At 37.7% G+C, this 72,089-nt stretch overlaps 1 long non-coding RNA gene across 1 annotated transcript; it reads right to left on the bottom strand.

The window, feature by feature from the left end:
* Nucleotides 1-39,716: 39,716 nt before the first annotated feature.
* Nucleotides 39,717-59,046, bottom strand: LOC103883818. Its single transcript, XR_646180.4, has 3 exons — nt 58,392-59,046; nt 55,131-55,278; nt 39,717-39,850 (listed from the first exon to the last, which is right to left on the bottom strand). It is a non-coding gene; the product is annotated as an uncharacterized LOC103883818 (long non-coding RNA).
* Nucleotides 59,047-72,089: the final 13,043 nt, after the last annotated feature.

The following is a 72,089-nucleotide window of genomic DNA, read 5'->3' as shown; positions in this document are numbered from 1 at the left end:
AAATAAAGCAATAGCATAGGAGAGAACCCTGTTGTGGGCTTGAAAGATCTGGCATGATGACTATATTTGAGGACTCTGATGTTAAACAGATTTGGGGTTATTTGATGGGCAGTTACTTGAACTCTGTCTCCATTTCCTAATCTCTAAACAGCACAACAATGCTGTTTAACAAACTTTAAATGAGATACTGCATGAAAAGCACACGGTGAGTGCCTGGCACATAGTAAGTGTTCAATAAATAGTGGCTATTATTATTTATAGTTATTAACCCTTTTGAGAATGCAAAATGTCCCTTTTTATATCTAGATTTCAAATCTGTATTAGTAATAATTATGCCAGCAGTATTTTTACCTCATTAGAGAAAAGTGTCATTTATTCAGCTAGAAGAAAAACTTTAGATAAATTTAACAGAGTTTAAATGAGCAAAGAATAATTCACAAATCAGAGAGTTCCCAGAACCAGAATAGGTTCAGAGTGACTCCAGGGCTGCCGCATGGTCAGATAACATTTATGAACGGAAAAAGGAAAGTGATGTGCAGGAAACAAAAGGGAGGGACAGAAACAGCTGGATTGGTTACAGCTTGGAGTTTGCCTTAGCAAACCTGCTTTGAGCAGTTGGCTGCCTGTGCTTAGCTGAGATTTGGCTATTATATTTGGCTGTAAGAGTAGGTTGCAGTTTGCTTATGCATCAAGTTAGGTTACAGTTCACTCTGTATGGAGAAATCTTTAGGATGAGCTTAAAATTTATAGGGAAGCAACTTTAGGCCAAACAATTCACATTAAGTTTTACTAATTTGGAATGACTTGCTAAAGGGTCAATCTTAATGATTAATAACTAGTACTATAGATATATCAAAAGCAATGCAGATGGAGCACTAGCTTGACCCATAGTTAGACACTTAAACATATCTGCTGAATTGAAAAGTATGCAAATAATTGGAGAAACTGCTCTCTCTAAATCCCATGATTAACAGATGATGGTCACTTGTAACTAGTACCATTTGAATGTGAAGGTGTTCATTATTTTATAGTTTTTGAGTTATTTTCTAATTAAAATAATTTTTAAATGATATTGAAAACTTCAGAGCTGAGGGCCGGGCGCGGTGGCTCAAGCCTGTAATCCCAGCACTTTGGGAGGCCGAGACGGGCGGATCACGAGGTCAGGAGATCGAGACCATCCTGGCTAACACAATGAAACCCCGTCTCTACTAAAAAATACAAAAAACTAGCCGGGCGAGGTGGCGGGCGCCTGTAGTCCCAGCTACTCGGGAGGCTGAGGCAGGAGAATGGCGGGAACCCGGGAGGCGGAGCTTGCAGTGAGCTGAGATCCGGCCACTGCACTCCAGCCTGGGTGACAGAGCGAAACTCGGCCTCAAAAAAAAAAAAAACTTCAGAGCTGAATTTGTGCATAGGGCAAGACCCAGTGTTTGCTGGGCTAACTCTCCTAAGCAGGTCACTGGCTAAGTATATTCTAGGCTCTCTCTTACCTTCTCTCTTTTGCATTGTTCCTCTTTTTCATCCTGCCTTCAGGTCCTCCTGCTCACCCCTGAAGCTACAAATCTCCCATTTTATAGCCCTAATGAGATAAGCACACTGAAACCTTTCTCCCTTCCTATCCTCACCCAAGCCAAAATGTACTTATCCAGTGTCCAATTTTCTCAGAGCTCTGCTCTTTTAATAACTGATAGACTATATTAAACTACAGTGTGGAGTAACTCATAATAACTTTTCATATTATACCTCCCAGATAACATTTGCATTTGTTGCCATTAATGTATTTATAATATATCATTTTTGGTCTTCATTTACTCCTTTAAAATTTTTTTTTTATTTTGAAATACTAATAGATTTACCAAAAAGTGGCAAAAATAGTACCAAAAGTATCCATATATTCTTTAGCAAGCTTATCGAAATGTTAATGGCTTACATATTTCCTCATGATTAAATTCAGAATGTTAACAGCTCGATATTTCCTCATGATTAAATTCAGGTTATATAATTTTCTCAAGAATACCACAGAAGTAATGTTGTATTCTTCTCAGTGTATCATCTCAGGAGGTACTTTCTGTCAAATATAACATAATGAGTAGTGACTTTAACCATGATCACTTAGCTCAGTTGGTATATACCAAATTTCTCCACTGTAAAGTTACTATTTTTCCTGTTGTAATTAATAAGTATCTTGTAACTGTCATCCAAAATGGCTGAATAGGAACAGCTCCAGTCTACAGCTCCCAGTGTGATTGACACAGAAGATGAGCGATTTCTGCATTTCCAGCTGAGGAACCTGGTTCATCCCATTGGGACTGGTTGGACAGTTGGTGCAGCCCACAGAGGGTGAGCCAAGGGTGTTGCCTCACCCAGGAAGTGAAAGGGGTCAGGGGATTTCCCTTTCCTAGCCAAGGGAAGCCGTGACAGACTATACATGGAAAAATGGGACACTGCCACCCAAATACTGCGCTTTTCCCATGGTCTTAGGAACCAGCAGACCAAGAGATTCTCTCCTGTGCCTGGTTTAGCAGGTCGCACACCCGCAGAGCCTTACTCACTGCTAGCGCAGCAGTCTGAGATCAACCTGTGAGGCTGCAGCCTGGTAGGGGGAGGGGCATCTGCCATTGCTGAGGCTTGAGTAGGTAAACAAAGTAGCTGGGAAGCTCGAACTGGGTGGACCCCACCACAGCTCAGCAAGGCCTACTGCCTCTACTGACTCCACCTCTGTGGGCAGGGCATTGCTGAACAAAAGGCAGCAGAAACTTCTACAGACTTAAACATTCCTGTCTGACAGCTCTGAAGAGAGCAGTGGTTCTCCCAGCATGACATTTCAGCTCTAAGAATGGACAGACTGTCTCATCAAGTGGGTCCCTAAACCCCCTGTAGCCTAACTGGGAGGCACCTCCCAGTAGGGGCCAACAGACACCTCATACAGGTGGGCGCCCCTCTGGAACAAAGCTTCCAGAGGAAGGATGAGGCAGCAATATTTGCTGTTCTGCAATATTTGCTGTTCTGCAGCCTCTGCTGGTAATACCCAGGCGAACAGGGTCTGTAGTGGACCCCCAGCAAACTCCAACAGACCTGCAGCTGAGGGACTGACTGTTAGAAGGAAAACTAACAAACAGAAAGGAATAGTATCAACATCAACAAAAAGGACATCCACACCAAAACCCCATCTGTAGGTCACCAACATCAAAGACCGAAGGTAGATAAAACCACAAAGATGGGGAGAAACCAGAGCAGAAAAGCTGAAAATTCTAAAAACTAGAGTGCCTCTTCTCCTCCAAAGGATTGCACCTCCTCGCCAGCAAGGGAACAAAGTTGGATGGAGAATCACTTTGACGAGTTGACAGAAGTAGACTTCAGAAGGTCTGTAATAACAAACTTCTCCAACCCAAAGGAACATGTTCTAACCCATCGCAAGGAAGCTAAAAACCTTGAAAAAAGGTTAGACGAATGGCTAACTAGAATAAACAGTGTAGAGAAGATTTTAAATGACCTGATGGAGCTGAAAACCATGGCATGAGAAGTTTGTGATGTATGCACAAGCTTCAATAGCTGATTTGATCAAGTGGAAGAAAGGATATCAGTGACTGAAGATCAAATTAATGAAATAAAGCAAGAAGACAAGTTTAGAGAAAAAAGAGTAAAAAGAAATGAACAAAGCCTCCAAGAAATATGGAACTATGTGAAAAGACTAAATTTACGTTTGATTGGTGTACCTGAAAGTGATGAGGAGAATGGAACCAAGTTAGAAAACACCCTTCAGGAGATTTTCCGGGAGAACTTCCCCAACCTAGCAAGGGAGGCCAACATTCAAATTCAGGAAATACAAAGAACACCACAAAGATACTCCTCGAGTAGAGCAGCCCCAAGACACATAAGCATCAGATTCACCAGGGTTGAAATGAAGTAAAAAATGTTAAGGGCAGTGAGAGTGAAAGGTTGGGTTACCCACAAAGGGAAGCCATCAGACTAACAGTGGATCTCTCTGCAGAAACCCTATAAACCAGAAGAGAGTAGGGGCCAATGTTCAGCATTCTTAAAGAAAAGAATTTTCAACCCAGAATTTCATATCCAGCCAAACTACGCTTCATAAGTGAAGGAGAAATAACATCTTTTACAGACAAGCAAATGCTGAGAGATTTGTCACCACCAGGCCTGTCTTACAAGAGCTCCTGAAGGAAGCACTAAACATGGAAGGGAACAACCAGTACCGGCCACTGCAAAAACATGCCAAATTGTAAAGACCATTGATGCTATGAAGAAACTGTATCAATTAATGGGCAAAATAACCAGCTATCATCATAATGACAGGATCAAATTCACACAATATTAACTTAAAATGTAAATGGTCTAAATGCCCCAATTAAGAGGCACAGACTGACAAATTGTATAAAGAGTCAAGACCCATCAGTGTGCTAAATTCAAGACACCCATCTCACATGCAGATACACACATAGGCTCAAAATAAAGGTATAAAGGAAGATCTGCCAAGCAAATGGAAAGCAAAAAAAAAAAAAATTTGAAAAAAAAAAAAACAGATATTGCAATCCTAGTCTCTGATAAAACAGACTTTAAAACAACAAAGATCAAAATAGACAAAGAAGGTCATTACATAATGATAAAGGGATCAATTCAACAAGAAAAGCTAACTATCCTAAATATATATGCACCCAATACAGGAGCACCAGACTCAAAAAGCAAGTCCTTAGAGACCTACAAAGAGACTTAGACTCCCACACAAAAATAATGGGAGACTTTAACACCCCACTGTCAATATTAGACAGATCAACACGACAGAAGGTAAACAAGGATATCCAGGAATTGAACTCAGCTTTGCACCAATCAGACCTAATAGACATCTACAGAACTCTCCACCCCAAATCAACAGAATATACATTCTTCTCAGCACCACATCACACTTATTCTAAAATTGACCACATAATTGGAAGTAAAGCACTCCTCAGCAAATATGAAAGAACAGAAATCACAACAAACTGTCTCTTAGACCACAGTACAATTAAATTAGGACTCAGGACTAAGAAACTCACTCAGAACCTCACAACTACATGGAAACTAAACAATTCACTCCTGAATGACTACGGGATAAATAACGAAATGAAGGCAGAAATAAAGATGTTCTTTGAAACCAATGAGAACAAAATCACAACATAGCAGAATCTCTGGGACACATTTAAAGCAGTGTGTAGAGGGAAATTTATAGCACTAAATGCACACAAGAGAAAGCAGGAAAGATCTAAAATTGACACCCTAACATCACAGTTAAATGAACTAGAGAAGCAACAGCAAACAATTTCAAAAGCTAGCAGAAGGCAAGAAATAACTAAGATCAGAGAAGAACTGAAGGAGATAGAGGCACAAAAAACCCTTCAAAAAATCAATGAATCCAGGTGCTGGTATTTTGAAAAGATCAACAGAACTGATAGACCGCTAGCAAGACTAATAAAGAAGAAAAGAGGGAAGAATCAAATAGATGCAATAAAAACTGATAAAGGGGATATCACCACCCATCCCACAGAAATACAAACTACCATCAGAGAATACTACAAACACCCCTATGCAAATAAACTAGAAAATCTAGAAGAAATGGATAAATTCCTGGACACATACACCCTCCCAAGACTAAACCAGGAAGAAGTTGAATCTCTGAATAGACCAACAACAGGGTCTGAAATTGAGACAATAATTAATAGCCTACCAACCAAAATAAGCCCAGGACCAGATGGATTCACAGCCGAATTCTACCAGAGGTACAAAGAGAAGTTGGTACCATTCCTTCTGAAACTATTCCAATCAATAGAAAAAGAGGGATGCCTCCCTAACTCATTTTATGAGGCCAACATCATCCTGATACCAAAGCCTGGCAGAGATGCAACAAAAAAAGAGAATTTTAGACCAATATCCCTGATGAACTTTGATGCGAAAATCCTCAATAAAATACTGGCAAACCGAACCCAGCAGTACATCAAAAAGCTTATCCATGACAATCAAGTCGGCTTCATTCCTGGGATGAAAGGCTGGTTCAACATACGCAAATCAATAAACATAATACATCACAGAAACAGAACCAATGACAACAAAAAGCACATGATTATCACAATAGAGGCAGGAAAGGCCTTCGACAAAATTCAACAGCCCTTCATGCTAAAAACTCTCAATAAACTAGGTATTGATGGAACGTATCTCAAAATAATAAGAGCTATTTATGGCAAACCCACAGCCAATATCATACTGAATGGGCAAAACCTGGAAGCATTCGTTTTGAAAACCAGCACAAGACAAGGATGCCCTCTCTCACTACTCCTATTCAACATAGCGTTGGAAGTTGTGGCCAGGGCAATCAGGAAAGAGAAAGAAATAAGTGGTATTCAATTAGGAAAAGAGGAAGTCAAATTGTCCCTGTTTGCAAATGACATAATTGTATATTTAGAAAACCCCATCATCTCAGCCCAAAATCTCCTTAACCTGGTAAGAATCTTCAGCAAAGTCTCAGGATATAAAATCAATGTGCAAAAATCACAAGCATTCGTGTACACCAATAACAGATAAACAGAGAGTCAAATCATGAATGAACTCCCATTCACAATTGCTACGAAGATAATAAAATACCTAGGAATCCAACTTAAAAGGGATGTGAAGGACCTCTTCCAGGAGTACTATAAACCACTGCTCAATGAAATAGAAGAGGACACAAACAAATGGAAAAACATTTCGTGCTGATGGATATTAAGAATCAATATCAAGAAAATGGCCATACTGCCCAAGGTAATTTATAGATTCAATGCTATCCCCATCAAGCTACCAATGGTTTTTTTCAAAGAATTGGAAAAACCTACTTTAAAGTTCATATGGAACTGAAAAAGAGCCCGCATTGCCAAGGCAATCCTAAGCCAAAATAACAAAGCTGGAGGCATCACACCACCTAACTTCAAACTATACTACAAGGCTACAGTAACCACAACAGCATGGTACTGCTACCAAAACAGAGATATAGACCAATGGAACAGAACAGAGGCCTCAGAAATAACACCATACATCTACAACCATCTGGTCTTTGACAAAACTGACAAAAACAAGACATGAGGAAAGGATTCCCTATTTAGTAAATGGTGCCGGGAAAACTGGCTAGCCATATGTAGAAAGCTGAAACTGGGTCCCTTCCTTACTCCTTATACTAAAATTAATTCAAGATGGATCAAAGACTTAAATGTTAGACCTAAAACCATAAAATCCCTAGAAGGAAACCTAGGCAATACCATTCAGGACATAGGCATGGGCAAGGACTTCATGAATAAAACACGAAAAGCAATGGCAACAAAAGCCAAAATAGACAAACGGGATCTAATTAAACTAAAGAGGCTCTGCATGGCAAAAGAAACTACTATCAGAGTGAACAGGCAACCTACAGAAAGGGAGAAATTTTTTGCAATCTACCCATCTGACAAAGGGCTAATATCCAGAATCTACAAAGAACTTAAGCAAATTTACAAGGAAAAAAAAAACCATCAAAAAGTGGGCAAAGGATGTGAACAGACACTTCTCAAAAGAAGACATTTATGCAGCCAACAGACACATGAAAAAATGCTCATCATCACTGATCATCAGAGAAATGCAAATCAAAACCACAATGAGATACCATCTCACGCCAGTTAGGATGGTGATCATTAAAAAGTCAAGAAACAACAGATGCTGGAGAGGATGTGGAGAACTAGGAACACTTTTACACTGTTGGTGGGAGTGTAAATTAGTTCAACCATTGTGAAAGACAGTGTGGTGATTCCTCAAGGATCTAAAACTAGAAATACCATTTGACCTAGCGATCCCGTTACTGGGTATATACCCAAAGGATTATAAACCATTCTACTATAAAGACACATGCACACGTATGTTTATTGCAGCACTATTCACAATAGCAAAGACTTGGAACCAACCCAAATGTCCATCAATGATAGACTGGATTAAGAAAATGTGGTGCATATACACCATGCAATACTAGGCAGCCATAAAAAAGGATGAGTTCATGTCCTTTGCAGGGACACGGAAGCTGGAAACCATTATTCTCAGCAAACTATCACAAGGACAGAAAACCATACTCTGCATGTTCTCACTTATAGGTGGGAATTGAACAATGAGATCACTTGGACACAGGATGGGGAACATCACACACCAGGGCCTGTTGGGGGGTGGGGGTCTGGGGGAGGGATAGTATTAGGAGAAATACCTAATGTAGATGATGAGTTGATGGGTGCAGCAAACCACCATGGCAGATGTATACCTATGTAACAAACCTGCATGTTGTGCACATGCACCCTAGAACTTAAAGTATAATAGAAAAGGGGGCATTATGGAGCATACACCATAGAAAAAAAAAGAGTATCTTGTAGAGAGATATTTGGAGACTATGCAAATATCATGCTTCTCATCTTTGTCCACTAATTTTAGCAAACATCAAATGATTCTTGCCTACAAGTGTTACTGTGGTGTTTGCCAATTATTCCTCGGTATGTCTACTTCATTAATTATTTTCACATTTACAAAATAGAATTTTATTATAAAGAAGAGTTATCCCTTCTTCCTCATTTATTTGTATATTATTTGCTTACATTGGTATGAACAAGAGGCAGTTAACTTTTTTCTGTGGGCTATAATCCATTACTGTTATTTATTTTTCAATAAATAATTGAGCTCCCTCAAGAAGGTTCTTTTGTCCTTTTAACATGCTTCTACTTTTTTTTTTTTTGGATCACTTTTTCTTTTTGGTACCACAAGGTGTCCCAAGCTCATCTTGTAATATACCTGCCCTAGCTTTGGAATCAGAAATTTGTCCAAAGAGCCCTGGTTCTTTTTATTAGATGTTGATGTTTAAAAACCAAGATATGAGTGCTATTACCTCAGGACCCTTCTAGCGGGCAAATACACACCACACATTTACATACCTTTATATGTATATGTACACATACATATTTGTATTTCTATATCTGCATATTATTAAAAACTATTATTATGCTACCTCTGATTTGTATCTAACATCAAAGGAATCTTCCCCATCCTTATTTGTAATTCCTGTCTCTGTGAGAAATCTGGATTTCATTATTTGAAATATATTTATGATTATCTCAATCTTAGGGTGCATAAACTTAGTTTCAGAATTATTCATACCACTGTGAAAACAAAATGTACTAAAAAGAGTAAAATATTTGACTTTTTTCCTTAGCTTTATAGAATAGACATTGTTTTCCAACGCCACCTAGCATAGTTCTTTTCTTCACCAATTCCTTCAGTGTGGCTATGTTATTCATCAGTAATACAGTTAGGTTAACTCTGCTGGAATTCCATTTTGGACTCTCCTCCATGTTCTGGTTGATTTTAAGTATTTTTGGCTATGTGAAACATGGCCCTAAAAATCAGAAATATACGAACAATGTATACTTTCCATTATTTTTAACACTTTATTCCACCTAACCATGTAGAAAACTATTCCCACTAACATTTCTGATTTTTGCTTCTCATATTTCTTTTTGTATACTGCCTTGTTTTCTCTTATTGTTTAATGAAGATAACACACTATAGACAATCTTTTGCAGTTTGCTTTCTGTGGTTAGCAATATATCCTGGAAATTACTCTGCATCAGTCCATAATGATTGCCCTTATTCCGCAGTTCTGTAGTACTCCATCGTGTGGATATGCCATGGTTTATTCAAACACTTTCTATGTGTGGGTAAGTGCATATATCTTTGTTACATATTGCCAAATTCCCCATCCCCAACTGAAAATTTGTTTCAGTTGGTATTCTTAGAAGTTTAAGAGAATGCATATTTTTTCATAGTCTCGCCAGTAGCATATGTCATATTTTTAGATTATTATCCAAACTGATAGGTAAAAACTGATAATTCAGTGTTGCTTTAATTTGTATTTCTTTTATTATGAAGGAGTTTAAGTATCTTTACATGTGTTTAAAAGCCATTTGTCTATTCATATATTTTTACCATTTTTTCTGTTGGGGTTGAATCTTTGTTCTCCAGTTTTTTTGTTTGTTTGTTTTCCTGAAACGAGTCTCACACTGTTGCCTAGGTTGGAGTGCAATGGCATGATCTTGGCTCACTGCGACCTCCGCCTCCCAGGTTTAAGCAATTCTCCTGCCTCAGCCTCCGGAGTAGCTGAGATTACAGGCATGCACCACCACGCCCAGCTAATTTTTATATTTTTAGTAGAGATGTGGTTTCACCATGTTGGCCAGGTTGGTCTCCAACTCCTGACCTCGTGATCCATCTGCCTTGGCCTCCCAAAATGCTGGGATTACAGGCGTAAGCCAGGGCGCCCAGCTTGCCCTCCAGTTTTTAAGAGCACGCCTTATGTATGAGGTATTTTAGCCCTTTATTGGGATTTGTCTTGCAAATATTTTATACCAGCTTGTTAGTTGCCTTTTAACTTTGTGGTATTTGCCATGTAATTTTAAAGAATTTTTGGGGGGAACATGGATGGAGCTGAAGGCCTTATCCTTAGCAAACTAACGCAGGAACAGAGAACAAAATGCCACGTGTGCTTACGTAAAAGTGAGAGCTAACTGATGAGAACATACGATCAAAAAGAAAGGAACAACAGACACTGGGGCCTACTTGAGGGTGGAGGGTGGAGGAGAGAGAAGAGCAGAAAAAATAACTGTTGGGTACTGGGCTTAATACCTAGGTGATAAAATAATCTATACAACAAATTCCTGTGACACGAGTTTACCTATGTAACAAACCTTCACATGTACCCCTGAACCTAAAATAAAAGTTAAAAAATAAGAGAATTGGCCAGATGAGGTGCCTCACTCCTGTAATCCCAGAGCTTTGGGAAGCCGAGGAGGGCAGATCACCTGAGGCCGGGAGTTCGAGACCAGCCTGACCAACATGGCGAAACCCCATCTCTATTGAAAATACAAAATTAGCCAGGCATGGTGGGAGGTGCCTGTAATCCCAACTACTTGGGAGTCTGAGGCAGGAGAATTGCTTGAACCTGGGAGGTGGAGGTTACAGTGAGCTGAGATCATGCCACTGATTCCAGGCCAGGCAACAGAGTGAGACTCCGTCTTAAAATAAAATAAAATAAAATAAAATAAAATAAAATAAAATAAAATAAAATAAAATAATAAAATATCAAATTTATCAATATTTTCTTGTATTGCCTCTGACTTTTGAGTCACATTTAGAAAGACTTTTCCTACACTATGGTTAAAAAACGACTCATCCGGGCTGGGCATGGTGACTTAAGCCTGTAATCCCAGCACTTTGGGAGGCCAAGGCGGGCAGATCTCCTGAAGTCTGGAGTTCATGACCAGCCTGACCAACATGGAGAAACCCTGTCTCTACTAAAAATACAAAATTAGCCGTGCATGGTGGCAGGCACCTTTAATCCCAGCTATTCTGGAGGCTGAAGCAGGAGAATCACTTGAATCCAGGAGGCAGGGGTTGCAGTGAGTCGAGATCACGCCATTGCACTCCAGCCTGGGCAACAAGAGCGAAACTCCGCCTCAAAAACAAACAACAACAACAACAAAACAAAACAAAAAACCATGACTCATCCATCTTTTTGTCTGATATATTTGGAGTTTATTACTATATGCAGAGTGAGGTATGACTCTAATTTCATCTTTTGCCAAATGGCATATTTATTTAAAAGTTTATCATTGCTCTGGCTGGGCACAGTGGCTCAGGTCTGTAATCCTAGCACTTTGGGAGGCTGAGGTGGGCAGATCACTTGAGGCCAGGAGTTCAAGACCAGCCTGGCCAGCATGGCAAAACCCTGTCTCTACTAAAAATACGAACAATTAGCCAGGCATGATGGTGCGCACCTGTAGTCCCAACTACACAGGAAGCTGAGGAAGGAGAATCACTTGAACTTGGGAGGCAGAGGTTGTGGTGAGCCAAGATTGTGCCATTGCTCTCCAGCCTGTGTAAAAGAGTGAAACTCTGTCTCAAAAATAAATAAATAAATGTAAAAATAAAAGTTTATCATTGCTCTAATAATTCAAGATGCACATGTATCATACTACATTTCCATATGTACTTGGATCTATTTATCTTTTCCTTCAGTCTGTCTATTCATTTACCAGTATCACAATGTTTAAATCACAGAGGCCAGTTTCCTCTGATAGTTTTTCTTTTGCAGTGCTTTTCTGAGTATTCTTATAATTTGTTTTCCATACGAACTTTAGTATCAACACGTCCAACTCCATGAATCTTGTTAGTATTGTATTGCAACTGTTGTAAATTTGTGAGTTAACTTAGAAGAGTTGATATCTTTATAAAGTTGAGTTGATTTACCCAAGAACAGGGGAGGTCTTTCCATTTGATCAAATCTACTTTTATGTCTTTCAGGAGAGTGCCATTCTTGTTTTAGTCCAAAGAAGAGACTTATAATGAAAGGTTCAGGAATCATGGGGCACCAACCTTTAAACACAACATGCTGGTGATTGCACCCTCCTTGATATCCATTCAACTAATATTTACTAAGCATTTATCTACCAGATGGTAGGATCTGTGCTAAGACCTGTGGATACTAAAGTAAAACACCTGGTTCCTGCCTAGGAGGTGCTCACAATTTAGTAGGAGGACCGTTTATTAAATTGACAGTAGCGATTACTCTTTTAAAGGATAGCCCAGTCTTTTCACTGGGAGAACTAGATTCAGTGTCTGTGAGACATCAAGGAGGATGTCAGAATTGGTTGTATGAAACCTAGCTGGAAATTTGTTTCTCAATGTCATTTATGCATGAAATAACTTTTACTTACAGCTGAGTCTTACAGAAGATAATTTGAAAGTCTAATTGTAAAGTGTTGAAGCCTTTCTTGTTCTTGCATGTGTATCCAGTGTGATATCAAGTGGAATGTTGTAATTAGTTGACTTCAGCAGCAGCTGGTACTCAGCAAGATTTTCTTCTTAAATCACTTTACTTTCCTGGGTCATTAATAATCTGACTAAAAAGGAAGGAAATTCTTAAGACCTTTATTATGCTTCCTAATTTTTTTCTATCAGTTCTTGCAATGTAATATATGACTAGCACTTTTTCTGTGTGTGATAACAATGTTAGATATTGTATTTATATGCTTTTAACAAAATATAATTGTTGCGCAAGTTGAGTGAATCATCACTTTAAAAGTTGTTTTACTATGGCTCCTTCAAACTTAATTCACATCTTATTTTGAGCCCATGGAGAGTCAAGCAGGATCTTAAAAAATGTGTGATCTGAGGTAAAATTAATTAACCCTTTCGGGATTGTCAATGTTCCTAGAAAAAGAGATAATTTATTTTTCGGACTGTTCTTTGGCCAAATATCTAATATAGGATTTCCAATCTTGCATTATCTTGCTAGAATAGAATTCTAGTTTTCAAAATGGAACTAAGATAATGATAAGATGCTAATATGGATGCATGCTTATGACTATAGAATTAGAAGTGTGATTGTGAATACTAGCTAGGAAAAGGAGATGGGGTCACAGAAGGGAAGGAATCTTATTCTTTTTGATCCTTTCTTATCTCAGCTTGAAAGTAAAAGGAGATTTGTTCACTATAGCTTTTCAAAAAGCAAAGACTGTTTCTTCAGGGAGTCCAAGAGTCCAAGAGAGAAAAATGATGGAATGTGGTCTTAGAAGCTTTTCAGAATGAGAAGCAGGTAGCTATTATTAAAATATGAGCTGAAAGTAACCTTACATGGACCTTACTCACAAGTAACTCCCAGAATTTTACTAGTATTTTTTTTTTTTCCTTTTTTGGTTAATTTTAACCTTCCTCTTTTCTGCACGGCACTGTAGTCATTCAGTTAAATCAATTCATTCCCAATCCTACACAGTTCCCCACTCCTACTCTGGTCTCTGACCCTTTTCTCCACCCTGCTTGTACTTTTCCTCTTTTATTTTCATTCTAAAGTGGATGCTACAAGAGAGCTATGTAGGCTCTAAGTCTTTGTGGCTTGTCACTATCCTTAACAATCTGCAAAACTGGTTTTCTTCTTTTTTTTTTTTTTGGTTCTTGTATCTAGATCACCTAAAGTTACTGATCACATCAATTAATATCATCAGTTGTCCTCCATCAAACAAGAGTATTTATTCCAAAATAATAATGACAACATTTATAACCAGAAAATTTCAAAAACATAGAAAAGTGAGGTGATTGTGTCAAAGAATTATTACATACTGACTAACAAGCTGGGAAATGTGAACTATGGAATGAAATACGAGTTTCAGTAGCAGTCAATAGTAACTGCTCCCCACTCGACTTCTGAGAGTGTAGATACAACTTTCCCCACAACCCTCACCCCCAAACCACCAAACCTAATAAGGGAAAAAAAAGCTTCTCACCACCATTTTTTGAAGTCTTGGCTGACCTAGTGTTAGTGTTTTAACCTCATCCAATGCAATCACATTCATCATTGCATTTCATAGATGAATTCCTGCTCCTTAACAACCTCTCCATACCTGGTCACTTGTATTTCATTATATATTAAGATTTGACAATAACTTATTAAAAGGAAGCATATCCACATTCACTTGCTACATAACTGCTCTCTTTCCTTCTGTAGTTTGTGTGTATTTTTTAAATGCCATGTAGAAGAAGAGGGACTGTTTATAAATTTAGTTTAAAATTTTTATAAAGAGAAGGATTGTTTTAGACTTTTTTCTCCCAGAGATTCAAGATTTGGATTTTATCATGTTTGAACTAAAAATAGAACTATACAATAGTTATAATTGCATGGAACTTACTGGTTCATTGTCTTCTATAGAATTAGAGGTTACTACACCTTTAATCTTAGAACAAGCTTACTTTCATTTAATTACTGTAATACAGGACCAGTCATGCTCAAACTGACAGCACTGACCATATACCTATCTGAGTTCTAGCCCAGGGGAAAGTAGAAGAGAGAAACACCATTGTGAAATGAACACTTCTTGGCTATGAAAGAAATTACTTCAAAAATTTTCCAAACACACTCTCTTCTCTCTCCTTCTGGAACTCCAGTTATGTTTGACTTTTGGATATTATCTCATTGTTATGGATATTCTGTTAGTTTTTTAAAAATATTCTTATTTCAATTTAGGTCATTTTGATTGACTTGTCTTCAAGTTCACTCATCCATTTTTTTTCCCTGCAATATCTAATCCACTGTTAAGCCCATCCAATAAATTTTGACTTCTAATATTGCATTTTAAAGTTTTAGAATTTTCATTTTGTTGTTTCATAGGGTTTCCATTTTTTAATAGAAAATCAAGAGAAAAGTCTCTTCATCCATAATATGCATTTTTCTGTAAATTCTTTGACAAACATAATTATCGTTGTAAAGTTTTTGTCTACTGATTTCAATAACTAGGTTATCTCTGGGTCTGTTTTTACTTCCTCTCAGTTTTTTCCTGATTATCATGTTTTCCTGCTTCCTCACATTTTTTATATATCCCTCCTCTATTGCTATTCTCTCACTGTGAGGAAGCCTGGACGAACAGACTTACTGGATTGGGTTCTTCCAGACTCCAGACTCCTCCTACTGTGTCCTTCACCCCAGTCATTCAGGGAAGGCCTGGTTATTTCTTCTCATTCTCAGAAGGTCTCCCCATCCAGGTGTGGAAGCTGCTGCCATTTTCTGCTCATTTGTCTCTGGAACATAATTTATCAAGGCTTCTTTACTGCCCTTGCTCTTCACTAGCTCCTTAGAAAACAATGGTTTTTATTTTATCTAGGTCTTTTATTGTAGATACTATGAGAACAAAGGTCTTTTGCATTATTCTACATCCTAACTCAAAGCAGAAGTCTAACCCACTTCTTTAAGTCAATGTGTAGATTCCTGGCAAAGGACACAGGACATTGAGGAATATTCATAAAGTCCCCAGAGAATTTGTGGCATCAATGGTTTCTGTTAAAAAGTTGGGGGTTTGTTGGGGGCAGGGAGATGGATAATGAAATTTCCTGGGAAGATGTTATTTATGATTATATTTTTCAAATGAGATAACAAAGGGAAATATAGGGAGAGAACATGAATAAGCACAGGATCATTAGAGTCAGCATCACAAGATTAGAGAGTATGAAGTTACCATGCTATTATAATCACAATAGGTTCAAGTTAGTAGAAAACCTTAGGTAGTCTCAAGTCCAAATTCATCTGATAGATGGTGATAGTTATTTGAGGTTCACTTGATAGACTGAATGTTTCTTTTGCTTTCTCCAATGTCCTAGGAAGCCTGTGACTAAACATCAGTGTTTCTTCATCAGACCTATAATGAAGGCCTCTCCTTCCTTTTTAATTTCTCATAACCAAAAACCCCAGGAAGCATTTATCTTTTTCTGAGTTCTAAATTGGAAATCTTTTTTCAAAAAAAATCAAACTTAGACCTTGTAACCTAGGAGAAAAAAATCACACCCTCTCTGCACAATGAAAAACAAGTTTTGTTAAGTGGTGTTATCAACTTTTGACAAAAAGATAACACCTCAATTAGTTTACATGAGGCAGGGCAAGTCTGAAGGATCAAAGGCATTTTGGGATGCATGTGAATCCTGCCAGGTCTGTAGGATAGCACAGGAAAAAAATGTGTTAATTAAGAATAGAACTCAAACACTTTAATGCTGACTCACAGGCTCAGCGACTAGAAATTCATGCTTTGGGCACTTAAAAACTAAAATCAGAACTCATGGTAATTGAACAATGTTTCCACAGTCTAAGAATTAATGTCACCAATGATTCTTATTAGGATATGGTCCACTGTTAGGCTTCTAATTTGTGCCAGGACATGTAAACTTCCCTTCATATGCAGTGTTTCTTGAAAAGTTCTAGGAGAAGGTGCTTAAGAGTCACCTTCATGATCTAACAGGAGATCAATAGTTTATATCCTAAGGGAATTTCATAGTTCTAAACAGCTTAAATATTTCAACCAGAAAAAGCCAAGGAGAGAGAGAAAAACAGTGCACTAATAATACATACCCTAGGGAGTAAGCTTAGGATACAAGAGCAAACAGAAAATGTAGGAGGTGTGCACATTTTTAGGAAAAGAACATCTGAAGGTTGAGTTGATACAAAAGTATGATCTGTGGTTATATCAACTGTGATAAGAAGAATCGTGCTATTTTTTCAGAAGATAATTTGTTTATTAAATGTGACCAATGCCGCCTTTGGAATCTATAGAAATACCATACACTAAACTTACATGAACATCCTTTCTCTCACAGGAAAAGGTGATTTAATTATTGAAAGAGCTTTTAAAAATAGAAATTAAACTCTTCTGGCTTTAGAGCAGCTCCCAGTTGAGATGCTTTGGTGTAAGGTAACAGAAAAATATCATGATTGCTACATCCAACCATCTCGAAGTTTCTTAAAGACACTTTGTGGTTTCCTAACACAATGCATTAAATGTAAAAACTTTGTTTGCAGACTTCTTTTATCTTAACTTGTTTTGGCTCCTTTTGTTTAATTTATTTTATCTTGTATCATTCATTTATTATTATTTTTATTATTTTAACTTTAAAATGTTTTTGTCTTACATTTTCTCCTAGTGAATGCTCCAGAGGGCATTGGCTATAAGATAGAAGATTTTATTCTATCTAAAAAATAGAAGATTTTATTCCTTGTACCTGGGGCCAGCAGGATTTAACGAAAGGCAATTGAAGATTTACAATATTATTGTTTTAAAATATTTAAACTGCCTACAAATTGCACATCATCTGTAACAATGACTTGAGAATATTGCTAGGGAAAGTAATAATTTATGACTCCAGACACAAACTTGCTTAATATTCCATGGCAATTTACAAAAAATAAAATGTTCCTAACATTTTATTTATGAGTGATCATCCGTTCATCCTTAATCATAATGGTATCAGAGAAACCAGAAAAAAATAGAAGAATATATCAAAATATTCTTTTAATGTACAGTGTTGTTTATATTCAAGCCAGGAACTAAGATAACTTTTCTCTACTGACCTAGTTTTCCATCTACTTCTGCCACATTTTGACAGTCATATTTTTTAAAACTGTATGTATATGTGTATGTGTGTGTGTCTTCACTCTTCCAGGTCATATTAAATTGAAAGGCTCTATGTCTACCTATCCTATATGTCTACCTATCCTATATGTCTGCCTCCATGTAAAGGTCATCCCATGATACTACAGGTTCCATTTAAGGCTCTGGTTAAATTCCATTTTCTCCATGAGCTCTACAGCTTTTTCTGACCTTCTATTGATCTTATTTTCCAAAATGCTCACCTGAGAATCATGTGATGCTAAGTGTATTGACTTATATTTCTGTGTTACATAATTTTTAAACTCTTGAAATATATTTTAATATTTGAGTGTCCACATATTTTCTTCTCTAAGAAAGTTTTATGCTCATTGAACACTATATTCTTTATAGTTTCCTCAGCCCCTTGTACAGTGTCTGCCATAAAGTTGGCCCTCATTAGCAGAAAAAATACCAGACCATGTAAATTCTCTGAATTTCTAGCTAGAACACTCTTTTTCATCAGAATTTCTGAGCTCCCAAATCTGGAAGATTATTATTCTCTCTCTAATAAAACATATAGTGATCTTTAAAAAAATAAAACAATCCATGGTAAACAATTTATGCTAGGTAACAATCCACGGTAGGTGAAAACAAAATAAAACAATCCATGAGAACATTTCTTGGAGGAACTATTGCTCTAGCACTAGCATATAGCCTTGAAAACCTAGTAATAGCTCCTCTAAGAAATGCCCTCATGTCCTGAAATGAGTCAGCAGTTCCTTGAAAGACAAATGGCTCACTGTTACCACCTTGGCACCCTCAGAAAGTAGCAGAAAGTGGTGCATTCATAGTCTCTCCATTAAACCCTAAGAGTGGCAACTACAGGAAAGTCTGGCTCCTTCTAGAAGATTAAATGAAAAATTTGTAAAGTCTCCTGCATAGCATCAGAAGTATAATCTCATATCTGCTTTAGTTTAGTTTATTGTAGTAGTTGGAGTTCTCCAGAGAAATGGAACCAATAGGATGTGTGTGTGTATATGTGTGTATGTGCACATACACACAAACACATGTATATAGTGATTATAGAGGCTGGCAAGACCAAGTCTTCAGGGTGTGCCAGCAGGTTGGAGACCCAGGAAAGAGCTGATGTTGCAGTTCAAATCTAAAGGTCATCTACTGCAGAATTCTCTCTTGGTCAGGAGAGGTCCAACTTTGTGGTATTCAGGCTTTCAACTGAAGGCCCACCCACATTTTGGAGGACAATCTGCTTTACTCAAAGTCCACTAAGTTAAATGTAGAGCTCATCTAAAAACACCCTTACAGAAACATCTAGAATAATATTCAACCAAATATATGAGCACCCTGTGTCAGCCAAGTCGACACATACAATTCACCATCACATTTAGTTTTTATTTTGTTTTAACTGCAGGTACTCCCACACTCTCTTGGCTCAGTGTGAACTTCATCTACCTGAGAGTGGGGACCCTCTGCAACTTATTCATCAGTGTATCCACAGCACCTAGCCCGACGGATGAATAAATCACTGCACACTACTAGCAGCCATTCTCAGCCATCCTTCTTTTCTCCCACTCCCAGTGGCATTTCAGGCAGCATCTGACTCAACAGTAGTCCCGAGTGCCTTCACGTATACCCCCCACCATACATACATATTGCCTCACTTGCTCATAGGCCACAGGGGCATATATTAAAAGTGGATCATCCTAAATACACTGTCCATAAGCAAACTGATATCTCATCAGACACTGGCCAAGTAACTTTATCCTACATTGTCACAGAAAGCAGGGATTGTCTTTGATACTTGGTAAAGTGCCATCTACTTCCCTAAGCACACTTACGCTTCTTTTTGATAACTTGCTTTTTCTTGCTCCTTCCCTTGTTACTTGGCCTTTACACAAACACACACACACACACACACACGCGCACACACCCCTACCTTTCTTCCTCTCTATTGTCCTTTTTTTTCCAAACTTTTCCTTACCTTCATATACTTTCCCAAGAGTGGAATGGAAATAATGTTAATTCTAGGATTCACAGAGCTGTTTGTGAAGCTCTCTTGTCTTCAAGGAGAATTGTCAGCTGTTCTTTTGTCTCCTACCTTCCCTAGGGTGTAACTCACTGCACTGTTCAATGTCACAGGCTTCAGTATCACATTCAGGCTTGTGGTAGTTGTGTTGCTTGTATAAGTGTGAAAATAAATACTGGGATTGGTGCCCAGAATCTAATGAAACAAGGCCATAGACCTAGAAGCCACTTAAATGTTCCTTATTTCTGTTACTTTCTTCCTTTTCGTCTGTCCTTTCTCAGGGCTGTATTTACAGATGAAGTCTGAATTTAGAGATTAAGTGATTTTGTTATTGAATAGGAAGTGGATGCAAATGCTTGCAAATAAAAGATTCAAAATCAGTGGACACTTTTTGAGTACAATAATTTTGAAAAAATTTCTCTATACTATACTTTGTTGCGTGTTTTCTTCCCCCACAAAAATTGTGTAATATGTAGGCCACTCAGACAGAAACATCACTGTTCATGCATATTTTTATATGTGGGCTGTTTTATATGTGGGCTTTCTTGCTCTGTACACCAGAATCTTGACTAGATGAATGAGGTAGACCAATTCTGATATTTATCCAAAGTACCGGTTCTTTACTTTTTAGAATCTCAGATATCTTTAAGGGTCTAAAGAAAGCGATGAATCCCCTATATGCACATGAAATTTTGCAGAGAATTTTAGCTTTGACCCAAAGATACTCTTCAAGTCTATCCACGGGACTACAGATAAGAATCTCTAAGTGTTGTTCCCCTCCCTGTGTCCATGTGTTCTCATTGTTCAGCTCCCACTTACAAGTGAGAACGTGTCATGTTTAGTTTTCTGTTCCTGCATTAATTTGCTGAGGATAATGGCTTCTAACTCTATCCATGTCCCTGCAAAGGACATGATATCACTCCTTTTTATGGCTGCATAGTATTCCATGGTGAATATGTACCACATTTTCTTTATCCAGTTTATCATTGACAGACATTTGGGTTGATTTCATGTCTTCGATTTTCTCTTCCTGCATTAGTTTGCTCAGGATAATGGCTTCAAACTCTATCCATGTCCCTGCTAAGAACATGATCTCCTTCCTTTTTATGGCTGCATGGTATTCCATGGTGTATATGTACCACATTTTCTTTATCCAGTCTATCATTGATAGGCATTTGGGTTGATTCCACGTCTTTACTATTGTGAATAGTGCTGCAATGAACATACGTGTGTATGTGTCTTCATAGTAGAATGATTTATATTCCTTTGGGTATATACTCAGTAATGGGATTGCTGGGTCAAATAGTATATCCAGTTCTAAATCTTTGAGGAATCACCACACTGTCTTCCACAATGGTTGAAGTAATTTACATTCCTACCAACAGTGTAAAAGCATTCTTATTTCTCTGTACATGTACCTTGAACTTAAAAAAATAATAATTTTTTAAAAAAGAATCTCTGATCTATGCACCACTTCATTCCAGCCTAGGCAACAGAGTAGGACCCTGTCTCTAAAAAATTTTCTAAAAAATAATCCCTCATCTATGACAAAAAATTCTGCTTACTCTGAACTTTATAAAGGATTAATTGAATCCTTTATAAAGGATGAATCCACTCATATTATGTAAGTTCTGTATATGTCACTAAATTCTTAACCTAACAGTGAAACTCAAATAAATGTCATTGGTGTTTGCCACAAACTTCATATTTCCTTCTCTCTGAGACTTGGTGAATTTAGGGAATAATCTTTGCCCTGGTGTGGCCCAAACTCCATGGTCCTTCAAGCTGTAACAAGACCTGTTGATCTTCAGCATATTCTTATGGAGCCACACTGGGAGATACGGTTTCACATTCAGAAGCTAACTTTTACTTTTCTTTGTGCACTTGTGCAAATTTCTTTTAAAGTACAAACTCTCTATTGTATTGCTAAGTTCTTTCTCTCTTAAAAAATATCTGCTATCCCTAAGTTCCCCAAAGACTTTTTTCTCTGTTTGCAGGAATCTGTGGTATAACCTCTCTCTGAATTGAGTGTTTTCCATCTCTCTGTGATCTGTACTCTTTGCTATCCTTGGGGGTTGGAAGGATAGAAGGTTTTGAAACATCCTTTGGCTAAAAGAGCATTTTTGTAGCTGGAACTTGCACTGAAAGCAGATCCCTTGCCCCAGTTGAGGTAGAAATATGGAAACCATGACACCTCCTATTCCCCTCCCCCTACCAGAGGCTGAGGCAGTTAAAGGTGTATCTTCCCATAACCTCATCATGCTCTGTTGGCTATGGCAAATTGAACAGAATATATAAGCAGAAAATCAAATTACTTTATTTCATAGTTATCCAGTCTTACAACATTTTTTTTTTTTTTTTAAAAAGAGACAAAGTCTCAACCTGTTACCCAGGCTGGAGTGCAGTGGTACAATCTGAGCTCACTGCAGCCTTAAACTCCTGGGCCAAGCCATCCTCTTGCCTCCACTTCCTGAGTTTGAGATTACAGGTATGAGCCACTGCACTCAGCCAATCTCATACCTTTTATTTTTTATTTATTTATTTATTTATTTATTTATTTATTTATTTTTATTATTATTATACTTTAAGTTCTAGGGTACATGTGCATAACGTGCAGGTTTGTTACATATGTATACTTGTGCCTTGTTGGTGTTCTGCACCCATCAACTCGTCATTTACATCAGGTATAACTCCCAATGCAATCCCTCCCCACTCCCCCCTCCCCATGATAGGCCCCGGTGTGTGATGAGATTTTAAAGCAAATGTTTTATGTGTGAAACATTTTGAATCCCAGATTTAAGCAAATAAAATTCAAGAAGGCAAAAATTATTTCCAAGTCCTGTAAGTTGAGAGGCAGTTAATATACTCATTCAATTCATTAATTATGTACTATATAATATTGGGTAAATATGAGGCAAGCCTTCTACCTTCTCAAAGTTTTGAGTCATAAAAATGAAAAATTAAGTTAAGAGGAAAATCATTAGCTTTGAATTGGATCTGCATACAGGCCTCAGGGAACCACATATCAATCTCAATCTTTTAATGATTATAACAATCATCTCAGGAGCTGGTAGAAGCTGACTTCGGTATATCATATATCATGCGCAATCCACCTATTGGACTTTCTATTCTGTTTAATTGGTCTACTTATCTAGTCTTAATTGACACTGATGAATTATAAGTGTTTGGTAAAACAAATCTCATTTTATTGTTTTTGGGGGAGCAGTGTTGGGTGTTTGTGGGTTTTTGCTTTTCCATGAAGAAGAGCTGTTTAGAATCTGGTGTTGAAGTTCCACAAAAACCCCGTTAGATTTTTGTTACAATTGAATGAAAAACATTGTTGAAAGAAACTAATCAACTGGTGGTGACTCATGCCTATAATCCTAGCACTTTGGGAGGCTGAGGTGGGTGGATGGCTTGAGCCCAGCAGTTTGAGACCAGCCTGGGCAGCATGGTGAAGCCCCGTTTCTATTAAAAAAAAGAATTTTATATATATAAATTATCTGGGTGTAGTGGCACATGCCTATGGTCCAAGCTACTTGGGAGGCTGAGGTGGGAAGATCCCTTGAGCCCAGAAGGCATGGTTGCAGTGAGCTGAGATTGCACCATTGCGCTGCTCCAGCCTGGGTGACAGAGTGATACCCTGTCGTACACACACACCCACAGAGAGAGAGAGAGAGAGAGAGAGAGAGAGAAAGAGAAAAAGAGAGAGAGAGAGAGAGAGAGAGAGAAAAAGAGAGAGAGAGAGAGAGAGAGAGAAACTTACCTGATCTAAATAAAGAGGAAGACGTTTCATGTTCATGGATTGGAATATTTAATATTGTTAAAAGGAAATACTTCCAAGTTTATCTACAGGTTCAACAGAATTCGTGTCAGAAACCCACCTGACTTCTTTGCATAAATAGACAAGCTCATCTTAAAATGTATGTGGAAACTCAAGACACCCAAAATAAGCAAAACAATCTTGAAAAGGAATAAAGTTGAAAGATTCACACTTCCTTATTTCAAAACTTATTACATTGCTAGAGTAATGAAGATGGTGTGGTACTGGAATAAAGATAGACATATAGACCAGTGGAATAGAATTGAGAGTTCAGAAATAAACCCATATATCTATAGCCAATTGATTTTCAACAACAGTGCCAAGGCCATTCAGTGGGAAAAAAATAGTCTTCAACAAGTAGTGCTGGGATGTGTGTGTAGCCATATAAAAAAGAATGAAGTTGGGCCTACATCACATCATATACACAAATTAACTCAAAATGACAAATAATGTATCACCTCACTTAAATGCGGGATCTACAAATACCAAACTTTTAAAAGCAGAGAGTAAAATGGAGTTGGCAAAGGGGCTGGTGGGAGAGAAATGGACAAGTGGAGATGTTGGTGAAAGAGGACAAAGATTCAGTTAGACAAGATGAACAAGTTCTAGTCATCTATTGTACAGCATGGTGACTATAGTAACAAAAATGTATTATATACTTGAAAATTGCTAAGAGAATAGATCTTAAATGTTGTCACCACAAAAAATAAGTATGTGAAGCAGTATTTTAATCACCTTGATTTAATCATTTCACAATTTATACATATATCAAAACATCACATTTAATGGAGTTTTTTGGTAAATTATATCTTAAATCTTAAAGAAGAGAAAATGAAATAAGAAAAGAAAAATAAAATAATAAGCCACTAAAAAATTAACTCAAAAGGAATCAAAAACCTAAATATAAGAGCCGAACTATAAATCTCTTAACAGAAAACATATGGATAAATCTTTTTGACCTTAGATTTGGCAATGGAGTCTTAGCTATGACCAAAGCACAAACAACAAAATTAAAAAATAGATAAACAGGATTTCATTAAAATTAAAAATGTTTATGCTTCAAAGGATACAATCAAGACAGTGAAAAAGACAACCCACACGATGAAAGAAGCTATTTACAAGTCTATGTCTGGTTAGGACTTGTATCTGTACAAGTATGTAAAGGAATCACAACTTAAAAACCAATTTGATTTTGATGGCTCTGGGACCTTCAGTAACTGTCACACAAGGGAGAGGAGAAAGGACCTGGGCTTACCGAGATGGCCTGTCGCTACCCTGCCATCTTCAGTGGCAGTGCATGGAGCTACCTGTCACGCAAGCAAAATTATGGGAGTGTTCTCCTCATGGTAGATGAGAATTCCATGGTTTGAGATCACTTCAAGTGGAGGTGGCTATTTCCTGTGTTCTGTTTTTGAGATTTAGATCAAATTTCAAGCCTTTTCATTACAGCTGAGTTCTTTACCTTAAGAAAAGCTTAAATGCTAGGCAGTAGTTCTCAGCTTCAGCTGCACATTAAAATTACCTGGAAATGTTCTGAAACATACCCATGCCTGCTTCCCGATGCAGGTCAAATAAATCAAGATCTCTGGGGGTGGGTCACAGGCATGGGTAAATCAAATGTGCAGCCAGGGCAGAGAGCCACTGAGCTAGAATCCTCTTTAATTCAGTCCAGCTCTTCTCCAGTAAATAGAGTCAATGTGTTTAGAGTTACTGTCAGCCATCTACTATAACAGATGTCAGGAAACGCTTATCTGTTTCTAATGAGACTTGCTTATCTGTCAGCTCTGATATTGAAAAGAGAAGCATAGTGATAGGATTATTTCTTTTCAGAATAAAATCTTATTTTTCCGTTAATGTGATTTAATATTGAAATATAAATTTTGGTGGTACAAGACACTCTTTTATATTCTATTTGTAATTAAAAGTATGTGAAAATACCATTTTCCCCCAAAGAAAGCAGGTCAGAATATTTTTAACAGCTGATTCTATAGGTCCCTTTGAGACAATCATTAGTAAAAGTGTAAATAATATTACTTTCAAATTTTAACTTAGAAAGAATGCTAAATTTGGATCTCAATTGCATACTTCTCTCCCAATTCTATTAAGTAATTAATTTAGAGAGGCTACAGAGAAGGGATCCCAGAAAGGGACTCCTCGTGAATGAGTACAAACATGCTATATATCTTATCTTTAAAACAAAACAAAACAAAACAAAAACAGCAAAAGCTCTCCTGGATCCCATATCTGTATATATATATATATAGCACATCTGTATCTCTTTAGAAAGAGTTGTTTATGGCCGGGCAGGGTGGCTCACACCTGTAATCCCAGCCCTTTGGGAGGCCAAGGCAGGTGGATCACCTGAGATCAGGAGTTCGAGACCAGCCTGGCCAATATTGTGAAAACCCATCTCTAATAAAAATACAAAAATTATCTGGACATGGTGGTGCGCACCTGTAGTCCCAGCTACTGGGGAGTCTGAGGCTGGAGAATCACTTGAACCCGGGAGGCGGAGGTTGCAGTGAGCCAAGATCGTGCCACTGCACTCCAGCCTGGGTGACAGAGTGAGACTCTGTCTCAAAAAAAAAAAAAAGATGTTCATATTACTAATACTGTTTTTTGTTTTTATTTTCATTTCTCCTTCTGTTCTTGCTTTAACCCTTTAAAGAGCTAGGTTTTTGTGCTTATACTCCACTGAATCATCTCTTGTAAGGGTCATCAGTGACCTCCTTGCTGCCAAATAAAATGGCCACATCTCAGCCTACGTCAGCAGAATCTGGCCAAGTTGTTATTCCCTTGATCCAAAACAGTTCTTCTGGTTGACATCTTGGATGATACTTTGTCTTGGTTCCCATCCCACCTCCCTGACTGCTCCTCTCCATTTTCTTTGCTGGTTCTTCCTCATCTCACTGATTGTTTAGGTTGGATTGCCCCAGAGTTCTGTCTTCCTTCCCCTTCTCTCTCTCTGCCCTTGCTCTAGAGCTCTAGATATTTCGTATCTCCTAAAATTTGACATATATGTTAATAACTCCCAATTTATATTTCCGTTTTTTATATCTTTCCTGAAGTATAGACTCATTTCTCAGAATCTTCTCTTCAATACTAATAGACATCCCTAGTTTAATACATTCAAAAATAACTCTTGGTTTTCTCTTCTTCAAACTATTTTCTTTTCACAGTCTTTCCCGTTGTAGTAATTGACAACTCCACTTACAAGTTGCTCAGGTAAAAACCTTGCCATCTTCCTTAATCTATTTCTTCTATACTCCACATTCAGTTTACCAGTTAATCTAGACAGGTCTACCTTTGAAGTTTATCCAGAATACCACCACTTCCATGCTACTGAAACAAGAAAGGTTCCCTTGTACGCTCACAGGGCATGCAACCGCTTCTTCAGTGCCCCGCTGCTCAAACCTCCAGGGGGAGCATACAGATGAGCAAGCTGTGGGGCTCCGATACCATGGCAGTGTCTGGGGTGAATATTTACAGCTCCTGAAGCCCCTGTGTTACAGGGTGCTCTTTTAGTTTTGCTCTTTTAGTTTTGCCATCTATAGGTGGCTTGTGTTAACCAGCTCAATTAACTTCTACCTTGTTGAAAGGACAGAGGGCTTTCTGTATCCCCAGTTCTTGCCTTGGTGTACTGGGAGAATCGGATCACACCTGGGTTTGGAGAATGAGTGCAAGGTTTTATTGAGTGGATGTAGCTCAGGGGAAGTCAGAAGGGGAGGGAGTGGGAAGGTTTTCCCCTGGAGTTGGGCCATTCGGTGGCCTGGACTCTCCTCCGACTGCCCAGCCAAACTCCAGGTTGTTCTGCTTCTGCTGGTCGCTGGCCTGTGGGACTGCCGGTGCCTGTTGGTGCGTTCCTCTCAAAGTCTAACCGCCTGTGTTCCTCCGCTGATGTGCTCCTCTCAACATCCAGCCGCCTGTATGTGTGCCTGCCAGGGTCTTGGGGGTTTTTACAGGCACAAGATGAGGGCGTGGCAGGCCGGGGTGATCTTGGGAAATGCAACATTTGTCCAGGAAATGCTTGTCCTCACCTAGGTCTGTGGGGGTGGAGCCCTAGCCAGGGACCACGCTTGTCTCTACCCAGCACTTCCCTTCCCCGCTTCCCTATCATTTAAAGGGATCAAGCTCTTCGCTTTCCAGCACTTCTGTAACACTACCACCCTATTGCCACTACCACCTCTCACCTGTATTACTGTACTGGCCTACTTACTGATCCTTATGTTCCCATTCTTATCAACCCCTCTCTTACACTCTCCCCACCCTCTCCCCACAACACAACTCAGGCTCTATCACTCCTCTGTTCAAACATTTTTTTTTTTTTTTTTTGAGACAGACTTTCGCTCTTGTTGCCCAGGCTGGAGTGCAATGGCACGATTTTGGCTCACCGCAACTTCCACCGCCTGGGTTCAAGTGATTCTCCTGCCTCAACCTCCCAAGTAGCTGGGATTACAGGCATGTGCCACCACCCCTGGCTAATTTTGTATTTTTAGTAGATACAGGGTTTCTCCGTGTTGGTCAAGCTGGTCTCCAACTCCCAACCTCAGGTGATATGCCCATCTCGGTCTCCCAAAGTGCTGGGATTACAGGTATGAGCCACTGCACCCGGCCCTCTGTTCAGAACTCTTAGTAGCCTCCCACATGGTTCAAGGTAAAAGTCAAATCCTTACAGTGACCTCTAGGGTCCTATATGATAGGGGCTCTGCTACCTCTTTGGCCTCATCTCCCAGAACTCCCACGCATACCCACTGGCTGCAGCATACTAGCCTTCATTCTGTTCTCAAACACTCCCAGCAGGTGTCGTCTTTTTCTGGAATAGTCTACTGCCCTTCTCTGCCCTTTTCCAGAATGTTCTACTCACAAAAGACACATAACTCACATCCTTGCTTCTCTATGCGAATGTCTTCAGAGAAGACCACCCTAATGATCTCATCTGAAATAGCAATCACCCTCCACTTTTCTCCCCAACTTTATTCCTGCTTTGTTTTACTTTGTAGCACTTATTATCAACTGACTTATCATACATTTATTTATTGTCTATTTTCCCTCCTATGATGTAAGTCCACAAGGATTTTTTTGTTCACTGCTATATCCTTAGCATCAAGAACAGTGATGGGTAAGTAGTAAATGCTCAATAAACGTGTGTTGTTTAAATTATAACTCTGATTTCTTAGCTTTTAGCAAATTTCTTTCTTAATACATGTTCTAAATTTTTATCATTTGATTACCTACTTTTTATTTTTAACTAAAATGCATTAAGAGTTTACCCCAAATCTTGATGAATAATCACTCATTAGGTAAAATTCAGCACCATATTTTGTTGGATATAAGAAACTATCAACTATAAAATACATGATTAATTTTTATGCCAGTAAGAAAAAAATGCTGCCTTTTAAGGTGTGACATGCTATTTATTGGAAGAAGCATTTTTGTTTGTTATTAAAATACTAAGTCATATATGTATCATAGAATTAACAAAATATGGTATTAGGAATCTTCCATAGGGCAGATATTGCCCCTCTTCCCTGAGTAAGGCGTACAGAGGCTGGTGATGGGAAAGACAGGTTTATGTGTGATAGTGTAACTCATAATAACAGGAGTCATGAAAAGCGGGTAACCATAGAGATTATTTGAGTGCTTGGTATACTGGAGGGTAGGGTGAAAGATGATTTTATCTAAATGAGTCTGTCTCATTTTATGTTTTGTTTGCTGGGGTTTTTTTTTGTTTTTTGTTTTTTGTTTTTGTCTTTTGTAAGCTCATTTTGTGACTGTTGAAAGATGTTTACTTCTTAAGGGATAAACTTAGGCAATAATAAAACAAAGACCAAGACAAATAATTTGGAAATTAATCCAACCAATTTCTTTTTGAACCAATAAAGTCAGGTATTATCTTTTGCAAAAGAAACAATTTAGTTTGCTTTCATTTCAAAAGCATTTGAAGCTTTCCCCAAAGGATACTTCTGGTGAATAAAATGGAAATTCAAAATGAAAAACTGCCAGGTCAGTTATCAGAGTTTGATTTATTCCTGAGAGGCAGTTGACTTAAACTGTGCGTGTCTGCAAGTCATTGCATCATCGGCAGTTCTCCTGAAATTACTTGGTAGGTAGATACTGAATCACCTTACATGGCAGCTGGTCATAAAGGATCCAAGGCTTAAGAAACCATGCAATATTAGATTAGCTATAGTGTTTTACAGGGCCATTATCACTGGGAACAGACAAAGACATTGAAGGACAAAGAACAATTCTATCCTAAGGCACACATGGGATTCCTACCCAACAATAAGTGGTTTTGGTGTCTACAGAGAAAATAAAATATATTTTCTCATAAGATCATTTACCATAGGATTTGTTTAAGGTTAGTCCTCGCCTCATATTCAGTGTTACTTAGATTCATTTTCCATTCTTGAAAGTCCATAATATATGTATAACATAGGAGAAAGCAAAAAAGGGAACTTGAAAAGTATGTGCAAACCTCTCCTCTCTCCTGGCTCCTGAATCCTTTGTTGGGGCTCTTTGACCACTAGGCCTTTGTTGGACTGATCACTATATGAACTGTGGGAAGAAAATGATTTTTAAAGCCAAAACAAGTAGAATATAAGGTTGTATTTAAGATAGGCTGAAGCTACTTGGGAAGGAAGTTCCAGGGTCAGTGAGGAATCTAAAGGTACACAGAGAAAGAAAAGGGGACATGAGTTGGAACTTGACAGCTGGTGGTTGAGAGCAGCTTTGAGCAATTTCCATGAGAAATAGAACTTTTGAGAGAGGAAAAGCTCTAAAGATCCTGTGTAGAAACCTTGCTGTGCTGTATGTGCTGTGCATGCAACTTTATGCTACTTCTGCCTCTTGAAACTTCAGTAAAAGCCTTTAATTCTTTCAATGTTTTCTGGAGTCATGTGTGTGCCTTTTTCTTTTTGGATGTAATGGCCTACGGGTAAATGTAAAGCAGCCGAAAATGTCCAGCTTTATTTGTGTTAGATTTACTTTTATTCTCAAGCTCTAACAGGGCAGCAGGCCCACCTTGGTAGAAATGCAAAGTATGAAGAGTGTGCTTAAATTTGTCTGGTGACATCTCCCTCATTCTATCTCAACATCTCCACCAAGGTACCACTAACCCTTGAGCTCCCTACTTGGACTGGACCACATTCTCACATCTTCTCTTCCATTGAACAGAAGTACCATGCCCCAAATCCTGTTCCATGAGAGACATAGTAAGTGAGTGGCCAGTTAAAGGATGAGTAACTTGTAGGAGAGTGCAGTCCTTAGGAACATGGAGTATGGAATCCAACAGACTCAGGTTTGAATTGACTCTGGCCTTTCCTAGTTATGTGAAATTGGACAAGCTTCTTAGCCAATGCTATGGTTTGGATACAGTTTGTCTCCACCAAAACTCATGCTGAAATTTGATGTAGCAGTGTTGGGAGGTGGCACTAGTGGGAGATGTTTGGGTCATAAGGAAAGATTCCCTCTAATTGATTAACTCCCTCCCTCAGGATCAGTGAGTTTTTGCTCTTGTGGGAATGGATTAGTTGTTAGATGGCAGGTTGTTATAAAAACAAGTTCAACTTCCTAGAGTCTCTCTTGCTACTTCTCTCACCAACTGTTCTCTTTGCATGTGCCTGATCACTTTTCTGCTTCTCTGCCATGTTTTGATGCAGCAGGTGGCCCTCACCAGAAGCTGGCCAGTTGCGGCACCATGATTTTGAACTTTCCAGTTTGCAGAATCATAAGCTGAATACATATTTTTTCTTCATAAATTATGCAGCCTCAGGTATTCTGTTGTAGCAACACAAAATGGACTAAGACACTCCCCAGTCCACTGTTTTCTTCAGGTGAAAGAGAGTGGATGCCTATCTTTTGGTGGTGGTATAAGGATTCAATAAAACAGTGTTTGCATAGCAGACTCTACTGCTTTGGTCTCCTTAGCACCCTTTCTTTCCTTCTTCTAGTAACAGTCTGCCACTGGTACAATACCTTATCTTACAGCTACAGTGATTTCATCTACACTGGGGCCATTGGGGTCTATCCCAGGGATATTTGCTAGACTGGAGCTAAGGTGAGGACAGATCTTTGTGCTCTTGTCATGATGAAGATGGTCGGATGGCCATGTCGTCTGTTCTGTGAAGCGGCCAAGCTCCAAGAATAAAGCTGAGGAATCCTGTTTGGAGTCAGATGGCATATTAGGTTATTTGAGTAAATTCTCCTACTGAAAAACAAATTAAAAACACTGTAAATTGTTTTTAAGTTATCTTAAAATCAGTGAATAGCTGACAAAATAGTAAGGTTAAAATTTAACTGAAAATGAGAATTAACGGCGGTAAACTGAAATCCAAAGCTGCTTATATTCATAAAAGATTCAAAAAACTGAGGATGTGAGCTTTTGTTTTAAATAAATCAAAATTTCAGGGAACAGAAACCCAATTCCTATGGTCCATCAAATTAGGGAGTTGAATAGGAGATGTATCTCCATAAACACAAGGCCCCAAAGGACTCCCACCTCAGTATAGGAGTAAACTTGAAGTAAAACTGGCCCACCATCTTACCATCACCACCACCAGAGACCACAAAGGAAATGACCTTTGGCATAGTCCAGAACGGGAAAAAAGAAGTTCCTGAGAATTCACAACTGCAAGCTTGTTTTCCTGCTTTCCTGTAAATTTGCAGCTGAATTTTTATCACCTGAATAGTCCAAAAATTCTCAGTCTCAAATTTACTTTAAAGTAGTCCTGGACTGGTAAAGACATGTGGGAAAACAAAAGAAAATCTTCTCTAAAAATATATTTTATCATAGGCATTATGAATGTTCCACAAATGATTTTTTCAGGAAAAAAAATGTAAAGCTCACAGCAAAAAGTAAAATTTTAAAAAGCACACAAGGAAACAGAGCCATATGAGTAAAACTACAAAATACTAGATAGAAGAAACAAACTAGAAAGACCTTAGGTGTTAGAATTACCAGAAGAGAATTATTTTTTAAATGTGTACCATAGTTAAAAACAAGTTTGTAAACATTATAAAGCAAATTATAAAAGACCAGCTCCATACCATGCATGATCGTGAACCACAATGCAAATAAATTTGCAATAGAAATCAAAAAGATAGCAATAATGTTCCTATGTATTTGAATATTAAGAAACACATGATTACAAACTGAATAGAAAAAACTATGAAAATTAGAAAACATTTTTAACTGGGTGATATTAAAAATACTACTTTTGTTTTGCTTTTTAAAATTATACTTTAAGTTCTGGGATACATGTGCAGAATGTGCAGGTTTGTTACATAGGTATATGCATGCCACGGTGGTTTGCTGCACCCACAACTGGTCATCTACGTCAGGTATTTCTCCTAATACTATCCCTCCCCTACCCCCAACCCCTGACAGACCCTGGTGTGTGATGTTCCCCTTCCTGTGTCCATGTGTTCTCATTGTTCAACTCCCACTTATGAGTGAGAGCATGTAGTGTTTGGTTTTCTGCTTCTGTGTTAGTTTGTTGTGAATGATGGTTTCCAGATTTATCCATGTCCTGTAAAGGACATGAACTCATCCTTTTTTATGGCTGCATAGTATTACATGGTATATATGTACCATATTTTCTTTATCCAGTCTATCATTGATGGGCATTTGGGTTGGTTCCAAGTCTTTGCTATTGTGAATAGTGCTGCAGTAAACATATGTGTGCATGTGTCTTTATAGTAGAATGATTTATAATCCTTTTGGTATATACCCAGTAATGGGATTCCTGTGTCAAATGGTATTTCCTGTTCTAGATCCTTGAGGAATCGCCACACTGTTTTCCACAATAGATGAACTAATTTACACTCCCACCAACAGTGTAAAAACATTCCTATTTGTCCACATCCTCTCCAGCATCTGTTGTTTCCTGACTTTTTAATGATTCTAACTGGCGTATGATGGTATCTCATTGTGGTTTTGATTTGCATTTCTCTAATGACCAGTGATGATGAATATGTTGAATAGGAGTGGTGAGAGAGGGCATTCCTGTATTGTGCCAGTTTTCAAAGGGAATTCTTCCAATTTTTGCCCAATCAGTATGATATTGGCTGTGGGTTTGTCATAAATAGCTCTTATCATTTTGAGATAACGTTTCATCAATACCTAATTTATTGAGAGTTGTTAGCATGAAGGGCTGTTGAATTTTGTCAAAGGCCTTTTCTGCATCTGTTGAGATAATCATGTGGTTTTTGTCTTTGGTTCTGTTTGTATGCTGGATTATGTTTATTGATTTGCATATGTTGAACCAGTCTTGCATCCCAGGGATGAAGCCCACTTGATCATGGTGGATAAGCTTTTTGATGTGCTGCTGGGTTTGCTTTGCCAGTATTTTATTAAGGATTTTTGCATTGATGTTCATCAGGGATATTGGTCTAAAATTCTCTTTTTTTTTGTTGCATCTCTGCCAGGCTTTGGTATCAGGATGATGCTGGCCTCATAAAATGAGTTAGGGAGGATTCCCTCTTTTTCTGTTGATTGGAATAGTTTCAGAAGGAATGGTACCAGCTCCTCCTTGTACCTCTGGTAGAATTCGGCTGTGAATCCATCTGGTCCTGGACTTTTTTTGGTTGGTAGGCTATTAATTATTGCCTCAATTTCAGGGCCTGCTATTGGTCTATTCAGGGATTCAACTTCTTCCTGGTTTAGTCTTGGGAGAGTGTAAGTGTCCAGGAAATTATTCATTTCTTCTAGGTTTTCTAGTTTATTTGCGTAGAGGTGTTTATAGTATTCTCTGATGGTAGTTTGTATTTCTGTGGGGTTGGTGGTGATATCCCCTTTGTAATTTTTTATTGTGTCTATTTGACTCTTCTCTCTTTTCTTCTTTGTTAGTCTTCCTAGCAGTCTATCAATTTTGTTGATCTTTTCAAAAAACCAGCTCCTGGATTCATTGATTTTTTTTGAAGGGTTTTTTCTGTGTCTCTCTCTCCTTCAGTTCTGCTCTGATCTTAGTTATTTCTTGCCTTCTGCTAGCTTTGGAATGTGTTTGCTGTTGCTTCTCTAGTTCTTTTAATTGTGATGTTAGAGTGTCAATTTTAGATCTTTCCTGCTTTCTCTTGTGTGCATTTAGTGCCATAAATATCTCTCTCCACACTGCTTTAAATGTGTCCCAGAGATTCTGGTATGTTGTATCTTTGTTCTCATTGGTTTCAAAGAACATCTTTATTTCTGCCTTCATTTCATTATGTACCCAGTAGTCATTCAGGAGCAGGTTGTTCAGTTTCCATGTAGTTGAGCAGTTTTAATTGAGTTTCTTAGTCCTGAGTTCTAGTTTGATTGCACTGTGGTCTGAGAGACAGTTTGTTATAATTTCTGTTCTTTTACATTTGCTGAGGAGTGCTTTACTTCCAGCTATGTGGTCAATTTTGGAACAAGTATGATGTGGTGGTGAGAAGAATGTATATTCTGTTGATTTGGGATGGAGAGTTCTGCAGATGTCTATTAGGTCCACTTGGTGCAGAGTTGCGTTCAATTCCTGGATATCCTTGTTAATTTTCTGTCTCGTTGATCTGTCTAATGTTGACAATGGGGTGTTGAAGTCTCCCATTATTATTGTGTGGGAGTCTAAGTCTCTTTGTAAGTCTCTAAGGACTTGCTTTGTGAATCTGGGTGCTCCTGTATTGGATGCATATATATTTAGGATAGTTACCTCTTCCTGATGAATTGATCCCTTTACCATTATGTAGTGGCCTTCTTTGTGTCTTTTGATCTTTGATGGTTTAAAGTCTGTTTTATTAGAGACTAGGATTGCAACCGCTGCTTTTTTGTTTGTTTGTTTTCCATTTGCTTGGTAGATCTTGCTCCATCCCTTTATTTTGAGCCTATGTGTGTCTCCGCATGTGAGATGGGTCTCCTTAGTGCTTCCTTGCTCTTGTAAGGCAGGCCTGGTGGTGACAAAATGTCTCAGCATTTACTTGTCTGTAAAGGATTTTATTTCTCCTTCATTTATGAAGCTTACTTAGTTTGGCTGGATATGAAATTCTGGGTTGAAAATTCTTTTCTTTAAGAATGTTGAATGTTGACACCTATGCTCTTCTGGCTTGTAGGGTTTCTGCAGAGAGATCTGCTGTTAGTCTGATGGCTTCCCTTTGTAGGTGACCCGACCTTTCTCTCTGGCTGCCCTTAACATTTTTTCCTTCATTTCAACCTTGGTGAATCTGAAGATTATGTGTCTTGGGGTTGCTCTACTTGAGGATTGTCTTTGTGGTGTTCTCTGTATTTCCTGAACTTGAATGTTGGCCTGTCTTGCTAGGTTAGGGAAGTTCTCTTGGATAATCTCCTGAAGAGTGTTTTCCAACTTGGTTCCATTCTCCCTGTCACTTTCAGGTACACCAGTCAAACGTAGGTTTGATCTTTTCACATAGTCCCATATTTCTTGGAGGTTTTGTTTGTTGCTTTTCATTCTTTTTTCTCTAATCTTGTCTTCACACTTTATTTCATTAAGTTGATTTTCAATCTCTGATATCTTTTCTTCTGCCTGATTGATTCATCTATTGATACTTGTGTATGCTTCATGAAGTTCTTGTGCTGTGTTTTTCAGATCCATCAGGTCATTTATGTTCTTCTCTAAACTGATTATTCTAGTTAGCAATTCATCTAATGTTTTTCAAGGTTCTTAGCTTCCTTGCATTGGGTTAGAACATGTTCCTTTAGCTCAGAGGAGTATGTTATTACCCACTTTCTGAAGCCACCTTCTATCAAATTGTGAAACTTATTCTCCATACTGTTTTGTTCCCTGGCTGGCGAGGAGTTGTGATCCTTTGAAGGAGAGGAGGCATCCTGATTTTTTGCAATTTTCAGCCTTTTTGTGCTGGTTTTTCCTAATCTTCATGGATTTATCTACCCTTGGTCTTTGACGCTAGTGACCTTCGGATGGGGATTTTTGTGGACATTTTTTGTTGTTGTTGATGTTGATACTATTCATTTCTGTTTGTTAATTTTCCTTCTAACAGTCAGGCTCCTCAACTGCAGGTCTGCTGGAGTTTGCTGAAGGTCCACTCCAGACCCTGTTTGCCTGGCTGTTTGCCTCACCAGTGGAGGCTGCAGAACAGCAAAGATTGCTGCCTGTTCCTTCCTCTGGAAGCTTCATCCCAGAGGGGCACTTGCCAGATGCCAGCCGGAGCTCTCCTGTATGAGGTGTTTGTTGACTCCTGCTGGGAGGTGTCCTCCAGTCAGGAGGCATGGGGGTCAGGGACCCACTTGAGGAGGCAGTCTGTCCCTTAGCAGAGCTCGAACACTGTGCTAGGGGATCCACTGCTCTCTTCAGAGCCAGCAGGCAGGAACGTTTAAGTCTGTTGAAGCTGCGCCCACAGCTGCCCTTCCCCCCAGGTGCTCTGTCCCAGGGAAATGGGAATTTGATCTATTAGCCCCTGACTGGGGTTGCTGCCTTTCTTTCAGAGATGCCCTGCCCAGAGAGAAGAAATCTAGAGAGGCAGTCTAGCTAGAGCAGCTTTGCTGAGTTGTGGTGAGCTTTGCCCAGTTCAAACTTCCAGTGGCTTTGTTTACACCGTGAGGGGAAAACTGCCTACTTAAGCCTCAGTAATGGTGGACACCCCTCCCCCGACCAAACTCCAACATCCCAGGTCAACTTCAGACTGCTGTGCTGGTGGTGAGAATTTCAAGCCAGTGGATCTTAGCTTGCTGGACTTTGTGGGAGTGGGATTTGCTTAGCCAGACCACTTGGCTCCCTGGCTTCAGCCCATTTCCCAGGGAAGTGAATGGTTCTGTCTCGTTGGTGTTCCAGGAGCCACTGGGGTATGAAAAAAAAACTCCTGCGGCTAGCTCAGTGTCTGCCCAAACGGCTGCCCAGTTTTGTGCTTGAAACCCAGGGCCCTGGTGGTGTAGGCACCCAAGGGAATCTCCTGGTCTGCAGGTTGTGAAGATAGTGAGAAAAGTATAGTACCTGGGTCAGAATGCACCATTCCTCATGCACAGTGCCTCAAGGCTTCCCTTGGCTAGGTGAGGGAGTTTCCTGACCCCTTGTGCTTTCTGAGTAAGGCAACGCCCCACACTGGTTTGGCTCGCCCTCCGTGGGCTGCACGCAGTGTCTAACAAGTCTCAGTGAGATGAGTCAGGTATCTCAGTTGGAAATGCAGAAATCACCCTCCTTCTCCATTGATGTCACTGGGAGCTGCAGACCAGAGCTGTTTCTATTTGACCATCTCATCAGTCACCTGAAAATACTATGTTTTAAAACTTACAGGACATGTTTTAAAACTTACAGGACATAAAACTTACAGGTGAAACTCAGAGGGAAATTTAATGACCTAAAATTCATATCATTCAAAAAAATGAGAGGCTGAAAATTAATGAGCTAAGAAGTTAGAAAAGTGTAGGAAAATAAAACCAAAGAAAGACAAAAAAAAAAAAAAAAAAGGGGAAAATAATTCAGCAAAGCCAAAAGATGATTCTGTAAAAAAACAAAAACAGAAGATTAAAAAAACCCAATAATTTATAAAACTCTGGTAAATCTTGTGAAGACAATAACTTTCTGGCTGCAAGGTTCAGAAAATAGGATACTGATTTGGGACATAGAATCTGTGGTTTTTAAAAAGTTTCATAGGAGATTGTGATGTACAGTCATGCTTGGAAACCACTGACTTAAAAGACAGTTGTACTTTTAGCAAGAAATAATTATTTCCTATAACAAATTTCACACACTTTATAAGGGCAATATGGCCATGAGATACTTTTTCACCATTTGTATTACCATTTACCATAAAATGACTCCCACAACCTATGTAAAAGTGGACTTTAAATTCTACCCCATTAGGGATTTTTCTTTTGAGTTAACAATACTCTTCACTTTTCCTTGCTCAAGTGCAAATGTTCCTTAGTAGGGTAAAATATAAAGTCACTAACAGATTTATAAAATTTTCCTTGTGGGATACCTTTATGTTATGCTTAAAAGCATTAAGAGGGATAAAGAAAGAGAAAGAGGAGGATGGGAAAGAGGGGAAAGGGCTAGTCTCAACCCTTTTACATTGTTTTAAATTCACACCTTCGCCAGACTTTCCATTCACTACGGGCTTGTTCCAAAAGTTGAATACATGACAATGAGCAGGAAACCACACAGTTCAGATAGTGCATGGCACTCCCATATCCGCCTCAAGGTGTATGCTTTCAAATGTGAATCTTAACGAAATGATAAATTATTACATTTTAAGGACTTTTGGTGTCACTTGTAATGCTTGAGTCTATAAATGTAAAATCCTTGAAAGTCAAAGATCAACTAATTTGTAAACTGCAATTCAACTGAGCAGTAGAAAAATTAAGAATATCAATCCTATAGTCTCATGACAGCAGTCCACAATCTTCTTTATTAAAAGATCTGTGCAATATTTAGGTGTGAACAAGGTATAAGAAGGAAGGATGTCAATTTGTGGTTGTCTTGGAATTACAACGCAGAAGTGTTATTGTAATATTTTAAGACATATTTATATTTAATGAGGGTAGAGAAAGACATGGGGTGGAAAACAGTAATTATTCCCAGGTCACTAATTGATCAGAGGTTTACTTAAGCTACTTCACTTAAAAAAAAAATCTATACCATAAAATACGCATGCATTGAGTGAGAAAAAAATGTCTTCCTACACACCCATGCCTCAAAATAGCTAATATTTTAGTTTAACAATTCTGTGGCACTTCAAACAAAGAAAAGCTACATGTCCCTGCCGTCATATCCCTCCAAAGTTCCAATTTATCTATTAACTTTATGAAGGTTTATGGTTCAATTGAAGAGATATTTGCAACAAAAAAGATAAAACCTAGATGATGGTTTTCTATTGTCTGGGATCTCTGTTGTCTGCTATCCTCTTTCTGGGGTTATTCTTATTCTAGGGACATCATAGACTGCAAAGTGGAATAGCCATATGACTGGGCCCTTCTCCCAGATTTTATCAGCAGCTCTTCAGAGAAGACATGTAACTTGCTTAGGTGTTCTGGTGCTTGGACTGTAAGACCTTCCTCTGTAGCTCCTAGAATTCTGTTCTCTAAAGAAATGAAATTTAAAAGTTAGCAAAGTTTGTCATTTCCCTTCCTTCAAATCTTCATCTCTCCTTCCCAGAGGTCCCCCTTCACCTGCTGCCTTCTCTTTGCTGCATACCTTCTTTTTATAACACCCCAATCTCTACTGCTGTTCTCAAATAGTTTTGGGGGCTCTGGACCTCCTCTACTAGTTCCGTTTACAGAAGTGTCCCAATCCTAGCTAGCCAATCTAAGAAGCTAGTTTGTTTAAGGTGTTAATAACCAAAATTATTTAGGTGCTACTTCCCTGAGGCTAGGTACTCAACTTCTACTAAAAAGAATTTGGCCTGAACCTATCTAAGCTTTATTTGGGAATTATAGTATTAAATAACAAATTTTATGTTTTTAAACACTCATGGATACTGAATTTTCTGAGAACTGAGCTGAGAAATTTTATACTTTCCATAATCAAGAGTGGCTTCTCAAAATCTGATAAAATTTAAAGAAGTCATCTCTGGTTTTAAGTATTAGAAATGTGTAATGATTTACTTTTCTTGTTTGAAATGAGTATTTAGGAAGTCCTATTTCTATAACTGAACATAATCTTAGTCCGTAAAACTCTTAGTTTGATATGTAAAATTACCACAACTTTAGTCTTTATCAAGAATAAGAAATATGTATAGATATGACCAAAAACTACTAACCTAAGCAAGATTTGAAGGTTAGCATAAGTGTCGCTGAAAGAAATGTAATTTTTTTTCAAATACTTTGCAAGACTGCACAAGTTAGGAATAGCAATGGAATTGCTCTCACACAAATCATGCTGTTGCTTCCAGAATCTGGGGTTGGCAAAATGGCCTTTGATAGTCAAAGTGCATATACATGCACATGACTAGTCTCTCAATTCTAAATAAGTGTCAAGTATCTTTAGTTCATACTTTTAGGTATTTGTTAAATTAACAGGAAGATGAACAAGAGTCCTTTCTTTTTATGAATGAGGAAATGGAAAAACAAAAAGGCAAAATGAATTTCCCATGGTCACAAGGAAAGTCAGTGGCACATTTCCAACATATTTGATCTGACCCTTCTTGCTAGACTGTGCTCCATTTAACTAGCTAAAGCACAGCAAACTCTAGTATTTGCTCCCCTAACTTTTTCCTTTTTCAAAAAAGGTGTAAAAACACTCACTAAAGTGTGCAGGTTGGGCAGCAAAGCCAGATGTGGGAGGATGGCAGACTATGTGTGAACAGCCCTGACTCTTACAAGGTCAACAGAAGGCTGTGGGGTGTTCATTTGACATTATATGCAAGACTACACTCTCTTGAGGCACAGTAGGAGGAAAAGCCTTCCTGCCTTCCCATGACAATTCAGTATAAATGAAAATATGTATTTCTGTAAGCAAGTGAAGGACCTGAAAAGAAAAGAGTTGGAACTGACATATGCATTCTCTACTTCTTGCTGTCAGTTTAGCCGTGCACTTGCCTTTCAGTTCTGCAGATCCACATGTGCACAGGGGGACATATACTAGGTTATTCATTGTAACATTGTTTATTAACAGGGAGCAGAGGAAATAAGCTTGCTATCCATCAGTAAGCTAATGGACTGTATTTAGTCAGGGTTCTCCAGAGAAAGAAAATGAAAGGCATAGACACACACACACACACACACACACACACACACACACACCCCTCAAAAGTTCATTGAAAAATGGAATTAAAAGATAAAAATAAAAAATATAAACTATTTCTCAACATAAACTCTTTCAAGTTCAAGACACTCTTATAAGCAACAATACCAGTCATTTAGTCCATCCTTTAAGAACTGAGAGTTGTGGGAATTCAAAGTCTTTTTTATACACTACTACCTTAAGAAAAATTGGTGCCCTTTAGAGATTTTTTTAAGACATGGAACCAAAAAGAAGTCAGAGGGAACCAAATCAGGACTGTAAGGTGGATGCCTAGTGACTTCTCGTTGAAACAGTCACAAAATTACTCTTGTTTAAAGAGGGGAATGAGCAGGAGCATTGTCATGGTGAAGAAGGACTCTGGCACTTTTCTGCTAAAACCTTGGCTGTTTCAAAGCCCTCACATAATCAGACATTATTGTTCTTTGGCCCTCCAGAAAGTCAACAAGCAAAATGCCTTGAGCACACCAAAAACTGTTGCCATGACTTTTGTGCTTGACTGGTGTGCTTTTGCTTTGACTGGACCACTTCAACCTTTCAGTAGCCATCACTTTGACTGTGATTTATCTTCAGTATTGTACTTGTAAAGCTGTATTTCATCTCTTGTTACAATTCCTCAAAGAAAGGCTTCAGGATCTTGATCCCACTTATTTAAAATTGTCATTAAAAACTCTGCTCCTTTCTGCAGCTGATCTGGGCACAACAAATTTGGCATGTATTGAGTGAAAAGTTTGCTTAACTTTAATTTTTCAATCAGAAATGTGTAAGCTGAACCAATTGAGACATCTATGGTGTTGGCTATTTCTACTGTTAATCACTGGTCTTCTTCAATTAGGGCATGAGCAAGATAAATTTTTCTCTTGCAAATTGATATGGATGCTCTTCCTTTGCAGGTTTTATCTTCAATGTAGACTGGTTTCTTCTTTTTCTTTCCAACTTTTATTTTAGGTTCAGGGGATACATGTGCAGATTTGTTGCATGGGTAAACTGTATGTTACAGGGATTTGTTGTACAGATTATTTTGTCACCCAGGCAATAAGCATAGTACATACTAGGTAATTTTTTGATCCTCACTCTCCTTTCACCCTTCACCCTCAAGTAGTCCATTGTGTCTATTGTTACCTTCTTTGTATCCACCCACTTATAAAAAAGAGCATGTGGTATTTGGTTTTCTGTTACTGTGTTAATTCACTTAGAATAATGGCCTCCAGCTGCATCCATATTGCTGCAAAGGACATGACTTCATTTTTTTATGGCTACGTGGTATTCCATGATGTATATGTACCACACTTTCTTTACCCAGTTGATGGGCATCTAGGTTGATTTCATGTCTTTGCTATTGTGAATAGTGCTGTGATGAACATACAAGGCATATGTCTCTATGGTAGAACAATTTATATTCCTTTGAGTGTATACTTAGTAATGAGATTGCTGGGTCAAATCATAGTTCTGTTTTAAGTTCTTTAAGAAATGTCCAAACTGCTTTCTACAATGGCTGAACTAATTTACATTCCCACTGGAAGTGTACAAATGTTCTCTTTTCTCTGCTAACTTGCCAGCATCTGTTGTTTTTTGATTTTTTGGTAATAGCCATTCTGACAGGTGTGAGATGGTATCTCATTGTGGTTTTGATTTGCATTTCTCTAATGATTAGTGATGTTGAGCATTTTTTTCAAATACATGTTGGTCACTGTATGTCTTTCTGAGAAGTGTCTGTTTATGTGTTTTGCCCATTTTTTAGTGATTTTTTTTTTTGCTTGTTAATTTGTTTAAGTTCCTCTGATTATAGATATCAGACTTTTGTTGGATGCATAGTTTTCAAGTATTTTCTCCCATTCTGTAGGTTGTCTGTTTGCTTCATTGATAGTTCCTTTTGCTGTGCAGAAGTTCTTTAGTTTAATGAGGTCCCGCTTGTCAATTTTTGTTTTTGTTGCAATTGCTTTTGGAGTCTTCATCATAAAATCTTTGCCAAAGCCTATGTCCAGAATGGTATTGCCTAGGTTTTTTCCTAGGGTTTTTCTAGTTTTACGTTTTATATTTAAGACTTTAATCTGTCTTGAGTTGATTTTTGTATATGGCAAAAGGAATGGGTCCAGTTCTAATCTTCTGCATATGGCTAGCCAGTTATCCCAGCACCATTTACTGAATAAGGAGTCCTTTCCCCATTGCTTATTATCATCAACTTTGTTGAAGATCAGGTGGTTGTAGGTGTGTGGCTTCATTTCTGTGTTGTCCCTTCTTAGAATGAGTAGTTCATTTGTAAACTGCTGATTTCCCTGGGGCATTGTCTCCATAAACTTTTAGTAAAGTATTATTGCTTTCACCCTTCTTCTACCCAAGCTTCATCATGTATTTGATGGTTTTTTTCTTGCTTCAGTTTTAGCAGAATTCATGTTGCTTTGATAGGGACCCTTTTCAAACTGATGTCATATCTTTCTTAGTGTCTCAAACTAGATCCTATTCAGAAATGTTATAAAAATTTGAAATCCATGCATAGTTTTTTCATAGTGTGCATTTTTCATCAACTCTTTAAAGACACCAAGTGTGTGTGAGAGAGAGAGAGAGAGTGTGTGTGTGTGTGTGTGTTTGTAGAGAGAGAGAGAGAGAGTGAGAGAAAGAGAGGAGGGGAAGACTGGAACTATTATTATGAGGAATTAGCTCAGGCAATTATGGAGCCTGAGGAAATCTGGTAGTGTAATTCGGTCTGAGTCTGAAGACCTGAGAACCAGGGGAGCCAATGGTGTAACTTCCAGTCCCAGGGAAGAAGATAAGATGAGATGTCCCAACTCAAGCAATGAGTCAGAAAACAGGGGCCAATTTCTCCTTTCTCTGCCTCTGTTCTATTCAGGTCCTGAATGAATTGGATCATGCTCACTCACATTGGGCAATCTCCTTCAATGAGCTTACCAATTCAAATGCTAATGTCATCTGGAAATACCCTTACAGACACACCCAGATATAATGTTTAATCTGGGCACCCTGTGGCCCAGTGAAGTTGACACATGAAATTTGTTATTACATGGAAAGATTATGGTTTATTTGTTAATGGGAAATCTTAAGGTAGTTAAAGTAAATGAACTAGATCAGTAAGAATTGCTAAACCTCAAAAACAAAATGTAGAAAGAAATAAGGAAATGGAAGTTGTTGATGCCTTTTTGTTTTTCTTTTTTTCCCATGGAATCTTGCTCTGTCACCAGGCTGGAGCACAGTGGCGTGATCTCGGATCACTGCAATCTCCAACTCCCTGGTTGAAGCGATTCTCCTGCCTCAGTCTCCCGAGTAGCTGGAATTACAGGCATGTGCCACCACACCCAGCTAATTTTTGTATTTTTAGTAGAGATGGGGTTTCACTATGTTGGCCAGGATGGTCTCGATCTCCTGACCTCGTGATCCGCCTGGCTCAGCCTCCCAAAGTGCTGGGATTACAGGCATGAGCCACCACGCCCAGTCCTGTTGATGCCTTTTGATACTCTCCATGGTGCCCCTTTTCTTGTGGTCATGTAATCTCAGTCAAAACAAGATGAAGTTGATTTTTTTTAAGGAAAATCTTGAAAAGATTTTGGATTAAAGATGTTTATTAGAGTATTGGTTTCTTTTTCCCGTTCTGTTAGTAAGCTGCCAATGCTCATAAATTCTGTATGCAGAATTCCCAAGAAGATGTGGGACTGAACTACATACTGGATTTTTTTTTTATTTAAAAAGAAAATTAAATGTAAACTCTTTATTAAAAGACACATTTTCTAATATTATTTCTAAACTTTTAAGTTATTAATATAGCAATACACACAAATATTCCAAACATCAAGAATTATCAAAGGGTATGTAGAAGAAGTTTGTCCTACCAGTGTCTCAGTTTTCACTCCTCCCAACAAACACTGTTATTATTTTCATCTTGAAATAGATGTTTAAATCAACTAAAGAGATGTGTAATAGCTATGTTACCATGATAACTTCTTTATTAGGAAATTTATGTAAACGTATTTAAGGAGAAGCTGGGACATATAAAACAATATGCCATTTGAAGACAGGTAAGACCCATTTACTACCACTGATGAACCTATCATCTAGTAAGAAAAATCAGCAAATGCACCCATAATAAAAGCCTCAATACAGTCAGTTTTAGGTCCATCCCTTTGTCAGAATCCATGAGAGGTCACAAATTCTGATTTTTGTTCTGAGAGCCTGATTATTATAGCCATAATCATAAGGGCTGTACAAAATTACACCTGATTTGTTAAGGAGAGGAAACATTTGCAATGGCCTTAAATGATGGATATAATGCTGACATTGAAGGGAAAGGCATTACAAATGGATAGGACCACATTAACAAGCACGTAAAGCGAGGACAGGATGGGCACACTTAAAGAATTACAGGTAACCTGTTTTCATTGAATGGTAGTATATAGCCAAAATTTTCTTTATATTTTGGGAAATAATGAGAGACAAGCCAGGAAAATTTAATTTGAGAACATACTGTGGGAAAACCCTAAATCCTGGGATAATCCAGCATGTATAGGGAAGCGATTAAAAGCTTTTGCACAGGTGTATGTGACAGGATCAGGGCTGGATTCCAGAAAACAAATTTAGTGACAATATAAACTTGAATTTGAGAATGTAAAACCTGGACACAAAAAAAGATGAGTTGGGATGGGATAAGCATACCTTCAGTTTTCCTAGGTTGGTCATAATGTATACCTATTCTCCTTACATAATTATTAATAGCACATTATTTTCATCTCAGAAGTGTCCTGGTTTGGATGATTAATTAATATGCTCCCTCTAGGAGACTTTTACAACATTACAGGCATGTGAAGATGAGAACTGGAACTGGGCATTTTCAAGACATAGGAGTAACCTATATTATGCCTGGAAATAAGATGTGAGAGCAACAGAAAGAGTCTTGTCAAAGAATCATTTTAGGATTTTGAGCCCATTAAGTGAAGGGGAGATTGGTGGTACCAAGAAACAAAATAAGAAAGTTAGGAAAAGCAGTAAACTTAGAGTAGTGTAAAAAACATTATTATTGGTGGCCTATCTCTTACTTCCATCTCTTTCTTATGGGAAGAGACCCACATTTGTTCAGTTATTCACCTTTTGTTGCATAACTCCATTCTCAGGGAAAAGGAATTAATATTAGTCTAAACTCATAATGATAACTCTTTAATCATTGCCAGTGATTGGCTTGGAAAGGGTCATGTGACCTCATTCTGGCTAGTGAGATATGAGGGGACACCTACACCTACTGGGAAGGAAGACGTCTGAGAAAGATTTATTAGTTCTTATAAATAAGCATAAGGCAGACAGAGAGCCTTGTTCCTGCCTTCGGACAGTGGTAGGAGAAAAAATGGGAAGCCTGAAGTTGCCCCGTAATGATCTTGGGACCATGATGGTATGCATAACAGAGTAGCGGGAGAAAGGCAGAGTGATGAGATAAAGGAATGCCAAGGATACTGGGGATGGAATTAATCACTTCTGGAGCCTCCCTACTTCAATTTGTTTTGTGAAGTGAAAAATCCCCTTACTGTTTAGAATATTTTGAATTGTGTCTTCTGTTGCTTGTATGCCCCAAATCCTTCGAAGTGATACGGAGGTAAGTACAGGGATAGGGTAGGGAGGGAGGAAATCACGAGTTTGACTTCTGATTATATCTCAAGCTGGAGTAAGCATTTCATCTGAACTTCCACAGCCTTTCATCCATACTCATCTGCTGTCTTTTCCATTTCTAACCAATACTATAGCTATCACAGTAGATGTCTTGCTTTTCTCATGAGATTGTATTAATCAATCTTTCTAGATTAAATTCAGTTTCAGATTCATGTTGTATCTTTGTACCACAAAGGCCAATGCTCATATAATGGAAATCCTGAATAAATATTTCTTCAATTAGTGAATATATTGAACAAAACTAAGTACCAGAAATCCTGAATAAGTATTTCTTCAATTAATGAATACATTGAACAGAACTAAGTAAGGCACTTAGTCCCAAATGTCAAAAATAAATGTATTATTTAGCCAATATTAGTGAGGTATACAGACAATTAGAGATGTTTGAGAAAAGGTTATAAGTGTATCTGCCATTTTGTATACTGAGCTTTCTGGGTAATTCTGACATTGAAATTAATGTTTTTTCCAGGGTAATTGATCAAAATGTGTAAAAGTGTTTTAGATAACTAGACATGCTTTTCTGGAAAAGTACAAGAAGCATGAGACTTAATTTCAATAGAATAGGCACACTGGGCTTTAAAATCTGTTTTATTATGATGAGGAGGATAAATAACATATGTGTACGTGAAATCGCTTTGAGCTCTTTGGAAGCTGCTATATGAATCAAATATAATGGAAACACTGATGATACATATTTGCAGTTGCCAGATTTTTATCAGTGTTAAATTGATGCCCATGTCCAAAAAAAAAAAAAAAAAAAAAAAAAAAAAGCCGATGTTTCTTATCTCAGAAAGTGAAGAAAAAATAATGATACATAGAACTGCAAATGATGGTCATTGCTTTGCATGATTGTTATTCCTTTGGAACTTTAAGACTTCACATCATTTTGACCCTGGAGATAATTTCATGCTTTCTAACACTTGAAGCTACTTACACTAACACTTGAAGCTGGAGAACTTTGGGTTTGTCAGATTATAAATATAAAGAATGGCAAGGTTCCAAAAAAACCAATCTATTAGTAATATCCTGAAATAGAGGCTGATTTTTATAGGACATAAAATTGTTTTGTGAAGGATATAGAGGGATAGAGGTGGACTTGAGATGGCCAGGACCAAATGAGAAAAGAACTATAGATAAAGTGACTAATTAATTATCTAAATATAAGATGTGTTTTACTTTTAAAGGAATCAATAAAAATAATTAAAAGTATATCATTTTTATAGCATTTATTTATTGGAGAAGAAATTGGTTTATTATATAGGTAGATCTGTAAAACATATACTTAAAATATTTTCAAATAAATATGTTTATAAAATATACTTAATAAATACATATTAAATATAACCAATACCATATTAATATTTAACCAAAATACATTTATTAACTATATTGCATACACATAATACATTTATAACATATAATCAAAAATAAATTATTTTATTTATTTGTTATGGTATTTATAATTGTTATTATAAATTCATACATTCATAAATCAAATAAAATATTACTATTACACTAGTATACATTAAATAAACCTTTTAAAGAACTTCTTTATATCAATTACCTGAACATTAAAAATTTAAAAAGCAGGTAACAATACTTGTGTGCTTATATAATTTCTCTAATTCTCTTTATTAATAGTATTTTGTTTAAATATTTAGTCTTTTTTCCATAAAAATGCCTGAAATTGTCTTCAAGTTTCAAATTATGGTTAATTGCATTTTCAGTTGGTTCCTTTACTACAGACCATAATCTTTTTAATGGGGAAAATGTTATCTTCTGGTGCTGTTGTAATGTAAATTCAGATAAAATTCTGTCAAATGGAGGGCAATGTCAATTCTAATTTTATGTTAAATGTCTAAATATTTCCACAAGCATTGTATGTTTGTCTCCATTTAGAGTATCTTTCTTCAACAAATATGTTTATAAGACAAAACTCACAATAAGTTTTTTCATTATTCAAGTGTTTTGCCACATTTATATACTGCAATATCATAGGTCTTCTTAATTTTATTTCATCCTATTGCAAAATAGACTTTTATATAATAAAAGTTATGCTGCATCAAGATTCTTTGCAAAAGTCAAGGCGTTTGAAAGTACAGTGGTATAATTTCAAAATCATATATAGTACATTGAACTCTCTTGGTTTAATTTGTCCTCTTTTGTTCATAGAATATATTTCAGTGTATTCTATTTACACATTTTATTTATTTATTTATTTTGAGACAGAGATTCACTCTGTCATGCAGTCTGGAGTGCAGTGACACCATCTCACCTCACTGCAACCTCTGCCTCATGGGCTCAAGCAATTCTCCTGCTTCAGCCTCCCGAGTAGCTGGGGCTACAGGCACATGCTGCCACACCCAGCTAACTTGTATTTTAGTAGAGACAGGATTTCACCATGTTGCTCAGGCTGGTCTCGAACTCATGAGCTCAGGCAATCCACCCGCCTTGGCCTCCCAAAGTGCTAGGATTACAGGCATGAACCACTGTGCCAGGACACAAATTTCATTTTTATTAACTATAATTTGCTAACAGGCTCAAAAGCTGAAGTTTTATTCACATAGTCTGTTGATGATGTGATGTCTAACTGATTTTGAACACAATAGAACTATAATTAATAGAGAAGACTTATTTTCTAAAAGGTGACCAATACCATGGTAGGACATTAGATTGACTTAGAAATTAATTATTTAAAGAGACAAATATTTAAAAATTCAATTTATGATGGGTAGCTAAGGGAGAAATTGCATGCTATGATGCTAAATTATTCTTGACATCAGCATTGACAAAGAAATTCAAGTATATTTATGATGTATAGATTTCTTAATTTAGTAAAATTACTATTTTTTCATGATATTATATTCACTAAAATTTGTATTTGTATTTTCACTGCAAAAGCAATAAATTTTATCTCCAATGATAAACTTTTAAAATGATTCATCATTCACTATAATGAGATATATTTTATTTTTAATAGAATGAAATGGCAAAATACTTTAATTCCATGAATTAGATGAAAAAACATTTATTAGTGGAATTAACTGATTTTCTATTGAAGTATCTGATAATACTGATATATGGTATTATAAAATTATTTGCACTTCTTTTCCTAGTACCAGAACCAACATATTAACAATTAATGCTTTATTTCTCATATGTGCACAAAAACCTTCGATATTTGAGTGAGTTATTTGATCTAAATGAAAAGTCATGCTTTATGAAGTCTTATGTAAACTCATCATGTGTAGCTTCATATGTTAAATCATCATCTTTGGGCACTATTAATTTTTTTGGTAGATACTTCAGCTATTTATATCATCTAGTGTCTAGATAATTGATAACATCACTGTGGCCCCAATGGTTGGTAGTTAATATTAACAAGTATCTTATGAAAGTAACACATTCATCATAGTCATGAACTTTCAAAAAGGTCATTGTTCTTAAATGATTCCTTGCAAAAGAAGAAAGCATATAGAACTGCTCAGCCTCTATTTTCCACACATGTTCCATGCCCACCAATAAATAATACATTTATTATTGCCCATGTTTTCCATTAGCCCTGCAGGATATAGGCCTGGGAGCTTCGGGCATCTCACAGGCCTCAGTGTAGACCAAGGCACAACCAGCTAGTACATCAAGCAACTGATACAGCTAACAGTATCAAGTACTTCTCCCTCCACCACTAGAGAGCAGAAGGAGTTGGGCATCCCCAGCTACTTGCATCCAAGCATATACATTTCATCAGCGAGAGCCAGGCATGCTATCCTTTAAATGAAAGTATAGGCTGGGTGTGGTGGATCATGCCTGTAATACCAGCACTTTCGGCTGCCAAGGTGGGTGGATCATGAGGTCAGGAGATCGAGACCATCCTGGTGAACACAGTGAAACCCAGTCTCTACTAAAAAATACAAAAAATTGGCCAGGCATGGTGGCAGGCGCCTGTAGTCCCAGCTACTTGACAGGCTGAGGCAGGAGATGGCTTTAACCCAGGAGGCAGAGCTTGCAGTGAGCCGAGATCGCGCCACTGCACTCCAGCTTGGGTGACAGAGCGAGACTCCATCTCAACATCAAAAAAAAAAAAAAAAAAGAAAGTATAGTAGATCATTATAATAATGGTCTCCCATGAAGCCTGCCTTTCTGTGTAAATGCCCTTCTGCAGTAATGTTGTCACTCCTCCATCAAGAGATAGAATTTATTGTTCCATTATCTTTAATATCCTGTGACCTTATGTCTTGTTTAGTTAAGCTGCTAAATTTGGGTGGTTTAGTATGCAGCAATAAATAGCTGATACAGAAGGTGTTAATTATGTTTCATCTGGAAGGATCAGCCAAAGATAGATGAGTTATTACTGTTCATCCCTCAGCGTTTTCCATGCATTAAGTGTGAACCCTGACACCACACATGTATTTTACATGCTACTAGATGAGACTATATCAGAAGCTGAAGTACAAAATAGAGGCCTATCAAACTCATCCTGGCTTATTTTAATGCAGCTGTTAATAATGTATCATTAATTTTTTTTAGAAAAAGCCATCTGTACTAATGCTAAATCCAATGAGTTGCCAACATACCAAGCACAAATCATGACTGTGCCAGGAAAATGAAACATCTGGTCACATTAGCCATAGTCCAAAATAAAGCTGATCATCAGAAATCAGGGTTCTACCAATTCTGTGCAAAATTCACATGGGAAGACCTTGAAAGTGCTCAAAATTCCATTGGTTGAAATCTGGACATACAGAAAATAGATTTCTTTTCACTCTTGCTTGACTAACAGTTAAAATATGACTCTTTGAGATTTCACCTACAATGGTGAGTAAGATTAGATATCAATTCTCTTAATAGTAGATATATTTAAATTCTTTTCTTTGTGGGATTAATAGTTTTTCAAACCTATGGTGATATTCTCTCCCAATGAACCCCTTAGAGCACTGGAACATCTGTGAGCCAAAAGTCCTCCTACACCCTTACTAAGAATTATTGAAGGCATTTCCATCCACTCCTTACCACATTTCTGAAATCTTACTTTTCTTATACATTCTTTCTTTGTTGTACAGTATTGGACCAGGATGGAAAGTTAAAAATCCAAATTGATTTTTGAAGGATGAAAGGGAAAGAGTAATATTCTAAGGATGTGTATAATTTCATTTTCTCCCAGTATGTGATTTTGTATTTGTGCAGTGGCTTGATGTTATTTTTTAAAAAGTGGCTGACATTCTTGGCAGAAATTGCTTCTGTCTAGAATCAGGTGTTAAGAAACCAATTTTCTACATTATGCTGGCTAAGTACATGAACACATAGTGGCACACACACAAACACACATTCTTCATATGAGTATTTAGAGGGTAGCTAGTGGAATCTTTTCACTTGGGGGTGGCCATCAATCTTTGGAAACCTGTTGTAACTGCCTATATGGTATGTGTTTGAAGTGTTTCTGGCAAATGTAAGTCACCAGGAAAGCCAAGTGCAGCACCTTGTATGTAATAGGATTATGCAGAGGCATGCCCACTCTGTCTGTGACTGCTGGCGCAGGGAAAGCAGGCATCCCCAGCTTAACTAATAACCTTCATTCGCCTACTCAAAATGCTCTGTGAAAGGCTTCCTGCTTTTCTTCAAACCACCGCTTTTTAAACTTTTACTTTCCTGATTATTTCTATGAATTGAGTAATACAAAAGATTCTTTTTAATAATTAATTTGGTTTGTGTTATTTGTCACATAGGTCTGTTTTGGAAGTTTCTATTTGACATAAGTCTTGATATTTGCAATTTGTACCTTTTCTTTTACTGTTATACATTTAAATATTCTTTAAATACATACACACAGTGTCACAGTCTCACACATATGGACTCATGACACATACAAAAGGAAAATCCTAACCTTTAAAAGTTACTGGTAACACTATTGGAATTCAAAATCCCAAATGTTTCAAAATCTTTACTATGACCAACTTAAATTCTTATATAAATTGTAAAATTTAATTTAAATGGGACGAAGGAAAGAGGAGGATAAAAGATGACAAAAGGGAGAGCCTGGGGATAAAAAACCCATGACTAGATCCAGTAGTTAAACTAGAAAGATATCACAGTTTTGAAAAAATTCCGAGAGAGAGAGAGAGAGAGAGAGAGAGAGAGAGAGAATGAGTTTTTTAAGCCCAGAAGAGGAATTGGTGTGATCAGAGTGATAATAACCCAGAACAGGACAATCACTCCTAGTCCCTGACAGAGCTGAGAGCAGCTGAAACCTTTCTTAGGGGAACGTTAGAAAATTCCTCTTTTCCAGAAGGAAACACATTATTTTATCAACAGATTAGGACTATCACAAGCCACAGCCTATTAAACAGACTGTCTCTTGACTCTCATCCAGTTCTAGTGCCAATTTTCTTTGTATATATGAACAAAGACACAATCCCTTGTGTTTGTTTGTCTTCAGAACATGGAATCTGTGTTGCTTAGTTCACAGCAATAGTCATCCTGAGTATGCACCACAAGACAACACCCTGACAGCCTATGTGTTAGCAGCCTATTTTTGAGTGCTGGACTATTTGAGATATTAAATCAGGTTCCACTATGTTTACACTCCCTTAGTTGCAATGGTAATAATGATTTCTTGGGGTTTCACATCCATTTGTTTAGGCCACTATCTCATCTATCACCCCTAAACTAGCCTCTGAAATATTATTACTCCATTTTACACAGACATCAGGCTCAAATTGGAAATGCATATATTTATATTGTGTATTCAGCGTCAGTGATTGCCTGTCTACCCATGTCCACCCCTAAGAAAACTGCCCTGTCCACTATCGTGGCTACATTGGTGACCATGTACTGTAGTAGTAGACCCATTCTCTACTCCCATTTAAATCCCCCACCTTGATCACACACAACTGCTTGGTTCTGACATAGTTGACTGACCAAGGGACCTCTCCAATGAATATGCCTGCCAGCAACCAGTAAAACTTCTGGAATGAAATGCTTATCTTAGCCAATCAGATCCTTGCTCTTGGGAATCAGGAAACACACAGAGAAAGTCAATCAGAGGAATAGCAGAAGCTAAAAAGTCACGATCAGGGACAGCTTTGTGGCATGTATTCTGTGCAGTCACCCAGGACTCCAAGCTTAGAAAGGTCCCAGCCTTGGTTTAATCCTCCACTGTAGCCATCTTGAAATCCTTAATAATTTTTTAACAGGGACCTTGCATATTCATTTTGAACTAGGCCCCACAAGTTATACAGCAGGTCCCGGTCATGATGTAGACATTAGAGCAATAATTTTTAACTTGAGGAATGGGCTCTTAGAGAAATACTAGAATCTCTGGGAAGTGGGGGATGGTTAGAGGCAGGTGAAAAATTTGAGAAGATATGTTCAATTTTATAATTTAGTTTTATTTATAAAAACATAATAAAACTATTATTTTTATAATGGCAATTCCAGAAAACAAAACACAACCACATTGTTTTTGCTGCTGGGTTACAAAGAAAATACAGAGATTCCTAACTGAAGTTTCTACTCCCCTAGTCCTAAGGAATGTGTTAAAATTTCTGGGGAAAGTGTGAATAAGATGTTTATATTTATGAAAAGTTAGCATTGGTTTAAAGGGTTGAGAAACACTGGAGTAGGAAGAAATTGGGTGGCCATGATGAAGTCAGTGGGAGCTGGTTATAGGGAGTGGACTGGAGGAACAGAGGGCTGGTAGTGCCAACCTGAATTCAGATCTTTCCTAACACCCCATTTAATCAGCCCATATGCCCTGTCTTCAGATATCTGAGATCCACATGCTGCCTATTGCTCATTGATAGAGAACAAAAAAGTGTACTTAGTGTTCACAAAGAATACGGACTCTCATTTCTTTCTGTATACACACAATTAGCAGGGACCTGATTATTTTTGAAAATCAAATAAAGTTAGCATCTAATTGGCGTAATTATAATGTTAATATCTAAGCTATTTCTTTTTACCTGAAGGTCGAGAAGTGCTTTCAAATCCACATACTCTCTGCTTCCTCCCCCCAGCTCTGGGATAGTTAGAAGAGATTTTGCATTGATTTGAGAAGAAAGCTTTCTTTTGCAAAAGCCCAGGAACACCTTCCAGCTCCTCTAGTGGCACCTATAACATTAATGGAATAAAATTCTTAGGACATCAGGAAAACAGTTCTTCACCTGTAAGTACAAAAACACAGTCTCAAATTAAAGAAAAATAATTATTAGGGCTTTCAGCTATTTCAGATGATCTATTAATGAGATAATTGAGAACTGCTTGAAAATGTGAATTTCTTTTTTCATTTCAAAATGTGTCAGGTGTTTTATGTTGATTTAGATGCCAAGATGCTGGTATAGGACACTTTGTAATTCATTTGGGAACTAGCATTGAATGGAAGTTTGAATACCCTATAAGCAATGTCCAGATATTTTGTATATTTCAAGTGTGAACATTTATCTTTGTCTCTTTTACCAGACTAGAAAATGTCTGTATAGCAAATATTTATTTTTTTCAATTGAAGTAACTTAAAATGTTTTCTGAGGAACTTTTCAGAATTGCATGACACCTCTTGGAATAGCTAAAGACCCCTGGGGTGCTGTAATCCAAATAATGAAAATGTTAAAAAAAATAGTATGGTAAAGTAATCTGAAGCAACTAAGGATGAAACGTTACACTTTTGTGGAATGTACACACACATACCCACACACACACCATCTTTTTATCAACAAACACCCACTCCCATGTTCACCTTAAGCCAAAAAATTCATCTTTCCAGAGTTTTAAAACACTGTAACAATATTCTCATTACATAATACTGATCATTTACTTTATAGCATTAAGTATGTTTTTCCAATGTAATTTCCTGGGAGATAACAATAATAACAGTGTCCAAAATTGTATAATGATGAAGAAATGAGGCAAAGAAAAAGTAGTTTGGTTTTTCCTCTAACCAGTTATAAAATAAAGCATTTTAACTGTTTAAAAAAAGGAAAACCCAGAATTTTTTTTTAAAAGGGGGAAAAACAGCATTTTAAGAAAGAAGTGAGGGAAAAGTAGATATAGTGGCTTAAGTGATTAAACTATATTCCTCCGTGATATGATTTTTTTTAATTTCCTGTGTTAAAGTCTTGACCCAAGAGAGTAGAGATCTGTCTCTCATGAAAAAAAGTTAAGATGATTATTGGAACACAGAATCTTAGCATTAGAATGAAAGTTGGAGATAATCTAGACCAGTGGTTCTCAAAGTGTGGCCTCTGGACCAGCAGCATCAGTATCACCTGAGAACTTGTTAATAATGCAAATTCTTGGGATCCTCTGTAGACCTACTAAATCAGAATCTCTGGAAATGGGACCTAGCAATCTATGTTTTAACAAGTCCTTCATACTAAAGTTTGATAACCACTGATCAATACCATCCTTCCAGCTGCTAATGAATTCCCTACCATGGCAATTCTAACAGAAATTTATCCATGCATGTCATAACATATGCAAAGTAGCACAATCAGAGTCTGGTGATTTATTTGCTCTTTAGTTCAGCCAAATCTGGGTTCTTATCTTATAACTAGGAAAAATTAGGCAGGTGAACACATTGAAAGGTGAAGAGGGCAGAGTTTATTGGTGAAAGGAAAGCTCTCCATAAAAAAGAGGGGTCCTGCACGCAGGTTTCTACCTCACAAATTGAATACCAGGCCACTACACACAAGCTGAAGAGGCCATGTCCCTTCCCTGCATAAGGTGCGGATTCCTGGTGGCTCCACCCCATTCTTCCAGTGTTCATGTGGGTCCTTAGTCTGAGCCACTCCACATTGATTTATTTCCCTTACTGCACATGTGTTAAGGGACAGAAGTTTTCACCGTAGGTATGGTTAGGCAAGCCCCCTGTGCACAATGACCTGGAGGGTCGGAGGTTCTCTGGGTACTCTTCCTTATCTGCCTAGGCATTTGGCTGTCTCTATCATTCCCCCATTTGAAGAAGTACATCTAACAGCCGTTAGAATAAGGATAAGGACAATGATTGATCTTAACTGCTTTCTGCTGCCTCTATCATTCCCCCATCTAAAGAAGTACATCTAACAGCCGTTAGAATAAGGATAAGGATGACGATTGATCTTAATTGCTTTCTGCTGACGGGGGGTGCTGTTTTTGAATAACAGCAGTCAGCTCTCCCTCAGAGGCCTATCTAAGGGTCCCTGGTGAAAGGGGGGCCATCATTTGAGGCTCTGGTTGCATGATTGTTTGGAGTTCAATGGCCTAAAGGCAAGAAGAGACACCAGGTTATTAGAAGACATGTATCAAAACAAAACAAAAGGTAAAGGTAAGGACAGCTCAAAAATTCCAAGGCTACCAGCATTCCCAGGTAACTGGTGGCTATAGTTTTGCCTGCTAAGATTTGGGTGCATGGGGCTTGGCTTTGGTGAGCTCCCTTGGTCTTATTTTCCCAAAACAAGAAACCTCCAGGTTATGGGCACCCCATTCACCTCCATCACCTGGCAGGAATTGCAGGATAATTGCCCAGAACTAGAATATTGATCCAGATTTTTACACTACCCATCTCTTTTTGTTTCTTCTGGGCTGCAGTTGGAGATTGCTGGTTGGTTCACGGGAATAAGCAGGGTTAGTTTAAAATGTAGGTGAAAAACTTAACAACAACTAATGAGTCTACAATTTAATGACAAATGCATAGTAAGTCTTGAAACATAATTTCTCAGTCCTCATTTTTGTTAAAAACAAATTATAATAGTACTGAGTTGTTTGCAAAATAAACTTTAGTCTTATACTTGGCCTTATTACTTGCATAAAGTGCAGCAAGAATAATTACTTTTACAGTCTTTTAAAATTGGCTTTGATAGAACTTTGTTCCACAAGGAATCTCAGATAGGACTTTTAAAAACCAAGACCAGCCAGGGGTTTGTACCCTCAAATTCCTTTGAGTTGAGTGAATTATTCTCCTCTTGGGATCCCAAGAATATGCGGTTTTTGGGCCTATTAGAAAGTGACATTCTTCACTCACTACAGATTAATAACCTTGTATGGGGACTGTGTAGACAAGGTATGAGGCCGGTTTCCCCAAGGGGCTTTTATCAGCTTTGCAAGTCGAGTTTGATTCCTTAAAGGGAAGTATACCCTTCCAGTCAAAGCCTTGGTAAAACAACCAGCTTCTCCAATTGCATCCTATTGCAAAAGAAAATAGATTCTTATTGCACTGATGAAAATAACTATATTGTCATAAGAATACTCACAGTTTCCAAATTCTATAGGAACCATGCAAAGAGAAACAAACATGCTCCAAATTTTGTTCACAGGAGTCTACCTTACTCAATTATTAAAGACTGTAAATAGCTCAAAATAAAAGTTTCCTTGACTCTGAAAAACAAAACAAAGATCAGCAATGTTTTAAGCAAAAGTTTAAAAAAAGATTACTTCAGTTTTCTATTAGTTTAGTCAATTCAGTTAACTCTTGTATTGATATTTCTAAACATTTCAGTTCTTCATGAGTCCTATATGTTTTTCCTTTATTCCAATGTCACAATTTACAAAGTTATCAGAAACCTGCATTTGAGAGCACCTGTCAAAGTTCTATAGCTTATTATAAACCACTTTTAAAGAGGATCAAAACAGGACAACAATTGTCTATGGATAACAAAATTTCCAGGGTAGTTACAGTCAAAAACATAATTGACAAAGAAATTTGGTTATCTCTGTATGACCAAATATAACAACCTTAATTGTGACTGATAACAAATACTCAGACAGTAGAATTTTTTAAATCCTATACTATTTTGGAACAGATATTATTATTATTCACTAAAATATAACCTGAAGATTAAACATCATTTTGGCAATCCCATATACCTAAAGACATCGGTAATCCTTTTTACCCTCTTTGGATGCTTCAAGGGCCCTCTGTAGCATCCAAAAACTAGGGGTCAGGAAGGACAACCTTGAAGCCAAAATTTGATTTTGGGAAGCCTATTAAATATGTTAGTGGATTAAAACACTTGATGCTATGAAACAGAATTCCAGATTACCATCAGTTAGTTATTTTGCCAAAATAATGTCACAAAAATTTTTAAACCAGGTAAAAACCTTTGCTCATTAAGAAGGAAGACTTAGCTTTTCCAAACAATTTGTCTCCTGTCTTCTCTTTCATTTCCTTAGGAGTCTATCTGCAAGGCAAATGTAAATCTGTCATTATTCTTTACTATTACATTAAAATCTTGTATGAGTGAGAGAAAGTCAACTTTTACCCTTACATTAGTTTACTATTAGTGTCAACCCAATTTTCTAAATGAAACCTTATGGACAATTCTATCCAGTCTTAACCAGTTTGACCATTAGGTGAGATTCATATAAATCTTTTATAACCCTTTACAAATTTTGCTAAAGGGCAGATTAGTAACTTAAGAAAATCTTGTTGTGCTTTTATTTCATTGATCAATTTACAGAGAAACCATATAATACCCTTTTGAATTTAGTAAATGTTCACACACAGAATTTCTTTTGCAAAATTAATTTTTAGAAACTTTCCATAACTTTTTTAAACCTTTAGCTTCCTCTTACCTAATTTAAAACAATCCTTTAACCCTAGGCAAAAATTTACATTTCCATGCTGTCCTATAATCTTTTACTAAAAACACATTTTACTGTTCTTACACACTTTGCATGTAAATCTATTTTCAGCAGTCTCAATTACATATTATAATGGTACCTCTTACCAATTTTTAATTTTAATGTAAGATTTGGCAAGTTGTTTTAGTTATGCACTAGGCATTAATAAAGTCTGACTTCTTCCAGCATAGTTAAGGGTATGGTTAATTCCATACGTACCCAGGCCTTACCAACTGTGAGGATGGCAAGTGGGACAGTCCTCAACAGCTAAATAAGCAATTTATAACCTTAAAACATTTAGCAAACCTAGTATCTGACCTGTATAATTTAGACCACCTATTTACATTTTAACAACATTTGCATTTTACCAATAATCATTAAGACTGTTTTTATTTCTCAAAGATTAAAGTCATATGAAGTAAAAGGTGCTACAGCTTTTATTTTTCCCTCACAAAATATTTGATCTAATCACTTATTTTTCTTTAGGACAATTAATTAGAGCTTTTTTTTTTATTATAGACATCACACACAACACCTATATAACTACACAGATAGAAGAAGATCCAGTAGCTATAAAATTTTTTGTTTGCCAATCTCCTAATTGAATTATTGGTCTCTGGATGGGGCCCTTTAAGAGCAGGACTAGCAAAGCATGCAGTTTCTATGGCCTAATAAACAGGCATAGCTGGCAGACAAAAATAGATTTTGAGAGGGATCTATCTGCCTCTAATTCCTGGGGTTCCATAAAGAAAACAGAGGTTTCTCCTAAAATGGAATCTGTGGCACCTTTTCTGTTTTTCCCAGGGAGTCCTATGGCATTATAAGTTATTGTAGGGCCTACTATGCGTGCATTGACTGGCAAGACAAAGAGGAGAAAAGCAATTCAGTCGACTGACAAAAAACCTTTTTCCAGCAAAACAAGATCCAAGAAGAGAAAAACAAGGCCTTTTAAATATACCTATAACTTGGATATTCACTTTTAATTAAGTTGCATGCTCTTTAAGAATTTTAAATTTTGAAATTTAAATTCTTTTTAAATTCCTTATTAACTTTGGCAATACCAAGCAGTCAATATTTCTGGCTTTTGAACTTTACCAAAAGTGACCTCACAAGTGAAACCAACAAGCCTCAATTAAGACACACAAAGCATACCAGATTGGCTAGAGCTTAAGACCAACCTCATAAATTGTTTTTCATTAATCAAAACTTTACAGAGAATATAAAGAGTGATCCTTATCATTACTTGTACAAGTTTGCACAGAGAGAGAGAAGATAAAAGTCCAACTAGTTAAAAAAAAAAGATTTTTTTTTACCCTTTTGCCGGCATGTCAGGCTTCTGGATTCCCTTCCCCTGACCTCAATTCTAAGCCAACCAGTTTAAGTTTTGGGAAATCAGTTTTTCTCAGTTTGGAGGATGCATCTGAGGGGAGTGTCCTGGAATACAGAAACACAATTATCCATCTGTGAAGAGAGGATCATGGAGGAAAAAGGGACAAAGAAGGTTTTTGTTTTCAAAGGAGCCCCAGGGGTTCAGGATGCATTCTAATGGGGGACAGACTGAACATGAATGGCTACTCATCTAGAGAGAGGAGAGCTAGGCATCTCTGGTTCCTTTATCTTCCTAGCAAATACCAAGGGTACATGAGGGAGAGAAGGAGAAAGCATCTTCTTTCCTTTTTTCATCCTTATATTCCCGAGTCCCAGCAACCTCAACAGGGTGCTGCCCATGGGTGCCAATATGGCTTTCACCCATGCTAATGTTGGGGGAGGCTAGGAGGTGGGAATATCTGCTCTTACCCATGTGCTGCCTTTCCCTCTGGTGTCAGTAGCCTTTGAGTTCTCTAGACCTCACTTATGCCATGGATACTAGCATGACCTTTATCCATTAAATGGGAGGCTTGGCTTAATTGGCAAGAATTAGTCATGCTCATTTGTGCTGTGCCTTTTAACTTCTATTGTCATCTGCCTCTGGATCCCTCAGATTCAGTTTTCTTTCCTAGGGCTTTGACCGAAGCTTGGAATTCAGTTGGAACAAAATAACTGCCTCAGGGAGTGTATAGACTCATCAAGCCCCAGGTGTCCCTCGCCAGACTGGCTGTTGCCTCCTTATCATAAGCCAAATGCTAAGGTGAAACTGAGGCACTGGGTCCTTCTCAAACAAGGGAGGGGAAACAAATGTCCTGTGAATTGAGGTTCTAGTCTGATGCCTTTCAAGAAAGGAAAACTCCTTGCTTATAAGTTAACTCCTGACAGGGTGGAGAAAAGAAAAAAAGACTTAAGTGTGGGGCTGTGTTAAGTGCTGACAGAGTGCAGAAAAGGAAAAAAAAGCAAAAGTCCTGGGTGGGGAAGATGCCTGGGGGAAGAACCTCTTATTCTTATGCAAATTGATTTCTCCAACAGGGAGAAAAAATTTTAATTGCTGTCAGACTGAGTTGGACCCTTCAGTTTATAGAATAAACTCATATTTTATAGAACATATTTTATAGAATAAAATATGCTATATTTTTAGTACTTCTTGATAAATGCATGAAAAAATGTATTTGAAATGTTAATAGAATGAGTTTTTAGTACTTCTTGATAAATGCATGAAAAAACGTATTTGAAATGTTAATAGAATGAATTTACATTTTTTTAGTGGACTCATCTTAACTATAGTTTTTCAGTATATTATTTTCTCATAGACCTGTTCTATAGGTTTCTGGGGGGGTTGATGTTTAGGGGGTTGTAATTTCTGAGATTACCATTGCTTAGCCTTTTGACTAAGGTTTTTGACTAAGACTGAGGGCACTTTCCCATCTCCAGTCTTCTGGAGACGTTTTCCAGTACTCCATGATTTCTCCACTGTGACTGATAGTGACTCGTAAGTGGTTACCTAAGGCTGCAATATCATTTTCTGGGTCTGAGAACTTGACTTTATTCAAAGAATTTACAGGGTGTTTTATTCTTCCATCTCTTGTCTTGATTTTCAGTTTTCCCTTAATCATATTTCGCCATTCCTAATTTAGAAAAAAATATTCAATTTTCTGGAAAAGGTAGTCACAAAGTAACCTGGTAGTTACCTCTGTTATCTGTAAGCCATAATCCATCTTACACAAGACATAGCAAAGTGGTATTGCTTAGTGGTTAGGAGCTCAGGCTTGAGGTCAGATTAAAAAGGGGATTGTTGAAGTCTTTGAGAAACTGTATTTGGAACCAAATAAGAAATAGAGCCCATAAAGTGGAGGCTGATGGGAAACAAAACATATCTGCATGACTGATAGAGCTGATGTTGGAGTATTTGACATGTCTGGGAGCTAGTGAGCTGGAGCTACACCCCAGGATTTGACAGACCTTCCCAGACAGTCACAGGCATCTCTGGGCTATTGCAGATCTTCTCCCAGGAGGCAAGGCCTTAACCTCTAAGTTATCTCAAGGTTGAGAGCATCTAAGGACATGTGCTTGCTGGGGCACCTCTCTCTCAAGAGAGAAGGAGGAAGGGGCTGGTTAGTATAAATTCTCCTTCCAAACTTATCAATCAGATATTTGCTCCTTTATCATCACAGTAGAAGGATGAGAGAGATGAAGAAGGCCAGGTTAAAGGATGTTCCTCCACATGCAAGGAGATACGAGTAGGGAACAGAAGTTCTTGTTTGAAATCTCTGCTGCACTATTTACACATTATATGATATCACAGAAGCTACATTGCCTCTTTTCCCCTTAATTTTCTCCTCTATAAAATAAAGGAAATAATAATATATACTTCATGGTTTGCACAACTTGACATTTATCAAGTGTTGTTATTTTTAGGCTGATAACTTTTTTTCTCTTTCTTAATTCAAGTCTCTGCTTACTTTGATTTTTCACTTCCCTGACACTATTCTGAACAGTTTGCACTGCTGTTTGCTCTTGCCTTTGCTTTTCCTTGCTTTCCTCCATCTTTGACTTAGGTCTTTTAAAATCCTGGGCTTGTTAGGGAGCTGCCTATACAGCCATGCCAGCTTCTCCTGATGTCCATCCCTCACATCCCACAACCTCATCTCTTTGAGTTGTTTTAAAATATGGTCAGAATTTCATTTCTCAGGATCTTTGATCTTCATGAGTCATTTTTGTCCTTTGTGCCTCTGGCTGTTGGGATATACTGATTCTCCCTAGAACTTTCTGAAGTTAGTCTGTAATGTATGTCCAGAAATGTCCAGCACTGCACTCTCTTATTTTTGTGAACTCCAAGATGACATGGCCACTTTCCCCTGTTTCTGTCACTCCCATGGTGTCACCAAGTCCTTCTTTGTGGATCAAATGAAGTCCAGAGAGGCACTTCATGTATTTTCCTGCTTTACGACATTTTGCTTGAGGTCTTGGAATTTAAGTTAATAATTCTGGGTGGAAGTAATTTATATGGCCTTGAGCTGTATTATGTCAAACATTCACTCATTCTTTAGATTTTTGTCATGTTTCTTCTCTTTATCTTGCCTGTCATTATAGGTACCTCATAATTCATTTCCCTAAAACTCCTATAGGTATCTCATAATTCATTTCCATATTTGTCTTACTTTAATAGCTTGGTTTTCAAATTAATAAGTACTTTATGTACTAAAAGATCTGAATTTTATGATAATAGGCTTAGTACTTGCCAACAGTTTAATGATTCATAAAAACTCTTAAATGTTAAACATCTTTTGTGGTTCATACTTGCAAAAATTTATATTTTTTCTAAAGTAAATATTCTTAGAAGGTAACACCATTAAGAAAAGAAAACTGTTTATTGGCAAGAAAAAATGGATAAAAAATGTTTTCAAGCTAAATAGATAATAACACTCAAGAACATTATTAATGTACTAAATTAACATTTGCTTATATCTTTGTTTTCAGTGTTTTGAATAGTCACTAATAATTATGGCAAAGACCATGTTATATATACTTAGCAACTAAGTATGAGATTATATAATGAAAGGTCTATTACTGTAATACATGTGTAACATTGAACACAGATTTAAAATAATACCATACTCTAACCTGGTTGTTGCTATCCTTTGGGGTGGGGATAGCAGAGTGATAGTTCATTGAAAATAATGATAAACTCTCTCCCCAGAAAAGGCATGTATGAAATTACACATAAAATTTTTCACAAAATTCTAGCTCTTCCAAAAATCACTTGAGTGGTTACTATGTGCCAGGTACTTAGCTTATGTGTGTTGGTATTTTATTATTTGAGAAATTGGACTATTAATCTGTGGGATTCAAACCGTGTACAAAAAAATTAGCTGGTTAGTTTTATACTTTACATTTGCATAATCATTTAACATACACCAGACACAGCTATTTGAGAGTAGACATGGGGATAATGAAAATGTCTAAACAATTTAAATTACTCAGTTTTGTTACTGGTTTTATTGTTCCTTTTGCCAGACTACAAAACTGTCACAGGTGGCAAGAATTTGGATGATTTAAAGGTCTCAGCTCATCTATCAACTTGATACTCAACTTAGTAATAAAGAACTGATTGGAATGGAAATCGACTAGGCAAGTTGCCACTATGCCTGGTCACCAGTGAATTTAGAAGGTTTTATAGCATGCTATATCCTATAAGCCTCCCACTTCCCTGTCTTCCTCCCTGCCTCTCTGCTCCACTATTTTAATTATTAAAAAGTCTCCCAGGAAGCTATTCACTTGCTAGGTGGGGGAGTCCATTCCAGAAGTCTCTGTGTATAGAAGAAGATGTATACTGCTTTGATCCCTCAGCATCTTGCAAGATTGGGGAAGATGACCAGGCAGGGCATGAGAGGGTTAAAATAAGTGAGCTCACACAGGGCTGCCAGGGATCTGGAACTGGCTGAGTAGGATGGGGAGAAGGAAAGATGCCACAACTAGCAGGAAACAAAGTCTCCCCTGCTCTCTCATTGAAGAGAGGAACATCTGAGGTCCCAGAGCCTTGAGGTAGGGTGTGGGTGAAAAGCTCACTGTGTGTTAACTGGCAGATCTCTGCGTTAAATACATTGAGGGCAGATATTAGCAAAGGCCATGTCACCCAATTTCTCAGAAGTTCCATCATTTCCTCCAACATCAGCCAGTGATTTCATAATTAGACACTCCATTCCCCAGACTGCTTGGGAGATATCCATAGATCTCACTTAGAGGGTAGTACTTAACTTAGAGGCACCCCCCGTCTGGGACATTCTCTGGCACTTGCTGCTGGAAAAGGATTTCTACAAGTGGCATCTTTTGGACCAGTAGAATAATCAGTAAATTGGAACAACATGTTAATGTTATTGTAGTTGCTGTTTCTCCTAGTACACAGAGATGTCTTGAAAAAGTCAGGAAATAGCCCTTCTTATTTCTGTCAAGGAAAGTCAAGTCATTTCCCTGGTACAAGGGTGTATCAGGAGCTTGTGTGCTTCATTATGTCTTCCCCTTTTGGTACTTCTTGGTTTGTGAACTGGAAGGTGAGTAGAAGTTAAGCAATTTTGCAAAGAAATCAATCCTTGGGAGAACTGGAATGAAGACTATGATCACTTGCCTTTTGAGGTCATTACAAGATATGTTCTGTTGGGCTGGAATATTCCTGCCTGAGATTTGCTACCAGAAGATGACACAAAGGGCCTCTTGCAGGGATGCTTCAGGTAGTGAAGCGAGTGTGGCATAATGCACTTGCACTGGGGTGTTCTGGGGTGGAAGCCCGGCTGCCCAATCCTGCATCTACAGAGGGCAAAATACTGCAGCCAAGTGTTGCCATTTCTTCCCCATCAGAGTGGCAAAAATTAAAAAGTGTAGGACAGCGTATTTTGTTGGCAAAGCTGTGGGAAAACAAGAGCTCTTATCCATTGCTGGTAAGAATGCCAACTAGTATAATTATAATAATTTAGAAGAGAATTTGGCAATAGCAATGAAATTACATACTCATGTACCTTTTGAGCCAAGAATCTCACTTCTGTTAATTTCACCTGAAGAAACACTTCCAGCAAAACAAAACTGCATTATTTTAAGGAAACCCTAGGGCTAACACAGTCTGTAGACCACCAGCAACATCACTGCAGCAGCACGTCACAAAGACACTGGAATTGCAGAGGCACCTTTTCAGAAATGTCATCTGACCTTTGCCCAAAACACAGCAGCAAATATCTGGCACATAATTGGACTTCCTGAATTTATCTTCACCTAGTGTTTGGAAGCATGACCAGAATATTTAGGTTTGATTAACAGCAAACTTGCCCCTACTCCCCTACAACAGAGCGCTTAGATAATCCAGGAAAAGTAGTAACAAATGAATCAAATGACCAATTTTAATATTAAAAAGAAGCTCATTGAAACATGCCGGCAGGATGTGGTGGCTCATGCCTGTAATTCCTTGGGAGGCTGAGGTGGGTGGACCACCTGAGGTCAGGAGTTCAAGACCAGCCTGGCCAACATGGTAAAACCCCATCTCTAATAAAAATACAAAAAAATTTAGTTGGGCGTAATGGTGGGCACCTGTAATCCCAGCTACTCAGGAGGCTGAGGCAGGAGAATCGCTGGAACCCGGGAGGCGGAGGTTGCAGTCAGCCAAGATCGTGCCGTTGCACTCCAGCCTGGGCAACAAGAGCGAAACTCCATCTAAAAATAAATAAATAAATAAAAAGAAAAGAAAAGAAACATACCATTAACCTCTACAATTAAGCACTGAGGAACTGGCACATGAATAGACAAACATACCAGTATTAGAATAGAAAGTTAAGACATAGACCCAAGTACACATGGAAATTTAATATATAGTAAAGGTAGCATCTCAAATCACTGGGGCAAAGATGAACTTTCTGGCCCATTACGTTAATAATATTGCTGGGACAACTGATAAAAGTATATCTTTGTATCACATCAAACACAGGAACAAGCTCCAAAAGGATTGGAGACCTACATGTAAAAAATATAAAGCCATACAAACGCTACAAAAAAAAAAAAAAAAAAGAGTAAATTTCTCTATAGCATGTAGAAAGGAAAACTTTCTATGACCTAAAATCCAGTTGTAATTTTAAAAAATCAATAACTTGGATTTCAAAAAAAGCTTTAAAAAAAACTACATGGCAAGAAAAAACCTACCTATAAACAAAGTCAAAAGTTCTCTGACAAACTGGGAGAAAATATTTGCAACAGAACACAAAAAGCTGATATCCCTGATATATAAAGAACTGTTCAAAATTGAGGCAAAAAAGACTAAAAACTTTCTTAAATTAATGGGCAAAATACATAGTCAATTTACATAAACAAAATATGTACACATGGCCTGATATGGTTTGGATGTTTGTCTCTTCCAAATCTCACATTGAAACGTGATCCCCAGTGTTGGAGGTGGGCCCTGGTGGGAGGTGACTGGATCGCAGAGGTGGATCCCTCATGAATGGCTTAGAACCATCCCCTTGGTGATGAGTGAGTTCTTGCTCAGTCAGTTCATGTGAAATCCAAGTGTTTAAAAGATGCTGGGATCTCTTCCTTCTCTCTCTCTTGCTTCTGCCATTGCTATGTGACATGATGTCTCACCATCACCTTCTATCATGATTATAAGCTTCCTGAGGCCCTTACCTCAGAAAACTGAGCAGATATTAGTGCAATGCTTGCACAGTCTGCAGAACCACAAACCAATTAATCCTCATTTTAAAATAAATTACCCACCTTAGGTATTCCTATATAGCAATACAAAGATGGCCTAAAATGTGGCCCTTAAACTTGGGAGAAGATATTCAATCTTATTCATAATTAGGAAAAAAGACAACGATCACACAGATACCATTTATGACCAATCAGACTGACAAAAACTAAAATGTGTTATAATACATTCTGTTGGGACAACTGTGACAAGACAGGTACACTCATACATTTTTAGTGGGAGTACAAATGAGTACAATCCTTTTCCAAGGAAATGTGGAAATTTATAACAAAACTACACATAAATTCATTAATACCTTTTGACCCAGCAATCCCATTTTCAGAAAATTATCCTTAGGATACACTTTTTACAATACAAAAACACATTGCAACATTGTTTGTAACTGAAAAATAGTTGGACTACACAAAAAGCTCATACATGGGAAAATGGTTATGTAGACTTGTTACATCCACAAAATCGAGTGCTGAGCAGCTACAGAAAAGGAAGAGGGAGATCTCTATCAACTGATATGAAATGATTTTTAGAATATATTAAGTAGAATAATCAAATTGAAAAAACAAAATATGCTACCTTTTGTGTAACAAAAAAAAAGGGAATAAGAAAGGTATAGTGGGATAGAGTGGTGGGAATAGGATAGAAGGACTTGGAGAAGTCCTTTCTTTGAAAGACCTTTTTACATGAATCTAACATTCAGAACCATATTAATATTTCATTTCCTCAAAAAAAGGAAATACACACACACACATCAAAAATCGAATGACATGGCAACTCTAAATAGAGACAGAATAAAATGATCCTACTTTATTTCAAAGGAATAACACAACTACCTTGTAGTATGAGTGAAAGGTAGTTAGAAAGTAATCCAAGTAATTTTTGAAAATTTACCATGAAATAATTTACCATAAAAGACACAGGAAGAAATAGAAAGCCTGAACAATACTACGACAAATAATGAAATTGTGTAATTCAAAGACATTTCACAAAGAAATATCTGGGCTGAAATGGCTTCACCAGGCAGTTTCTCCAGATATTTAAGGAAGAAATAACACCAACCCTACCAAACTCTCCCAGCAAATTGAAAAAGAGTGAACACTTCCTACTTTTCCTATTAGGTCAGTATCACCTTAATAACAAAACTTGACAAAGATGTTACAGGAAAGCAAAAACACAAGCCAATGTTAAATTTGTTCCAATATTGCAAAAATTAACATCTAAAGTCAAATTAATGTACTTCATTATATTTGCCAAACAAAAATAGAATAATTTTAACAGACATAGGAAAATAATTTGATAAAATTCAATATGCAGTCACAGTTTTTTTACTCAAGAAAAAAAGAGAACCTCCTCTAGCAACCCAGAAACAGGAGGAATTTCCCTAATCTTATGGAGAGTATCTATTTGTAAAAGTCTACAGGAAATATTATGCTCAATGGCAAAATATTTAAAACATTCCCCCTAAAATTGGGAACACCACTTTTATTTAACATTGTTCTGAAGATCCTAGCCAGTCAAAAAGGCACAAAAAACAAATAAAGTTTATAATGATTGGAAAGGAAAAAATAAAACTCTGATTATTTGCAAATGACACAATTGTAACCATAAAAATATCCAAAAGTATCAATGGATCTATAGAAAACATAGAAACTTTGTTTGAATAATAATCTGATTTCAGTTTTGCACTTATTGGCTCTATGTGGCGACTGTTGGGCTACTTGTGAATATCCACAAAGCTGCTGTTTCTGCTGGTTCCCCGGTACTGCCACAGTCACCTTACATCTCTTTCAGCTGTCTTTGGAAATGTTAATGAAACACCAGGAGTTTGGTCTAGGACCTGTTGCTTGCCACCCAGAAAGCTAATCACTATGACAATGAGTATTGTCAGGGAAGAAGGCTTTATTAAGGTGCTACAGTCAAGGAGATGAGAGATCAGTCTCATATCCATCTCCTCAACTGACTAAAATTAGGAGTTCATGTAGCAAGGAAGAAATGTAACTGTGTATGGGAAAACAGGAATTAGGAAGGGGTAAGGTAGAGGAGTTGGTCAATAGGAAGCAGGTGGTTGGTTAGGCAGTCATGATGGGTGAGGGGACTGGTGTCTCATTATCCAAATGTGGTGATCTGGTAAGCTTCAGTTCCTTTATACTCTGTGGGAGAACTGATAGTTGGTTTCCTGAGAAAACAACTCAGATTAAGACAAATGTAAGTTTCTCAAGTTTTAAAATTGTGAGGGTCAATTTCTATGTTTATTCCAAAGAAACCATAAATGTCAGTTATGTGGGACAATTGGGCTAGTTTCATTCCTTCTTTTATATTTATGTTAGTAAATTCCTCAATCCTGGGGAATCTGGTTGTCAATATCTGTGGCTGCTTCATGCTGAGGAGAGTTATCATAGGCAGCTCCATATCATAGGTGAACACATGGCCACCCAACAGTCAAAGGTTAATCTAATACTAGAGTGTTCTTTTGAAACAAAATCTTTCTCTCTCTAGTCCTCTATTTGTACCAAAGATGAATCACAGCAGGACCAACCTACCTGCAAAATAAGCTTCAGTCCCACTATACTTGACCTGATTACCCACACAAAGTGCAGCAAGAATCACTGTCAATATAAGATCCCCTAAAGTGGCTTTGCTGGAACCTCTCACAAAGAATCTCAGACTCAACCTCCAATAGCCTCTTGAGTCAAGCCAAGGATGCTCTGCACCTGCAGATACCTACATGGGTTGGGCAAATCCCTCACTTCATGAGGTCTCAAAACAACTCAAAGTTCCTGGGCCTGTCAGAAAGTGACACTCTAGGCCAGTGCGGTGGCTCACACCTGAAATCCCAGCACTTTGGGAGACTGAGGTGGGCAGATCACTTGAGGTCAGGAGTTTAAGACCAGCCTGGCCAACAGGATAAAACCCTGTCTCTACAAAAAACCAAAAAAAAAAAAAAAAAGCTGGGTGTTGTTGCACATGCCTATAATCCCAGCTACTCACGAGGCTGAGATAGGAGAATCACTTGAATCCAGGAGGCAGAGGTTGCAGTGAGCCAAGATCACACCACTGCACCCCAGCCTGAATAACAGAGTGAGACTCCATCTCAAAAAAAAAAAAAAAAAGTGACACTCTACTTACCACAGGCCAGAAACCCTGTGAAGGAACTGCATAGACAAGGCATGAGGCCACTCCTTCTAACAGATTCTCATTGGCTCTATAAAGTCAATTTCTCAAAGCAATCTGCTCATATCTGAAAACATGCCATTCCATTCAAAGCCCTGGGAAAATAACCAGTTCTTCCAACTGTGTCCTATTATAAAATAAAACAGATTTTTATTGAAATTATGCAAGCAACCACATTGCCGTGAATTAAGAATATTCACAAATAGTTGCTGAATTCTGGAGAAATCAGGCAGAGAGAGAGAAATACATCTCAAATTTTGTTCAAAGGACTTTACTCAATTGTTAAAAGCTATGAGTAGCTCAAAAGGAAAAAAGTTCTCCAGACTCTGAAAAACAAAACAAAATAAATCAGCAGTGTTTTAAACAAACACACAAAAAGCCATAAAAATTTATTTCAGGCCAGGCGCGGTGGCTCAAGCCTGTAATCCCACCACTTTGGGAGGCCGAGACGGGTGGATCACGAGGTCAGGAGATCGAGACCATCCTGGCTAACATGATGAAACCCCGTCTCTACTAAAAAATACAAAAAAAAAAAAAAAAAAAAAAAAAA

The sequence above is a fragment of the Papio anubis genome, chromosome 6, assembly GCF_008728515.1.
Source record: "Papio anubis isolate 15944 chromosome 6, Panubis1.0, whole genome shotgun sequence".
In the NCBI taxonomy this organism is placed as follows: Eukaryota; Metazoa; Chordata; class Mammalia; order Primates; family Cercopithecidae; genus Papio; species Papio anubis.
The sequence above is the reverse complement of the archived record's forward strand: the minus strand, read 5'-3'. Positions and strand labels throughout refer to the sequence as shown.